Source organism: Oncorhynchus clarkii, chromosome 25 (genome assembly GCF_045791955.1).
Source record: "Oncorhynchus clarkii lewisi isolate Uvic-CL-2024 chromosome 25, UVic_Ocla_1.0, whole genome shotgun sequence".
In the NCBI taxonomy this organism is placed as follows: Eukaryota; Metazoa; Chordata; class Actinopteri; order Salmoniformes; family Salmonidae; genus Oncorhynchus; species Oncorhynchus clarkii.
In genome coordinates this window covers 22,662,954-22,735,042 of record NC_092171.1, presented here as the reverse complement: position 1 = coordinate 22,735,042, position 72,089 = coordinate 22,662,954, and the positions used below count along the sequence as shown (strand labels likewise).

The window sequence follows — 72,089 nt, the reverse complement described above, 5'->3', positions numbered from 1 at the left end:
TGCAAATGTACGAGGATGTTTCTCGGTCCGAGAACCTTCTAGAACCACCTAACTCACCACGCACTATCGACCGGAGGTCTAGAACAGGTTTCTAAAGTTTCGGAACTCTAGGTCTGACGGTTCTTCTTTAGCTCGAACAAAGCTAACTATTGCAGCCACTGTCTGTCTCTACGCACCCCAATACGTCCCTCCTTCCAAGTTGTGTTTTAGTGTGATTTATTTTTCCTTGGAATTTTTTGGGGAAAAATGACTGATTTACAGTTCATGGGGGTTGCCTAATCACACGTGAAGTTTTGGAAAGATCAGACTTTTTTAACCCCTCGAAACAGCCCCTGAGACACCAATTATGGCACTTCCGGTTGGCACAGGAAGCTATAAATCAACACATATCCTCAGTGGGGTATGCTCTTACAGAATCCTGAGTTTTAAGTCCTTACGTTAAGAACTGACTGATTTACACAGGGTTGAATGCACTATGTCTATCAAACTGCAGGCAGGGTATGGGTGTACACTTTTAGGGTGATTTTAACCACTTCCGGTTGGTCCAGGAAGCTTAGAATCAACACAGGTAGACCTCATAGTGGCCTGATGGACTGGTACCGGAGACAGGTTCATAAGGCATTCATAACCCATATAGGCTTCAGGTTGAATTTAGGGGTGCAGGCAATGTATTCCTATGGGGAGAGATGTCACTGTAATCTGTGAGATCAAAAAACCCTGTTTTACTGTTAAGGGTTAATGCCACACGGTCAAGGTTAGGCTTGCACAGATCGGGAGGACCTTAAGGAACATTCCTGTGGTGGAATTTTTCTTCTCACCCTAACGGTTCTCTCACTGTCACCCAAAAGCAAATGACATTGTGGGGCAGGCTTCATTTTGGGTATACTATTCTAATGGTCGCTGCGCCTAGACCGAGCGAGCTACGGTCAAGCTGGAAATCTCGTTGAACTCGGCACGGCCTAGGGATTATGGTAATGCCATTGCCTGCTCTCTGTGTCTTTAAGCACCGCACTTTGTCACTCCATCCTTGCTGTGTGTGTGTGTGTGTGTGTGTGAGAGCTTTTCTTTGACATCTGTTGGGAGAAATGACTGACTTACAGTTTATGGGGGTTGCCTAATCACACATATGAAGTTTTGAAAAGATCTGACCTTTAACCCTTGGAAACAGCCACTATGACACCATTTAAGGCACTTCTGGTTGGCACAGGAAGCTATAAATAAACTCATATCCTGATTGGGGTATGCCTTTACATAATCCTGAGTTTAAAGTCTTTACGTTAAGAACTGAGTTATTTACGGAGGGTTTAGTATGTGTGTGTTATTTCAGAAAATCATAGAAAATCACAGAAATCTCGCAGAGCTCCGCAGCACACTTTAAAAAGATTTGTATGAACACCCTGCAACTGGATCTGTAACTGTTGAAAAAAAAAACGCCTATTTGTGAACATCACCAATTTGTCATTGTACCATTTCTCTTAAATGACGATAGATAAATGGCTGGTTCTTTTTTTATTGACACCGGAGGCTCCTTGACTTTGACCTGAAGTGGAAAAATAATTTCTCTATTTCCATTTTGGACCTTTAATCCCAGAAAAATGGCCATAACTCAAAAACCGTTGAGGCCTAGACGCCGTCTTGTTCGGGGCCAACTGCCCATTATGCCAAACCTACGCTCACCAAGTTTCGGCTTTGAAATATTTTCCATTTTCGAGATAAGGCCCCGTCGTGATTCGTGATGTTTAGTCAAATTGCCATATGATTCCTTATGCCCTGTTGTGGGAATTTCCGGGATAGCGGAAAAATGGTCCAAAACTTGTTTATTTTATAAAACGGAAACCGAATGTCCGACAAAGTTCATTCGATGACTTCCCGGTAGGTCCGGCCCTACCGCACGGCCCGACGCCGACCGCAAATTTTACAAACGTTTTCGGACGTCTAGTAAGGGACCGTACATTTGCAATATGGACTTTCTCACTAACCATACACGAAATGTCAAAATGTTCCCTTAAGGTATGTAAAGGTGCCTGGTTTTAGTCATTGTCTGTGGAGCCTTAGATCAACTTCCCTTTAACCGTTGTCTTCATATGACGGTTATGGGTTAATACTTTTGAAGTGTGTGTGTGTGTACATGAGGTGTATGTGTGTGAGTGGTCATGGGGACTGCGGTGGGGGAGGCTGGGTGTTTCAGAGCACATAATACAAATGTCCAACTGCTTGTGGAGCCACATTTCGGTTGTCTGGGTTGGGCAGCCACGTTGGGCATTGTATTTGGGTCCTGTGTATCACTTCCTTAGTGAGATTGTGGATTGTTAGGGGAACAATGGTGTGTTTCGCCTTGAAAGGACACTTCAATCACTCGCTATGCTATAAACCAGAAGTATACAGTTGTTCTGAGACGACAAAAAAGTATTTTTCCCACTGTTATCATTTGAATGCAGCTCACACAACAATCATAAAAAATGAATCATAATGCATATATGTAATATACAGTGCCTTGCGAAAGTATTCGGCCCCCTTGAACTTTGCGACCTTTTGCCACATTTCAGGCTTCAAACATAAAGATATAAAACTGTATTTTTTTGTGAAGAATCAACAAGTGGGAAACAATCATGAAGTGGAACGACATTTATTGGATATTTCAAACTTTTTTAACAAATCAAAAACTGAAAAATTGGGCGTGCAAAATTATTCAGCCCCTTTACTTTCAGTGCAGCAAACTCTCTCCAGAAGTTCAGTGAGGATCTCTGAATGATCCAATGTTGACCTAAATGACTAATGATGATAAATACAATCCACCTGTGTGTAATCAAGTCTCCGTATAAATGCACCTGCACTGTGATAGTCTCAGAGGTCCGTTAAAAGCGCAGAGAGCATCATGAAGAACAAGGAACACACCAGGCAGGTCCGAGATACTGTTGTGAAGAAGTTTAAAGCCGGATTTGGATACAAAAATATTTCCCAAGCTTTAAACACCCCAAGGAGTACTGTGCAAGCGATAATATTGAAATGGAAGGAGTATCAGACCACTGCAAATCTACCAAGACCTGGCCGTCCCTCTAAACTTTCAGCTCATACAAGGAGAAGACTGATCAGAGATGCAGCCAAGAGGCCCATGATCACTCTGGATGAACTGCAGAGATCTACAGCTGAGGTGGGAGACTCTGTCCATAGGACAACAATCAGTCGTATATTGCACAAATCAGCCTTTATGGAAGAGTGGCAAGAAGAAAGCCATTTCTTAAAGATATGCATAAAAAGTGTCGTTTAAAGTTTGCCAAAAGCCACCTGGGAGACACACCAAACATGTGGAAGAAGGTGCTCTGGTCAGATGAAACCAAAATGGAACTTTTTGGCAACAATGCAAAACGTTATGTTTGGCGTAAAAGCAACACAGCTGAACACACCATCCCCACTGTCAAACATGGTGGTGGCAGCATCATGGTTTGGGCCTGCTTTTCTTCAGCAGGGACAGGGAAGATGGTTAAAATTGATGGGAAGATGGATGGAGCCAAATACAGGTCCATTCTGGAAGAAAACCTGATGGAGTCTGCAAAAGACTTGAGACTGGGACGGAGATTTGTCTTCCAACAAGACAATGATCCAAAACATAAAGCAAAATCTACAATGGAATGGTTCAAAAATAAACATATCCAGGTGTTAGAATGGCCAAGTCAAAGTCCAGACCTGAATCCAATCGAGAATCTGTGGAAAGAACTGAAAACTGCTGTTCACAAATGCTCTCCATCCAACCTCACTGAGCTCGAGCTGTTTTGCAAGGAGGAATGGGAAAAAAATTCAGTCTCTCAATGTGCAAAACTGATAGAGACATACCCCAAGCGACTTACAGCTGTAATCGCAGCAAAAGGTGGCGCTACAAAGTATTAACTTAAGGGGGCTGAATCATTTTGCACGCCCAATTTTTCAGTTTTTGATTTGTTAAAAAAGTTTGAAATATCCAATAAATGTCGTTCCACTTCATGATTGTGTCCCACTTGTTGTTGATTCTTCACAAAAAAAATACAGTTTTATATCTTTATGTTTGAAGCCTGAAATGTGGCAAAAGGTCGCAAAGTTCAAGGGGGCCGAATACTTTCGCAAGGCACTGTATATAGATTTGGATGTTACCCAACAATCAGTAGTCATAATTGTGACCTGTTTCAGGAAGCTAAGCCTATGTCGCATGTCACTACTTCACTGGAGAGACATAGCCCCACCCTTCACATTGTAATAGTTTTTTTAATCAAAATGCGTTTTTTTTGACAGAAATGCCTTCTGGAACATGTGAGAAATGTGCATTCCTTCTTTAAATACAAAAAAAAAAAAAAAAAAGTTAAATTACGAGCATAGTTGGTTTAGCCACGTAAAAAGACAGGAATCTTCCCACTAGCCATGATTGGCTGAGATAATGGTTGGGCTGGACATGCCGGTAGCTGAATTTGGATTGGTCTACCATGTAGCATGCTTCTGTCTATAACGTGAGCTGCTCAGTATGCGTTGATAATCCTTTCTACTGTGACCTTTTTGAAAGATATAACGTTAGCCATCAAAAACAACTAAAGTTTTACTACCTTTTCTCAACAACATTGATGCTCTTAATTTAGCAGGAGCTATCGACAGATCAGTTGGAAAAGTTGTGATGGGCTACTTTCTGCAGACGCCACGGTAAGTGTGAAACGGAGAGATTTGATGCAATGCTGGCCAAACAAGATGTAGCTACAAACAAAACAATGCGTTCATGCATGTGTACAGGTAAGAGTCTAGCTACATTCTCAGATGTTGTATGCTTTACATTTTTGTCCGAAAGTGGTTTTCATTGCAAGTTAGAGTGTACTGTTCGCTAGCTAGAGAACATTAGCTTGCTGACTCGCTATGATCTGTGTAGTAATAATATTCTAATCAGAAATCCATTTGCATTGCTAGTTATAGCCTAATGTTTTTTACATTTTTAAAAAATTGTACCCCTTTTTCGTGGTATCCAATTGTTTTTAGTAGCTATCTTGTCTCATCGCTACAACTCCAGTACTGGCTCGGGAGAGACGAAGGTTGAAAGTTATGCGTCCTCCGATACACAACCCAACCAAGCCGCACTGCTTCTTAACACAACGCGCATCCATGCGTCGCCCCCACAGACCTCCCGGTCGCGGCCGGTTACGACAGAGCCTGGGCGCGAACCCAGAGTCTCTGATGGCACAGATGGCACAGCTGGCGCTGCAATACAGCGCCCTTAACCACTGCGCCACCCGGGAGGCCCGTTATAGCCTAATGTTAGCTAGCTTGCTCCCTCTCCCCCCTGGCACTCGAGGGCGCCAAGCTCCCCAGCATTGTGCACTCCTGCCACCATCATTACGCACACCTGCCTTCCACCCATCACGCACTTCAGTGATTATTGGATTCACCTGGACTCAGTCACCTCTATCATTACCTTCACTACATATGTCTGGTTCCCCGCTCTGTTCCCTGCTTCAGCATTGATTGTCTTATGTCCCTGTTTACCCGTGTGCTGACGCTGTTCCTGTCTTGTTTCATGTCTGTTCCCGAGTAAATGTTTGACTCCCCTTACCTGCTTCTCATCCCCGATGTCGGTCCTTACAAATTTGAAATGTTTTGATTTGTTTAACACTTTTTTGGTTACTACATGATTCCATATGTGTATTTTCATAGTTGTGATGTCTTCTCTTTTATTCTACAATGTAGAAAATAGTAAAAATAAAACTGTTGAATGAGTATTTGTGTCCAAACTTTTGGCTGGTACTGTAGGTCAAGGACTAGATAAAGTGTATTTTTACTTGGAGATTTTCCTTATTGTAGGCTAATACATGCATCACTTTTAGTCTTGAATTATTTGGTTGTTTACTACAGCACTCACTCTGTTTAGCACATGGCCTCACATGTGAATCCTTAAAGAGAAGGGTGGGGCTAAGGCGTAAGAGGGTGTGAACAATTCTGAATGGGTGTAGACAAAGAATAGCTCTCCAGTAGGTTTAACAAAACATATATAAGGACCATTTTCTTAAAAGTGGGGTTACAAGTTGATGAACTTTCAAAGCAGAATTACTTGCCCATTGTTCCTCAACTGCAGTGTATAATATAACAATGTCTTGCTCGAGTCTCTACTTTTATCCAATGTAAAAAAATGAATTTCAAATTTAGCCACATAGGACCGAATCCAGGTGGTGGGTCACAATTTGCAATGACTTACATCTAGATAGTATCAATTAAGACATGGGTTTAAGTTTTTGATTGCAGCTACCTTAGCTCACTCTGCCAAGTTTTTCATCAAGTACAGTATGTGGGGGGAAAAATCTAGTTTTTGCAGATAAAGTTTCCCAACATCAGATTGTCTTCCTGACGATTAGTACTTGAAAAAGCTATTTTTATCTCTTCTGTTCTTTGGTAGAAATGTGTCATAGTCACAACGGGTATTCTGTAGAGAACCCAATCCTCTGACGCTAGGCTACACTACCTTAGCTGCTCCCTCCTGCCAACACAACCATGCCCACCTCCACAAATATGCAGTCAAGCACACACTTGTTGCTCTCGCAGTAACCCCCTCCCCCCTTTAAACAGAATGTTATGTATTTCCCACCAACACTAAAAACCATTGGAATGGGCAAAACAGAGATATAGTGCTGGCTGTCCTCCCACCATTGTAGCCTACTCTTATTTAAATATACTCACATGTACATCTCAACAGTCCCTGTGTAGGTAACAAGGGAAGCAATGAAATGGCAATGATTACTTTATGGTCTTAATTAAATGTAATTGAGACCATTTCATAAAGGAAACACCACTTGTATGTTTAACTATTTCTTCGAAAAAATTACAATGCAGTTTGGCGTTAGGGCACTGCTTCTTCAGGGTAGCACACTGCCAGACCGAAGCATCATATGAATATGATAATATAACTACAGGCAATGAGCACGATATGCTATATCAAATCTCCTCAAGGAAGAAACACAGAACCCAGACAGGTCAATGCTGGGGTGGTTGTGGGATATCAGAAACAGCAAGCTTAGTGAGTAACAGCTAGTTATAGAAGAAATACAGCAAGAGACTACGCTTTAACTTCCTGACTGATGTCTTGAGATGTTGCGTCAATATATCCACATAATTTTCGTCCCTCATGATGCCATCTATTTTGTGAAGTGCACCAGTCCCTCCTGCAGCAAAGCACCCCCACAACATGATGCTGCCACCCTCGTGCTTCACAGTTGGGATGGTGTTCTTCAGCTTGCAAGCCTCCCCTTTTTCCTCCAAACATAATGATGGTCATTATGGCCAAACAGTTCTATTTTTGTTTCATCAGACCAGAGGACATTTCTCTTTGTCCCCATGTGCAGTTGCAAACCGTAGTCTGGCTTTTTTTATGGCGGTTTTGGAGCAGTGGCTTCTTCCTTGCTGAGTGGCCTTTCGGGTTATGTTGATATAGGACTCGTTTTACTGTGGATATAGATAATTTTGTTCCTGTTTTCTCCGCATCTTCACAAGGTCCTTTGCTGTTGTTCTGGGATTGATTTGCACTTTTCGCACCAAAGTACATTCATCTCTAGGATACAGAATGCATCTCCTTCCTGAACGGTATGATGGCTGTGTGGTCCCATGGTGTTTATACTTGCATGCTATTGTTTGTACAGATGAACGTGATACCTTCAGGCATTTGGAAATTGCTCCCAAGGATGACCCAGACTTGTGGAGGTCTACAATTTTTTTTTCTGAGGTCTTGGCTGATTTCTTTTGATTTTCCTAGGATGTCAAGCAAAGAGGCACTGAGTTTGAAGGCAGGCCTTGAAATACATCCACAGGTAAACCTCCAATTTACTCAAATGATGTCAATTAGCCTGTCATAAACCTCTAAAGCCGTGACATAATTTTCTGGAATTTTCCAAGCTGTTTAAAGGCACAGTCAGCTTTGTGTATGTAATCTTCTGACCCACTGGAATTGTGATACAGTGAATTATAAGTCAAATAATCTGTCTGTTAACAATTGTTGGAAAAATTACTTGTGTCATGCACAAAGTAGATGTCCTAACCGACTTGCCAAAACTATAGTTTGTTAACAATTTTTTTTTTGGAGTGGTTAAAAAACGAGTTTTAATGACTCCAACCTAAGTGTATGTAAACTTCCGACTTCAATTGTATATTGTGGATAAAGAGTAACCTGTCTAACAGAACACAGAGAGTGTTCTTTAATGGAAGCCTCTCCAACATAATCCAGATAGAATCAGGAATTCCCCAGGGCAGCTGTCTAGGCCCCTTACTCTTTTAAATCTTCACTAACGAGTAAAGCCAGTCTGTCTATGTATGCGAATGTCTCAACACTATACACGTCAGCTACTACAGCGACTGAAATCAATGGTTAATTTTCTTCCCCTAATGTGTTAAACTGTGGAATACCGCAGGGCAGCTGCGTTTGGGCCACTTCTCTAGTTAATATACACCAATGACCTTCCCTATGCCTTGGTTGAAACTCAAGCTACTACATTTGCAGTTGATACTACAATTTATGCAGCAAGACAATCGGTTCAACAGGTACAGCAAGCTTTACAAGGAGATTTGGAGATTATCAGGAAATGGGTTTGCCAAAACAAACTTGCTTTAAACACCAAGAAACCCAAAGTTATGTTGGTCTGTTCAACTAGGAAAAGGCCAAAACAGCATGGGATACAATTAAGTATGGGAGGAGTACAAATTGAAGTGGCAGAAACCAAACTACTGGGAGTGCAGCTAGACAACTGCTTATTATGGTCGTCTCAAATAACTATTCTATGTAAAAAAAAATATTAAAACAGCATGCATAATCAGAAGGATAGCTAAATATTTACAAGGGAAAATCCTTCAGCAAATAACACAGGCATTGGTTGAGAGTCAGGTGAACTATTGTTCGATGGTCTGGGGAAATGCATCATCTAGTGAAGTTATGAGGCTGCAGAATGCACAGAATAAAGCAGCAAGGATTGTTTTAAGGCGGAGATATGATTCTTCTGTTGCAGTCATGCGCAGTGTTCTTGGTTCGTCATCAATCAACAAGATAATTGAAAAAAACATGCTTATTTTATTTTATAATATACATCATTTAAAACGGCCAAGTTCTATTCACAATGGTATTCAGTTGGTAAGAGACAGACATTCCGTAAATACTAGGAATAGATTGTCCACCATCTATGCGTTATCCAGACAGAAAAAATTAATGGGCAAAAGAACATTTCGATTTAGAGCAATAAAGAAATTGAATAAATTAACTGAGCAAACTAGAAACCTTTCAATATATAAGTTTAAACATTATTTTAAAACAATTTAAATATAGTATATAGAAATGTTGTGGGACTATAGTAGATGAAGAATCAATATTTTTTTAGATTGAGTATTTATTGGGTCATTATGCTAGTGTATTATGTATGTTTGTAATAGTGTGTTATATGTGAAAGTGTGTTTGTATTATAAATTGTATTTTAATGTTAAGGACCCTTGGAAGATTAGTCCAAATGGGGACTAAAAGAGATCCTAATAAAATAAAATCAACATGCATAGATAATAACAGAGAGTATCAGCAGCGTAGAAGAGGGGGGGGATAATGCAAATGGTCTGGGTAGCCAATTGATTAGATAGATCTTATGACTTGGGGATAGAAGCTGTTTAGAAGCCTCTTGGACCTAGACTTGCAGAGAGAATGGTCTATGACTAGGGTGGCTGGATTTTTCCTCTGACACCGCCAAACATGGCTGTTTAACAGTCTGATGGCCTTGAGACAGAAGCTATTTTTCAATCTCTCGTCCCCAGCTTTGATGCACCTGTACTGACCTCACTTTCTGGCTGGTAGGGGGTGAACAGGCAGTGGCTCGGTGGTTGTTGTCCTTAATGATCTATTTGGCCTTGCTGTGCTTTTGGTGTCCTGGAGGGCAGGTAGTTTGCCCCCGGTAATGCATTGTGCAGACCGCACCACCCTCTGGAGAGCCATGCTGTTGTGGGCGGTGCAGTTGCCGTGCCAAAAAAGTTTGAGGGTTTTAAGTGACAAAACACATTCCTTCAGCCTCCTGAGGTTGAAGAGGCGTTATTGCGCCTTCCTCACCACACTGTCTGTGTGGGTGGACCATTTTCGTTTGTCCGTGATGTGTACGCAGAGGAACTTAAAACTTTCCACCTTCTCCACTGCTGTCCCGTCGATGTGGATAGGGGGGTGCTCCGTCGGCTGTTTCCTGAAGTCCACAATAATCTCCTTTGTTTTGTTGACGTTGAGTGTGAGGTTGTTTTCCGGACACCACACTCTGAGTGCCTTCACCTCCTCCCTTTAGGCTGTCTCGTCGTTGTTGGTGATCAGGCCAACTTCTGTTGTGTCATCTGCAAACTTGATGATCGAGTTGGAGGCGTGCACGGCCACACAGTCATGGGTGAACAGGGAGTACAGGAGGGGACTGAGCACTTACCCTTGTGGGACCCAGTGTTGAGGATCAGCGAAGTGGAGATGTTGTTTCCTACCTTCACCACCTGGGGGCGGCCCGTCAGGAAGTCCTGGACCCAATCGCAACGGGCAGGGTTCAGACCCAGGGCCTCAAGCTTAATGATGAGCTTGGAGGGTACGAAGGTATTGAATGCTGAGCTATAGTCAATGAACAGCATTCTTACATAGGTATTCCTCTTGTCCAAATGGGATAGGGCAGTGTGCAGTGTGATGGCGATTGCATCATCTGTGGACCTATTGGGGCGGTATGCCAATTTCAGTGGGTCTAGGGTGACAGGTAAGGTGGAGGTGATATGACCCTTGACTAGTCTCTCAAAGCACTTCATGATGACAGAAGTGAGTGCTACAGGGCGATAGTCATTCAGTTCAGTTACCTTTGCTTTCTTGGGTACAGGAACAATGGTGGCCATCTTGAAGCATGTGGGGACAGCAGACTGAGATAAGGAGAGATTGAATATGGGCAAGGGATGGTTCTCTGTGATGGGTTTATGCTAGCGCACAGATTGCCTCAAACCTGGCATTGGGAACAAACAAATACAATAGCCTACTCCCGAGACTAATTCTACTTAGCTAGCTATCTTGTTTGTAGCCGGCTATTGCCTGCCAAAAGTAGAGCAGCAACATGGTTGATCCTCACAATGAATGACATTCCCACAGCAGACAAACATTGCAACATGAGCATCTGAAATGACTCGAGCGAGGTTCAAACAACTAGTGAATATTTGCAAAGAACGTTCTTAGCAGAAACAGTAAGCATAGTGAGCAAACAGCTAGTTACAGCAGCAACACAGCAAGAAACACCTGTGCTTGAAATCTGGCATTGAGGAATCATGTGTAGAACTGGTCAACTTAAATATTTATGCACGTTTCCATTCTGAATTGGCTACACTTTATAACATTGATTGATCCATTGTTTTGACAATTGATTCATAATTTAATGTAAAATGAAGTCGTTAACCTCTCTATTGAAGTGGGAATAGCAGAGTAATGCTTAAAGAATAGGGTTGACACCAAACTATCCAAATCCCTGGGAATGGATTATGTAATGAAGGCCTAATATCAGGCCAGTCTGTTGGCTCTCCTAGCTTGTATGTGAGAGAGTTCAGATGAAATAGTCTGCTCTGAGTGACATAATGTGCATGACAAAGGAACAGAAACGAGGGGATTGATGGAGGGGACATGTGAACATTGGCTACTGGAGGGTAATTATGTTGTTTAATAGGTTCATTGTAGTGCATTATTTGGCTGTAGACACATCATCACACAGACCAAGGCTGTGTCCTATTGATCCTCTCATCTACCACCTGCTAACACAATACACCAGGAGGAGCTCCTGGATCCTTTAGACCTGCATTTGTTGGATCACGTGACTGCAGTTCTTTGTGGCTCCAGACCTTTGGATCCCCCAGCACCAGTTTTAAGGGTGTTCCCTTGAAACTGAAGTATGTGATCAGGCAGGGTAGTGTTGTGGGAGGCACACCAGTGAAACTGGGCTCTCATAGGTAGGACCTTGGATGAGGTCAGGGTTCAGGCCAGGGCTCTTGCTCTGGGGTTTGGGTTAGTGGTGGGATAGTTTAGGAGCTCTCTCTTCCAGAGAGAATAAACCAGGTGGGAGAGGTTGTTGAGTGGAGTGGTCACCTCCAATGCCTTTGACCCACTTAGCACAATGCTAGCTGGCTCTTAAAGCCCCTCCAAACTCATGCATCCTCATGCATCCTTTACTTCTCCCTCTTGGTCATTGTATCCAGTGTCCTCTCCCCACTGGAATCCCATCATAGTGAGACTCTTTGGAGCACAGTCACAAAGGCTGGAGAAAGTAATCTGGCAACCCCCTCTGTTGCCCCTGTGACAACTCCCAACCACCAATTATCAACAGTACTGCACTGCAAACCTGTCTTTCAAAGAGTTGAGATTGTGTATGGTGGTGTGTGCGTGCACGTACAGTGCCTTAGGAAAGTATTCAGACCCCTTGACCTTTTCCACATTTTGTTATGTTTTTTCCATATTTTAGCGTTATTCTAAAATGTATTAAATAGTTTTTTTTGTCATCAATCTACACACAATACCCCATGATGACAAACATTTTAGAAATATTTGCTAATTTATAAATAAATAAAAACTGAAGTATCACATTTACATAAGTATTCAGACCCTTTACTCAGTACTGTGTTGAAGCACCTTTGGCAGCGATTACAGCATTGATGGTTCTTGGGTATGACGCTGCAAGCTTGGCACACCTGTATTTGGGGAGTTTCTCCCATTCTTCTCTGCAGATCCTCTCAAGCACTGTCAGGTTGGATGGGGAGCGTTGCTACACAGCTATTTCCAGGTCTCTCCAGAGATGTTCGATCAGGTTCAAGTCTGGGCTCTGACTGGGCCACTCAAGGACATTCAGAGACTTGTCCCAAAGCCACTCCTGCGTTGTCTTGGCTGTGTGATTAGGGTCGTTGTCCTGTTGGAAGGTGAACCTTCACCCCAGTCTGAGGTCCTGAGCAGGTTTTCATCAAAGATCTCTCTGTACTTTGCTCTGTTCATCTTTACCTTGATCCTGACGAGTCTCTCAGTCCCTGCCGCTGAAAAACATCCCCACAGCATGATGCTGCCACAACCATGCTTCACAGTAGGGATTGTAACAGGTTTCCTCCAGACGTGACACTTGGCATTCAGGCCAAAGAGTTAAATCATGGTTTGATCAGACCAGAGAATCTTGTTTCTCATGGTCTGAGAGTAATTAAGTGACTTTTGGCAAACTCCAAGCCGGCTGTCATGTGCCTTTTACAGAGGAGTAGCTTCCGTCTGGCCACTCTACCATAAAGGCCTGATTGGTGGAGTGCTGCAGAGATGGCTGTTCTTCTGGAAGTTTCTCCAATCTCCACAGAGGAACTCTAGAGCTCTGTCACCTCCTTGACCAAGACCCTTCTCCCCCGATTGCTCAGTTTGGCCGGGTATCCAGCTTTAGGAAGAGTCTTGGTGTTTCCAAAAATCTTCCATTTAAGAATGATGGAGGCCACTGTGTTCTTGCGGACCTTCAATGTTGCAGACATTTTTTGGTACCCTTCCCCAGATATGTGCCTCAACACAATCCTGTCTCGGAGCTCTATGGGCAATTCCTTCGACCTCATGGCATGGCTTGGCACTGTCAACTGTGGGACCTTATATAGACAGGTGTGTGCCTTTCCAAATCATGTCCAATTAATTGAATGTACCACAGTTGGACTCCAATCAAGTTGTAGAAAACATCTCAAGGATTTTCAGTGGAAACAGGATGCACCTGAGCTCAATTTCGAGTCTCATAGCAAAGGGTCTGAATACTTATGTAAAATGTCTACAAACCTGTTTTCGCTTTGTCGTTATGGGGTGTTGTGTGTAGATTGCTGATCATTTATTTTTATATAATCCATTTTAGAATAAGGCTGTAATGTAACAAAATGTGGAAAAAGTCAAGGGTCTGAATACTTTCCGAAGGCGCTGTATGTGCTGGAGACGCAGCAAGAACTTCTGTCTTATCTTTAAAAGCTTTTCACGGTGTACAAGAAGCCCCTAAGCCTTTGTGTGCTGTGTGGGTATTAATTTGAGGTGATTACCTTACTTTACCGTCGCAGGGACTCCGTGGTGGAGCAGCAGCTCCTGGGCAGCAATCACTGCCTGAAGCTTAATTGACACAGTCTGTCTGTGGGGGGGATGCTGCTGGTTTGTTCCTGGCTGTGTTTTATGACAGCATAGCCTCTCCACCCCAGTGCTTCATGAGATGTTTACATAGAGTAGGGTGTGGGAACGGAGCCCATATGCTCCAGCGTTAGATGACAGGGACTGGCTTTGTGTTAAGGGGTTTGAAGAGTCAAATCAAATTGACTCCTCAAATTCCTCCGTCCGTACTGGTGACTCTCTTTAGAACTAGTCAGAAAGCCACCTTTTCTGTACTCATCATAGCCCTGGAGCTTCCACTGTTATTCTCCCCTCTCCTAGGATTCACCATGCTAAAGTTGTAATGTCTGCTTCCAACTCACACTCTCAAACACGTAGATCCCCTGAACGCAGCTCACTTTCCAGCTCACACTCTCAAACACATAGATCCCCTGAAAGGCAGCTCACTCTCCAGATCCCAATCGCCTGAATTCTGATCACCTGTTCACACACCTGTATGTCATTTACACACACTATTTAGTTTAGTTATTCGCACCCCATCAATGTGAGGTATTGTTTGTTTTGATACACATTTCTATTCGGAGCTCTGTTTTTCCCGTATTAGTCCTCGTGTATCATAGTTTTTGCCATTACTAACAACGCTTTTTTGCCTATTCACTGCCTGTACGTTTGCCTATTGGATTTCCTGTCATCAACCTCTTCCTGATCTCCCTACACTACATTACTAGCCCTTTCCCTGCCTGTATCGTTGCCTTTTTGGACCCCCTGTGTATGACCTTCTGCCTGCCCCTGGACCCAGCTACCTGCCTCCTCCTGTGTATGACCTTCTGCCTGCCCCTGGACCCAGCTACCTGCCTCCTCCTGTGTATGACCTTCTGCCTGCTCCTGGACCCAGCTACCTGCCTCCTCCTGTGGGCCTTTATAAATAAACACCTGCTGCGCCCTGTTCTTGAAACCAGCTCTCTGTCTCCCATCGTATTCATTACAAAAGTAATGTACATAATGGGAGGAAGGACTTCTATTCAATGTAATAATTTTCTAGAAAAAGCTTTTGGGATTTCCTATAAAACAATGGTATTCAACGTTGTTGGTGGTTTCATTTGTTTTGGGTTCAGCCACGCCTAATTCAAGAATTGTTTGATGTAGACTTATTGTGGTCTAAAAATGTTTTTAGAATTCATTGTATATTCTGTGGATTAAATTGGGATTTTGTAGTTCATTTAAAATAAATGTTTTGCTGCATATTTTAGGATACATGTGAAATAAAAAAAGTAAAATAACGTAGAAAAAAATATTTCTTACATTTGAAATACATTCCAACATAAATTACGGAAATAATGACACCTACAGAGAGGGCTGCCGTGCTTGTAGCTCTTAGGAAACTTAGCAGTATTTAGTTTTTTTTCTGTATTATTTCTTACATTGTTAGCCCAGAATTGTTTTTGTGTTATTACATACAGCCGGGAAGAACCATTGGATATCAGAGCGGTGGTAACTCACCAGCACTACCAGCATCACGACCAGGAATACGACTTTCCCGAATCGGTTCCTTTGTTCACACCCCCCAGGGCAATTGAACTTATTCCAGAGGCCAACCCAAAACCCCGCCCACAGAGGTGAAATACTCAGAGTGGTCTTCTTGTCCGACTTAGGATGCGCACACACCACCCACAGCTTCTGAGTATATTACTCGCTAATGTTCAGTCTCTGGATAATAAAGTTAATGAGCTCAGGGCAAGGATTTCTTTCCATACTCTGTTTCACGGAAACATAGCTCGCTCGGGATATACTGTCTGAGTCCGTCCAGCCAGTTGGGTTCTCAAGTTCATCGCGCAGACAGGAATAAATATTTATCCGGGAGAAGAAGGGCAGGGGTGTATGTTTCATGATTAACAACTCAAGGTGTGATTGTGATAACATACAGGAACTCAAGCCCTTTTGTTCACCCAACCTAGAATACCTCACAATCAAATGCCGACCGTATTATCTCCCAAGACAATTCTCTTTGGTTATAGTCACAGCCATGTATATCCCCCCACAAGCTAACACCACGACGGCCCTCAAAAAACTTCGCTGGACTTTATGCAAACTGGAAACCACATATCCCGAGGCTGCATTTATTGTAACTGGGGATTTTAACAAAGCAAATTTGAGAAAAAGGCTGCCAAAGTTTTATCAACACATTGACTCTAGTACTCGCGCTGCTAAAACACTTGACCACTGCTACTCCAACTTCCGAGATGCCTACAAGGCCCTCCCACGCCCTCCTTTCTGCAAATCTGATCATGACTCCATTTGGCTCCTCCCTTCCTATAGGCAGAAACTCAAACAGGAAGTACCCGTGCTAAGGACTATTATACACTGGTCTAACCAATCAGAATCCATGCTTCAAGATTGTTTTAATCACACGGAATGGGATATGTTCCTGGTAGCCTCTGAGAATAATATCGACAAATACAGTGACTGAGTTTGTCAGGAAGTGTATAGGAGATGTTGTACCCACTGTGACTATTAAAACCTACCTTAACTAGAAACTGTTGATAGATGGCAGCATCCGCGCAAAACTGAAAGAGCGAACCATCGCATTCAACCATGGCAAGGTGACTGGGAATACGGCCGAATACAAACAGTGTAGTTATTCCCTCCGTAAGACAATCAAACAGGCAAAACGTCAGTATAGAGACAAAGTGGAGTCGCAATTCAACGGCTCAGACACAAGACGTATGTGGCAGGATCTACAAGGGAAAATAGGGAAAATGCTTTGAGGTTAACACAGTGCCACCGACGAGGCCCGCTACCAAGGACTGTGGGCTATCTTTCTCCATGGCCGACATGAGTCGGAAAGCAAAGGTAAGAAAGCAAAGGTAAGAAAGCAAAAGTAACTGAACTAAATGACTATCGCCAATAGCACTCACTTCTGTCATCCTGAAGTGCTTTGAGAGACTAGTCAAGGATCATCAATCAATCAATCAAATTTATTTACAAAGCCATTTTTACATGCAACCCATGTCACAAAGTGCTATGCATAAACTCAGACTAAAACCCCAAACCGCATGCAATGCAGATGTAGAAGCACAGTGACTAGAAAAACTCCCTAGAAAGGCAGGAACCTAGGAAGAAACCTAGAGAGAGAGTCGAAATCAACAGGTCCTGGAGAAGGTAGCACATCCGGTGAACAGGTCAGGGTTTCATAGCCGCAGGCAGAACAGTTGAAACTGCAGCAGCACGACCAGGTGGACTGGGGACAGCAAGGAGTCATCAGGGCAGGTAGTCCTGAGGCATGGTCCTAGGGCTCAGGTCCTCCGGGAGGGGAGGGAGAGGGAGAGAGAGAGAATTAGAGGGAGCATACTTAAATTCAAACAGGACACCGGATAAGACAGGAGAAATACTCTAGATATAATAGACTGACCCTAGCCCTCCGACACATAAACTATTGCAGCATAAATACTGGCTGAGACAGGAGGTGTCAAGAGACACTGTGGCCCCGTCCGACAATAGCCCCGGACAGGGCCAACCAGGCAGGATATAACCCCACCCACTATGCCAAAGCACAGGCCCACACCACTAGAGGGATATCTTCAACCACCAACATACTACCCTGAGACAAGGCTGAGTATAGCCCACGAAGATCTCCCCCACGGCACAAACCCATACAGTGACGCACCCCTCCTAGGGATGGGATGGAAGAGCACAAGTAAGCCAGGGACTCAGCCCCCAGAACAGGGTTAGAGGCAGAGAATCCCGGTGGAAAGAGGGGAACCAGCCAGGCAGAGACAGCAAGGGTGGTTTGTCGCTCCAGTACCTTTCCGTTCACCTTCACACCCCTGGGTCAGACTACACTCAATCATAGGACCTACTGAAGAGATGACTCTTCAATAAAGACTTAAAGGTTGAGACCGAGTCTGCATTTCTCACATGGATATTCAGACCATTCCATAAAAATTGAGCTCTATATCACCTCTACCTTACCTGACACCCTAGACCCACTTCAATTTGCTTACCACCCCAATAGATCCACAGACGATGCAATCGCCACCGCACTGAACACTGCCCTATCCCATCTGGACAAGAGGAATACCTATGTAAGAATGCTGTTCATTGACTTTAGCTCAGCATTCAACACCATCGTGCCCTCCAAGCTCATCATTAAGCTTGAGACCCTGGGTTTGAACCCCGCCCTGTGCAACTGACCAGTTCTACACATGCTTCCTCAATGCCGGATTTCAAGCACATGCATGCGCTGGTGTTTCTTGCTGTGTTGCTGCTGTAACTAGCTGTTTGCTCGCTATGCTTGCTGTTTCTGCTAAGAACTTTCTTTGCAAATATTCACTAGTTGTTTGAACCTTGCTCGAGTCATTTCAGATATTCATGTTGCAATGTTTGTCTGCTGTGGGGATGTCATTGATTGCAAGGATCAACCATGTTGCTGCTCTACTTTTGGCAGGCAATAGCCGGCTACAAACAAGATAGCTAGCTAAGTAGAATTAGTCTCGGGAGTAGGCTATTGTATTTGTTTGTTCCCAATGCCAGGTTTGAGGCAATCTGTGCGCTAGCATAAACCCCATCACAGAGAACCATCCCTTGCCCATATTCAATCTCTCCTTATCTCAGTCTGCTGTCCCCACATGCTTCAAGATGGCCACCATTGTTCCTGTACCCAAGAAAGCAAAGGTAACTGAACTGAATGACTATCGCCCTGTAGCACTCACTTCTGTCATCATGAAGTGCTTTGAGAGACTAGTCAAGGGTCAAATCACCTCCACCTTACCTGTCACCCTAGACCTACTGCAATTTGCCTACCGCCCCAATAGGTCCACAGATGATGCAATCACCATCACACTGTACACTGCCCTATCCCATCTGTACAAGAGGAAAACCTATGTAAGAATGCTGTTCAATGACTATAACTCAGCATTCAACACCATCGTACCCTCCAAACTCATCATTAAGCTTGAGGCCCTGGGTCTGAACCCCACCCTGTGCAACTGTGTCCTGGACTTCCTGGCGGGCCGCCCCCAGGTGGTGAAGGTGGGAAGAAACACCTCCACTTCGCTTATACTCAACACTGGGGCTCCACAAGGATGCATGCTCAGTCCCCTCCTGTACTCCCTGTTCACCCATGACCGCGTGGCTACGCACTTTTCAACTCACTAATCAAGTTTGCAGATGACACAACAGTAGTAGGCCTGATTACCAACAATGACGAGACAGTCTACAGGGAGGAGGTGAGGGCCCTGGGAGTATGGTGCCAGGAAAATAACCTCTAACCCAATGTCAACAAAACAATGGAGCTGATCATGGACTTCAGGAAACAGCAGAGGGAGCACCCCCCTATCCACAGCAACTGGACCGCAGTGGAGAAGGAGGCAAGCTTCAAGTTCCTCATTGTACACATCACTGACAAACTGAAATGGTCCACCCACACAGACAGTGTGGTGAAGAAGGCGCAACAGTGCCTATTCAACCTCAGGAGACTGAAGAAATTTGGCTTGGCACCTAAAACCCTCACAAACTTTACAGATGCGCAATTAATATAGACCACATGGAGAATTAAATTAATCTGATTTTCAATATGAATAAACTCTTGCTAAAGTGCAGAAATTCAGCATTTTGACATGTCCCTTGGTGCACCCTTTGTGACTTCTAGGAAGATTTTAACCCACTAACCCCCCCAAAAATACTCAACGTTTTCACCATCATTGAAAAGCCCTAGTTATTTAGTTGCTTTGACAAAGTTATTTCTGAAGATGATTATTTATTTCATGTGATTAGTGATTCATTTATGCCTGTCCCTCATTTTAAGGTCAACCCTGTTACGTGAACTGAACTCTTGTTTTAATATGGTGAAACTATTCATTTTAAAACATTTATTTCAAAAGAAACATTGAACATCTAATAGTCACATCATAGTGTAAAAGCAGGTGAGCTGATTCTACTCTTTTTTTTTTTTAGCAATTTTCTGGTGTTTTGAGGTGAAAAAGTGTTACCCATAGATAGACAGCCTAGAAATCTTTTAACAATTATATATTTTTTGTAAATCTTGCATTCAATTGCCCCTCCCTGTTAAACACAAAGAGCTTAAATTTCCCCTGTCACAAGGGTTCATGGCTGATTTAAATAGTAATTACCAGTTGGAGGGCCATTCCAAGTGAATTTTTCCCACTTCCCACTTGGTTAATACCACTCAATGGAAGCACAAGACCTACACCTTCACTGTGACATAGTTGTGGAGCGTTGTACGATGTACAGCTTTTGTTTAAACTGTTCTCGGACACTTTATTTGTTTCATTATTTAATTTAGCTGAAGAGAGGCACTTATTTTGCTAAACAATGGGAACATGTACTTTTTGAACATCTACTTTTTATGACAAAAAATGTGGTCCATTTTTTTTTACTCACCATCACAATTTAAATGATGTCACTGCCAAAGTTTTGGCTTGGTAGACAAAACATTTGTCTACATTGATCAATGCGTAAAGAGTCATTTATGTCGAATTAGGAACCACTTTGGTCACACTGTAGAGTAGATGACATAGCCATGCATTTCTGGAATATTGTCAGGCATTACATGCATTTGAGCAAAGATGCAAATGTATCTACATTTATCTATTTAAAATACATTTTACGTGGCATTAAATATATTGAAATGTATGGGGTAACGGATCCCTTTGGGTCGCCTTTGAATTTGTTGTACATATTTATAAAATTCTGTCTTTTCCATCCTAGATGGTGGAACTCTGTTTCACTCCAATTCACCAAATGTCATCATTATGAGAATGTATTCTATGGATTACATGATGGAAGTTTCAAAAGAAAAAGTAGGTTTGAATGAGAGCAGTGCATATTGGAGTCCAGGAAGTCTTTGATGGCCACACTACATTTACATACCAGTCCAAACAAACGTTAATGCAACAATCACCATGATAATAATCATCCTTAATGTCACAGATTAGGTTCAGCCCAGATTCCAGTAGACTAGAGAAAGACGATGGATTCCAGCATAGCAAGAGAGACAGGTGAAAACGCTGCTCTTATCAGTTCTAAACTATGTTGTGGGGCTATAAAGGATATAAAGCCATAATGGGCTATTTCACACACCTTTGTGCAGGTGCACCTGCTGCTGTTCACACACTGAACCTGTAGGACTGCCGGTGGTCTGCCAGCCACTGATCACCTGCTGTGTGTATGTGTGTGTGTGTGCGTGGGCGTGTGTTTGTGTGTAAAGTGTTGTGAGTGCTCCTATTTATCAGACTTGTGGGGTGAGGTTGAGGTCAAGTAGTTTAGGTGGCATGGCTCAGCTTGGTCAGCGGGCTGTCAGGTGATCAAACACTCAGGTCCTCCAAAGGCTTCTGCCCTCTTGAGCAGAGGTAAGATAAAGATGCCCGTCAGAAAAATGCTCCCTCTTTCCTCTCTTCCCCTTCTCCTCTCCTCTTACCTGTGGGGGAATGGTCTGTTATTGTCAGGCTCCAGTCACTGTTTTTATGGCTATTTTATATGATCTCCACACCACCTGTAGGAAAGACAACAAAGGCAAGCCACAACAAGACTGACTAACATTGACTATTTATTAAAGATGAGACCTTGGTTTGTATTCTTCAGGATTTAAGACAGTTTCCTACAGCAGGAAAATAATTGTGCACCAACAGGAAAGGTGAATTATTATTAATTTACATTTTTGTAGGGGTTGATACATTTTTAGAAGGGAAGATGAAGTCTGAAATGTCAAAGTGGAAACTTCAGATGCTTTTTTAAACATAAAATACACTACATGTTTTACATTTCCTGCATTGCAGTAAAGTTCTCCTGATCAAATAAAGATCCTATGTCTGTAGGATTTGTAAACGTTCATACGGCACCACTCTATGTGTGTGTTCATGTGCTGTATGGTGTGCATACGTTAAAGGTGACTGTGTACAGTACTGTATATTTGCAGACATGATAAGGAAATGTATATGTTTAAAGTAATAATAAGAGAATCTGAATGACATTAAGAGTAATGACTAAAGTATTTCACCCTAATAGTTACAGAAGCTTAGACAATGTGTTTAGACATAATACTAGAATATTGTGAGACAGTGGGAACATTGTGTTTGTGTGTGATAAAGAGGAACTGACAACAGACATGCTTTGGTACTGTGAGACCAAGGACAGGAGATAAAGTTCCTCCACCCAGGGAGGAACAGATGCGCTTCTAGACTTGTAGGAGTTATACAAACGGCTATGCGCATTATATGATTTTTAGAGCTATCATTAATAAACAACTATGAACCTTTTGCAGAATCTGAGTCTTTGCCTAATTGTTATTAACCCTAGCTTTACAACCTCGGGGGAATTGGTCAAAGCTATAGTGATTGTTATCATCATTGGGATTGAAAATTCTCGTGACAAGGCACTCATTCTTTCTCATTTTCTTCAAGCCACTATACATATGTAGGATCTTAATTTGAGCTAGTTTGCTACAGCAGGAAAATAATCCTGCAGCAACAGGAAATATAAATTATTATTGTCACGCCCTGACCGTAGAGAGACGTTTTATTTCTCTATTTGGTGAGGTCAGGGTGTGATGTGGGGTGGGCATTCTATGTTTTGTATTTCTTTGTATTTGGCCGAGTGTGGTTCCCAATCAGAGGCAGCTGTCTATCGTTGTCTCTGATTGGGAATCATACTTAGATAGCCTTTTTCCCACCTGTGTTGTGGGATCTTGTTTTTGTATAGCTCTTGTAGCCTACGGAACATTACGGTCGTTTTGGTTTCAAGTTGTTATTTTGTTGCTGGTTCTCATTTAATAAATATGATGACCACAAATTACGTTGCGCCTTGGTCTCCTTCAAACAACGGACGTTACAATTATGTTGATAATAATGAACAGACATTTTGTTGGGGTTTATACATTTTTTAGTATGGTAAATCAAAGTGGAAATTAAACTTTAGGAGCCTTTTTAAACCTCAAAAACACAACAAAAGAGTAAGGAAATTAAGACCCTGCATTTGTAAGGCTATGCAAGATATGAACACAGAGAGAGAGGTACACCAGTGAAAGGGTAGATCATAAGAAAACAGGTGTGATACAGGCACGTGCAGTCAAAAAATGTGATTTTCCTGTACTTTATATATCCACACTATGAGGTTGGAATAATACTGTGAAATTGTGAAAATTATGATAAAGTCCTTTTAGTATAAGAGCTGTTTGAAAATAATGCATTTTGATGGGATTGAGTTCTGACCTGCCTGGTGACATCAATAGACCAATAAGAAAGAGAGTTCTAAACTTCTCTGTCAATAACAGATAGTTTTCAGTTTTCCACTCCCCACTCAGATCACTCCCAGACAGTCCTAACAAAATTCTTGCGTGAGAAATTAAACTTTGCTAAGAAGCTAATTTTGTTTCTTTTTGACCATTTTAATTTAAAACAATCACAGTAAGATACTTAATTGTTACCCAGAAATGACTTGATATTGACATATATTTTTTTACATTGGACCTTTAACGACCGGATGCATGAAGAAATCAACATGGCAATACAAAAAAGAAAAGAGTGAGGAGAGAGAGAAGGAGAAAGTTGACTCCTCCTGTGCAGGTACATACACGCCAGGCATGTGTAGCAGTATATACTCAGATATCTGATTTAGGGATTTGCAAAACTGACCAAAGTGGTTAGAGACGGCCACTCACCCTTGAGCAATGCAGTAAACACAAAGTGTTTCACATTGATGACAAATTAGTACTATTTCACTGCTTGAACAAATAGATAGTATTGTGTCTGCATTGCACAACATCTCAGATCTTTAACACTGAAAGAGCAGCACATTACTGGGCCTATCTGTGCAGACTTTAGTGGACAGATATTTATGTTCCTTTGTCTTTGTTCCGCATTAGAGCAGGCCAGAAATGTAAAGGGGACTTTATATTGTTCTATATTTCTTGATCCCTCAGACATTCAGCTCCACAAAACAAGTTTTCAACAGTTGGTCATGAAGGGTAGGTTTTGAGGACACTCTCCCCAGGTTTCCTTAGCAACTTAGACAGATACTTGTCTTTATAACAAACAGCACTGCACATGGATTGTCAGGATAGCTGTTGTTGTGCATACCATAAGTGTTACTTAACGTTGTAATTTACCATCACAAATCCTACAAGAGGAGTAAAGTTGTGTAACTTTGTCAAACAAATGGACCTCATTCCTTTATCCAGTTTATCAGGACCACCAGTGTTTCCCATGGTTCTTTATCATGTGTGATAAGAGCCATTATAAAGGGCTGAACAGGGGAGATCCAAGGAGAGGAGAGGGGTGTAGGGAGAGGAGAGGGGTATGGGGAGAGTATAGGGGTGTGGGAAGAAGAGAGGAGACACAAGGCAGCTGTCTGCACCTGCTTCCCTGGCCGGAAGAGAGGAAACATAAAGCATGGCGCTGGAGGAGATGGTTGCCGTTTTACCGGCTCCTAACCAATTGTGCTATTTTGTTTTTTCGCATTGTTTGTAACTTATTTTGTACATAATGTTTCTGCCACCGTCTCTTATGACCAAAATAGCTTCTGGATATCAGAACAGCCATTACTCACCTCCAACTTGACAGTGATTTTTTTCTTTAACGAGTCGGAGGCGAAGGATTTACTCCAGATACCCGACCAGGCCCAAATCCCCGCCATTTGCATGAAGAGAAGACGTTGATACAGGGGACGCTGTGAGAATTCATCGGCGAGTGGGTAACCCGCCTCTACCATCCGTCCTATTGGCCAAACTGCAATCATTGGGGAATAAACTGGATGAGCTCCGATCAAGACTATCCTACCAACGGGACATTTAAAAACTGTAATATTTGATGTTTCACTGAGTTGTGGCTGAACGACGACATGGATAATATACAGTTGTCTGTTTTTTCCGTGCATCAGCCAGATAGAACAGCTGCCTCCGTTAAGACAAGGAGTGTCGGTCTGTGTCTATTTGTCAATAACTGCTGGTGCGCTAAATCAAATATTAATGAAGTCTCAAGGTTTTTCTCGCCTAAGGTAGAGTTTCTCATGATAAGTATTAGACCACACTATTTACCAAGAGAGTTTCCATCTGTATTTTTCGTAGCTGCCTATTTACCACCACAAACCGATGCTGGCTGTCACACCCTGATCTGTTTCACCTGTCTTTGTGCTTGTCTCCACCCCCCTCCACGTGTCGCCCATCTGCCCCATTATCCCCAGTGCATTTATACCTGTTTTCTCTGTTTGTCTGTTGCCAGTTTGTCTTGTCTCGTCAAGCATACCAGCGGTTTTCCCTGTACTCCTGTTTCTTGTTAGTTCCTGTTTTGAGTTATCTCGGTTTTTGACCATTCTGCTTGCCCTGACCCTGAGTCTGCCTGCCGTTCTGTACCTCTTGACACTGCCCTGTATTACTGACCCTTGCCTGCCCTGATCCTGAGCCTGCCGTTCTGTACCTTGCGGACTCTGCCCTGGATTACTGATCTCTGCCTGCCCTTGACCTGTCATTTGCCTGCCCCCTGTTTCGTGAATAAACATTTGTTATTTTGAACTGTCTTCATCTGGGTCTTATCCTGAGGTCTGATAGCTGGCACTATGACCACACACAACCAGCCGTATAGAGGTATAAGCAAACAAGAAAATGCTCATCCAGAGGCGGTGCTTCTAGTGGCCGGGGACTTTAATGCAGGGAAACTTAACTCTGTTTGACCTAATTTCAACCAGCATGTGCAACAAGAGGAAAAAACTCTAAACCACATTTTCTCCACAAACAGAAATGCGTACAAAGCACTCCCTCGCCCTCCATTTGTCAAATCTGACCATTATTCTATCCCCCTGATTCCTGCTTATGTAACAGTATAACTTTAGACCGTCCCCTCGCCCATACCCGGGCGCGAACCAGGGACCCTCTGCACACATCAACAACTGACACCCACAAAGCATCATTACCCATCGCTCCACAAAAGCCGCGGCCCTTGCAGAGCAAGGGGAACTACTACTTCAAGGTCTCAGAGCAAGTGACGTCACCGATTGAAACGCTATTTAGCGCGAACACCGCTAACTAAGCTAGCCGTTTCACATCCGTTACACTTACAAGCAAAAACTAAAGCAGGAGGTACCAGTGACTCACTCAGTATGGAAGTGGCCAGATGACTAACATGCTAAGATACAGAACTGTTTTGCTAGCACAGACTAGAATATGTTCCGGGACTCATCCGATGGAAATGAGGAATATACCATATCAGGCACTGGCTTCATCAATAAGTGCATTGAAGATGTTGTCCCCACAGTGACTGTATGTACTAGAGGTCGACCGATTATGATTTTAATTAATTAATTAATTAATTAATCTGACATTTAAAAAAAAAAAAAAATGTATTTGTAATAATGACAATTACAACAATACTGAATTAACATTTATTTTAACTTAATATAATACATCAATAAAATCAATTTAGCCTCAAGTAGATAATGAAACATGTTCAATTTGGTTTAAATAATGCAAAAACAAAGTGGAGAAGTGGAGAAGAACGTAAAAGTGCAATATGAGCTATGTAAGAAAGCTAACGTTTCAGTTCCTTGCTCAGAACATGAGAACATATGAAAGCTGGTGGTTCCTTTTAATAACCTCTTAAGTCTACCCCTTCCTTTTTCGAACATTCTGTTAAAAATCGCGCAACTTTTCAGCGTCCTGCTACTCATGCCAGGAATATAGTATATGCATATGATTAGTATGTGTGGATAGAAAACACTCTGAAGTTTCTAAAACTGGTTAAATCACGGCTGTGACTATAACAGATCGTGTGTTTCATTGAAAAACGCAAGAAAAACTGCTCTCTGAAAGCTAAAAATAATTTCCATAAGTCACTTTCATGGGTTGTTAACATGAGTCTTCAATATTCCCAGGTAAGAAGTTTTAGGTTGTAGTTAATATAGGACTATTTCCCTCTATACCGTTTGTATTTCATTAACCTTTGACTATTGGATGTTCTTATAGGCACTTTAGTATTGCCAGTGTAACAGTATAGCTTCCGACCCTCTCCTCGCTCCTCCCTGGGCTCAAAACAGCAACACAACAACAACAACCACCACATCGAAGAAGCGTTACCCATGCAGAGCAAGGGAAACAACAAGTTTGAAACGCTATTAGCGCGCGCTAACTAGCCAGCCATTTCACTTGGTCACACCAGCCTCATCTCGGGAGTTGATAGGTTTGAAGTTATAAACAGCGCAATGTTTGACGCACAACGAAGAGCTGTGTGTTTGCTGTTGGCAAAACGCACGAAAGTGCTGTTTGAATTAATGTTTACGCGCTTGCTTCTGCCTACCACCGCTCAGTCAGATACTTAGATACTTGTATGCTTGTATGCTCAGTCAGATTATATGCAACACAGGACACGCTAAATAATATCTAGTAATATCATCAACCATGTGTAGTGATTATGATTGATTGTTTTTTATAAGATACGTTTAATGCTAGCTAGCAACTTACCTTGGCTTACTGCATTTGTGTAACAGGCAGTCTCCTTGTGGAGTGTAACGAGAGAGAGGCAGGTCGTTATTGCGTTGGACTAGTTAACTGTAAGGTTGCAAGTTTGTATCCCCCGAGCTGACAAGATGAAAATCTGTCTTTCTGCCCCTGAACGAGGCAGTAAATCCACCGTTCCTAGGCCATCATTAAAAATAAGAATATGTTTTTAACTGACTTGCCTAGTTAAATAAAGATTAAATAAAGGTGTAAAAAAAAAAAACGGCAAATCGGCGCCCAAAAATACCGATTTCTGATTGTTATGAAAACTTGAAATCGGCTCTAATTAATCGGCCATTCCAATTAATCGGTCGACCTCTAGTATGTACATACCCCAACCAGAAGCCATGGATTACAGGCAACATCCACACTAAGCTAAAAGGTAGAGCTGCCGCTTTCAAGGAGCGGGACTGTAACCCGGACGCTTATAAAAAGTCCTGCTAGGCCCTCAGTCGAACCATCAAACAGGCAAAGAGCAAATACATGACTAAGATTGAATCATACTACACTGGCTCCGACGCTTGTCAGATGTGGCAGGGCTTGCAAACTATTATGGAATACAAAGGGAAGCCCAGCCGCGAGCTGCCCAGTGACACAAGCCTACAGGATGAGCAAAATTACTTCTATGCATGCTTTGAGGCAAGCAACACTGAAGCATGCATGAGAGCACCAGCTGTTCTGGACGACCGTGTGATCATGCTCGCCGTAGCTGATGTTAGTAAGACCTTGTAACAGGTCCAGAAGGCTGCAGGGCCAGACGGATTACCAGGACGTGTATTCCGAGCATGCGCTGACCAACTGGGAAGTGTCTTCACTGACATTTTCAAACTGTCCCTGGCAGAGTCTGTAATACTTACATGTTTGAAGCAGACTACCATAGTTCATGTACTCAAAAACCCCAACCTGCCTAAATGACTACCGACCCGTAGCACTCACGTGTTTATCCATGAAGTGCTTTGAAAGGCTGGTCATGGCTCACATCAACACCATTATCCCAGAAACCCTACACCCACTCCAATTTGCATACCGCCCCAACAGATGATGTAATCTCTATTGCACTCAATATTGTTACGAATCCCTTTTGGCCCGACAGTCTAGGGGGGATGGTAATGAGACGCGTAACATAACTCATGCAAATTATAATTTGTGACAAAGTAAAAGTGTGAACGTAATAACCAGGACAACTGAAATCTACCGTCAAACTCAAGGTTTATTTGATAAACACACGGTAATGGGGGGAGCAGGAAAAGGGGCTGAGCTGGACCCAAGGAAAGAAACAAATATGCAAAAACACCCCTAAGCTAGACTAGCCTACTTTAACAACAGCTAACTAACTAACCAAAAATACAGTGGGTGGTCCGCCCAGTTCTAACTAGTGTTTTTAACAAAGTTTACCTACGGGTAGTGTATGCCCATGGGCGACTTGTCTTGGTTTCCCCTTTTCCCACCAGCAAACACCATAAGCAAAAACAATACTCACAGGAGATGACAAAGTGATATGGAAAACTGTGTAGTAGCCTCACAATATCATTGGCCTGTCCATCCGTTAAATGAACCAGACCTGACTGGATAGACAGCAGCATTTCTGAGTTGGGCAATCTAACACACTGCTGTTGAGTATTGCGCAACTCCAATCCATCTACATCATCAATATGACAGTCCACTATCATCGCAGTAGTAGCAGAGGAGACTGCAGTACCTTCCTCAGTTTTTGAACTAACTGATCTAACTGTGTGATGGGTTGGGTGTGGTAAGCTTTCAACATGTTAATGTGACACACACGAGATTGGCGTTGTCTATCAGGAGTTTGAAGCACATAGTCAGTTTCACTTATTTTCTTTTCAATTAAATAAGGACCAGAGAAACGAGCTGACAGTGAAGATCCTGGAACAGGTAATAACACCAGTACTTGGTCACCTGGCTGTAGTGGACGAGAAACAGCCTCTTTATCATAGTGTCTTTTCATGCTCCTCTGTGAGGAAGTCAGAGCTTCCTTTGCGAGAGCACAAGCTTGGTGTAGGCGCTCACGAAAGTGACTAACATAGTCCAACACATTCTCATCTCTGGTACACAACTCTTGGGACAAGAACTGTTCTTTAAGGACTTTCATTGGTCCTCTCACTGTGTGACCAAACACTAGTTCAGCCGGGCTGAAACCTAGGGACTCCTGCACAGTTTCACGAGCAGCAAACAAAACTAGAGGAACTCCCTCATCCCAATCTTTCTCAGATTCCAAACAATATTTACGTAGCATAGACTTCAGTGTCTGATGCCATCTTTCAAGCGCACCCTGAGACTCTGGGTGATAGGCGCTTGACACACGGTGCGTAATTGATAAGGATTTCAACACCTGCTTGAAGAGTGGGGATAGGAAATTGGTACCTTGATCAGATCTCAACAAACCATTTCTGTATGAGCCTCGCTTTGTGCACGGGGGTATTGTCAGGCTGAAACATGAAAGTGCAGGTAGCATTCACTTGGCATCCGCCAAACCCAGATTAGTCCATCGGGCTGCCAGATGGTGAGGCAATATTCATCACTCCAGAGAGCGTGTTTCAACTGCTCCAGAGTCCAATGGCGGCGGGATTTGCATCACTCCAGCCAACGTTTGGCATTACGTATGGTGATCTTAGACTTGTGTGCGGCTGCTCGGCCATGGAAACCCATTTCATGAGCTGGGTTTTTCCACCGAGGACAGACAATTTTTACGCGCTACACGCTTCAGCACTCGGTGACCCCACTCTGTGAGCTTGTGTGGTCTACCACTTCGCGGCTGAGCCGTTATTGCTCCTATACGTTTCCACTTCACAATAACAGCATTTACAGTTGACTGGGAAGCTCTAGCAGTGCAGACGTTTGATGCTGACATGTTGTAAAGGTGGCAACCTATGACGGTGCCACACTGAAAGTCACTGAACTCTTCCGTATGGACCATTCTACTGGCAATGTTTGTCTATGGAGATTGCATGGCTGTGTGCTTGATTGTATACACCTGTCAGCAATGGGTGTGGCTGAAATAAACGAATCCACTAATTTTAAGAGGTGTCCACCTACTTTTGGCCATGTAGTGCACATGGAGTTCACTATGCTTTGGTCCTATTATTGCTCACACAATTTCTGTTTGGTGCAACATTTTAAAACATTGTAACTGGGAATCAAAATTGCATACCCATACTCCAATATTTCACAATAATGCCTTGCAGTCTGGAGGGCAGCCTTTTGCATCCCCCCAATTGTCCAAATGTGGAATCTGTACCCTTAAAGATATCATGGGCAGTAATGGTTTGAGAACATTCCAAGATTTGAAAGACATACTGTACACATCCCCAGGCAACTCCTTTTTAAATATTTACAACAGCTACTCTGTATGCTGGCCTATGGAGTCCCTTGATGGGATTTATAAATACATTATCTGAGCTCCAAAAAGGACTGATCTCTATAATATAAAAACAACTTTTGGAAAGCTCATATTCTGAGCTAGCCATTAAACAAGTATGGTCCACAGATCTAAGTGAATCTGAACAACCCTTTAACTGGAACAGAATATGGAAAAATAGTACCTTGGCATCATGTAATCCGAACCATAAATTAAAACATTTTAAGTTTGTTCACATGCTGTATTTAACATCAATAAAAATGTTATGATGCAACTGGCCCCAACCCCCAACTGTTCAGTGTCCCCTAAATCAGGTAGGCACATTCCATCATATGATGTGGGAGTGCCCTGCAGTTAAATGCATGAAGGAAATATTGAATGCGTTGCATCTGCTATGTTACTTAACGATGATAGCTCCTTGAATCTTTCAAATACTACTGGCAGGCAGCGGTACTGCGAAAAGGATGTTGACTCTTAGGTTGAAATCACCCCACTCTCTCTCAATCCGACAATGGATACAGTTACTATATGAAGTTATAACATTAGCATTATCAACAGCGAGAATGAATAGTGCTAGTCAAGGAACAATTGAGGCCTGGACAAATATACTCTCAGCTAAAGCCCAACACATACATACAGTGGGGAGAACAAGTATTTGATACACTGCCGATTTTGCAGGTTTTCCTACTTACAAAGCATGCAGAGGTCTGTAATTTTTATCATAGGTACACTTCAACTGTAAGAAACGGAATCTAAAACAAAAATCCAGAAAATCACATTGTATGATTTTTAAGTAATTAATTTGCATTATATTGCATTACATAAGTATTTCATACATCAGAAAAGCAGAACTTAATATTTGGTACAGAAACCTTTATTTGCAATTACAGAGATCATACATTTCCTGTAGTTCTTGACCAGGTTTGCACACACTGCAGCAGGGATTTTGGCCCACTCCACCATACAGACCTTCTCCAGATCCTTCAGGTTTCGTGGCTGTCGCTGGGCAATACAGACTTTCAGCTCCCTCCAAAGATTTTCTATTGGGTTCAGGTCTGGAGACTGGCTAGGCCACTCCAGGACCTTGAGATGCTTCTTACGGAGCCACTCCTTAGTTGTCCTGGCTGTGTGTTTCGGGTCATTGTCATGCTGGAAGACCCAGCCACGACCCATCTTCAATGCTCTTACTGAGGGAAGGAGGTTGTTGGCAAAGATCTTGCGATACATGGCCCCATCCATCCTCCCCTCAATACGTTTCAGTCGTCCTGTCCCCTTTGCAGAAAAGCATCCCCAAAGAATGATGTTTCCATCTCCATGCTTCACGGTTGGGATGGTGTTCTTGGGGTTGTACTCATCCTTCTTCTTCCTCCAAACACGGCGAGTGGAGTTTAGACCAAAAAGCTCTATTTTTGTCTCATCAGACCACATGACCTTCTCTCATTCCTCCTCTGGATCATCCAGATGGTCATTGGCAAACTTCTGACGGGCCTGTACATGAGCTGGCTTGAGCAGGGGGACCTTGCGTGCGCTGCAGGATTTTAATCCATGACGGCGTAGTGTGTTACTAATGGTTTTCTTTGAGACTGTGGTCCCAACTCTCTTCAGGTCATTGACCAGGTCCTGCCGTGTAGTTCTGGGCTGATCCCTCACCTTCCTCATTATCATTTATGCCCCACGATGTGAGATCTTGCATGGAGCCCCAGACCGAGGGTGATTGACCGTCATCTTGAACTTCTTCCATTTTCTAATAATTGCACCAACAGTTGTTGCTTTCTCACCAAGCTGCTTATGGTGGAAAATAAGTATTTGGTCAATAACAAAAGTTTATCTAAATACTTTGTTATATACCCTTTGTTGGCAATGACAGAAGTCAAACATTTTCTGTAAGTCTTCACAAGGTTTTCACACACTGTTGCTGGAATTTTGGCCCATTCCTCCATGCAGATCTCCTCTAGAGCAGTGATGTTTTGGGGCTGTTGCTGGGCAACACTGACTTTCAACTCCCTCCAAAGATTTTCTATGGGGTTGAGATCTGGAGACTGGCTAGGCCACTCCAGGACCTTGAAATGCTTCTTACGAAGCCACTCCTTCATTGCCCGGGCGGTGTGTTTGGGATCATTGTCATGCTGAAAGACCCAGCCACGTTTCATCTTCAATGCCCTTGCTGATGGAAGGAGGTTTTCACTCAAAATCTCACGATACATGGCCCCATTCATTCTTTCATTTACACGGATCAGTCGTCCTGGTCCCTTTGCAGAAAAACAGCCCCAAAGCATGATGTTTCCACCCCCATGCTTCACAGTTGGTATGGTGTTCTTTGGATGCAACTCAGCATTCTTTGTCCTCCAAACACGACGAGTTGAGTTTTTACCAAAAAGTTATATTTTGGTTTCATCTAACCATATGACATTCTCCCAATCTTCTTCTGGATCATCCAAATGCTCTCTAGCAAACTTCAGACGGGCCTTGACATGTACTGGCTTAAGCAGGGGGACACGTCTGGCACTGCAGAATTTGAGTCCCTGGCAGCGTAGTGTGTTACTGATGGTAGGCTTTGTTACTTTGGTCCCAGCTCTCTGCAGGTCATTCACTAGGTCCCCCCGTGTGGTTCTGGGATTTTTGCTCACCGTTCTTGTGATCATTTTGACCCCACAGGGTGAGATCTTGCGTGGAGCCCAAGATCGAGGGAGATTATCAGTGGTCTTGTATGTCTTCCATTTCCTAATAATTGCTCCCACAGTTGATTTCTTCAAACCAATCTGCTTACCTATTGCAGATTCAGTCTTCCCAGCCTGGTGCAGGTCTACAATTTTGTTTCTGGTGTCCTTTGACAGCTCTTTGGTCTTGGCCATAGAGTTTGGAGTGTGACTGTTTGAGGTTGTAGACAGGTGTCTTTTATACTGGTAACAAGTTCAAACAGGTGCCATTAATACAGGTAACGAGTGGAGGACAGAGGAGCCTCTTAAAGAAGTTACAGGTCTGTGAGAGCGAGAAATCTTGCTTGTTTGTAGGTGATCAAATACTTATTTTCCACCATAATTTGCAAATAAATTCATAAAAAATCCTACAATGTGATTTTCTGGATTTTTTTTCTCATTTTGTCTGTCATTTGGTTTGCCCCACTGTACATACATACATACATAAATACATACAACAAATGACTTTTTCCACATTGTGTTACATTTACAGCCTTATTCTAAAATGGATCAAATTGTTCCCCCCCTAATTAATCTACATACAATAATGACAAAGCAAAAACAGGTTAAGAAATTTTGCAAAAGGCTCCAGCCACTCAAGTCATAGACTGTTCTCTCTGCTACCGCATGGCAAGCGGTACCGGAGCGCCAAGTATAGGTCCAAAAGGCTACTTAACAGCTTCTCCCCCCCAAGCCAAAAGACTGCTGAACAATGAATCAAATGGCTACCCGGACTATTTCCTATGTCCCCCCCTTTCTTTTTTACATTGCTGCTACTCGCTGTTTATTATCTATGCAAAGTCACTACCCCTACCTACTGTACATGTGCATATCACTTTAATTACCTCGACTCACCTTTTCCCCCACACATTGTCTCAGTACCGGTACTCCCTGCATATAGCCTCGTTATTGTTATTTTATTGTGTTATTTTTTAACTTTAGTTTATTTAGTAAATATTTTCTTAACTCTTAGTTTCTTAAAAATGCATTGTTGGTTAAGGGCTTGGAAGTAAGCATTTCACAGTAAGGTTGTATTTGGTGCATGTGCATTTGGTGCATGTGACAAATAAAATGTGATTTGATTTGAAAGGGGAGAAAGCAAAATAATCTTTTTTGCCTTTCATTTAAGTCATTGCACATCAAGAATGCATGCAGAGTATGTGTGAACGGGGGTCAAAAATGCTCTCCCTGGCTATTCTTTGGCAAGCTTGAACAATTTCATTAAGAGATAACTGAGAAATGTACCTAAGGCACATAATAGAGTTCACGGGTACCTAATGGAAATTTGAATGAGTAATATTTTTGGTGGGTTATTTCCAGTCTCTATTTTCAAGTGTGTACAGGATGTGTCATTATTTGTACAACAATACTATAAGTGTCTTCTGAGTCCCAAGTGTGTGTATGGTCTTACTCTTGACTTATATTCAGGCTACTTAGTGTGTCCTCCTAATAAGATATAATAAAGAATATGAATTCATTGTGGGTATAGAGCTAAGCCCAGTGGTCCTGCAACATAAACAGTAGAGGGGGCTGATAGATATGTTTCTCTACTTACATGTAAGAGAAGATACCTTCTCAGGTGTCCTGTATCTGTATCTTGGACCACTCTCCACATACTTTGGACATCAATGTCTTGTAATTGTAAATACTGACAATTGATTCAAGCCACATATCATTCCAGGCTATTTTTGCAACAATCATGGTAACTTCAACCTTTATTCTGTAGTAACATAAGCAAGCATTGTTTGTAAGAAATAGTCAGGTATAAAAACTGTGGACTGATCTTGAAAAGAAAAACATAACATAGTTTGTCTAAACATATATTTGTTTCTTATCAAAATCGTACCAAACTCAGGCGTAATTTGCATGGCACTCCGCCCCCCGCCTCTATGGTTGGCTCGTGGCGGTTCCTCAACTGTTTAAGCCAAGAGTGTGTAAATGGTTTGTTTAGCTGTCAATCAATGAGCCATACCCGGGCTTGGCTTCAACAGTGAAACCATGAGTGAAACCGACCGCTGGCCTTGCTGTCCAGTGATTCGACCGTGTTTCTGGTCTGGACCAGCAGTGCGCTGCCTCGGCTGTCCTTAGTAGTACGCATCTTATGTTTCTGCTTCATTCGGATAGATAGTAGGGGGATAGATCACGCTTTCTCATTGTGCATGCCAGGAGAAGAGGATACAATCACCGGTCAACGGCAGATTCTTAGAAATAAAGACATTTTCCTAATGGTATCATACACTAATTAAACGGAGATATGTGGAATTGTATGGGGATTTCGAAGTGTCTGTCAATAGTGTGTCTTCTGTTGGTGTGGACTGAGGTAAGAACTTTTTTCTTTTTATATTGACAGATCAAACGAATTGATCCGCAGTTGCGCGAGTTTATCGTGCACACAACGAGGTCTCATTCAGTTTGTGAATTTAATTTTTAGAATTCCATTCCTAATGAAATTACGTAGTTAAATCATGTGATCTTGGAATTCTACTTTGGAGCTTCCCTATGGATGAATTCGCATTCTTCTTGGATCAAGGCAATCAGCGCAATGTATAGACAGTGTGTTATTACATGCCTGTGTTATAGGCTAATCAAGGTATCTATTTCCTTGGGTAAAAATCGGATGTTTAAAAAAACATACATTTGTTGTATAAAGCGGCATTAATCATATAAAATAATTATAAATGAAAAACAAACAATTGCCCAAAACCTCTGCCATTACTATAAATATAATGTGCAAGTAGGTCTAACACCACTAGCATCACATAAAATGATGTGTAGAAAAGCATTCAGACTGAAACATCTAAACATTTTGAAAGAATAAAAGTTCAGGTGTACAACATGCATAACCTTCTGTACCCTACTTAAAAATGGTACGCGCTTCATGTATTTATTTTATATTAAAATGCTTTTCATAGGTGTCCCAGTCTTCGGGCTCTTTTGAGCTGCAGTTGATTGCTGTACAGAACGCTAACGGTCAGTTGTCGGACGGGGACTGCTGCGACGGAGAAAGGAACGCGCAGGATCTCCACTGTAGCAGGGATGAGTGTGATACGTACTTCAGAGTGTGTCTAAAGGAATACCAAACGGAGGTCACGACCACAGGCTTGTGCATCTATGGAACTGGATCTACTAACGTTATCGGTGGGAATACTTTTCAATTTAAGAGCACCAAAAACAACCAAAACCGAATCAACGACGGTGGAAAGATTGTCATCCCATTCCAGTTCGCTTGGCCGGTAAGTTGACGACAAGTCATTATTACATCTGTTGATCCACTGCATATGTCCTGCTTTTATTCATTTACTCATTAATAGTCAAATATAGTCACTAGTCAAGTCCAAACCGGATGAGGTTGTGAGTGTGCCATCTTCATTGCCAGTGGCCACTTGGCAACTTTGGAGAACACCTCAGTTTATGAGACTTGTCTGTAAATAATAACATATAAAACGTTTTCTCATGGAATACATGGTTTCTGGCTTAGTGCATTCCACAAAAACAATTTTTTTTTGTGTGCCTATTTTACACAGCACAAATGTCAAGAACACATACACTTTTACTCGTATCTTTTCAAATTACATCTATTACATTTGCTTTTGCTTTGATTCCATAAATCACTGGCTACTGTGCCTTTCTCCTAAGGTCTCGAAATTCGAAATCGAAATTGCTGACAAAGTACAATTGTGCACATGGTGGTTGCAATCATTCATTTGTACATCATCATAGTAACATAGTACTAATCTGCAATTCTTATATTTGGCTGCTTCTACCAAACAAAGATAGGCCTACAGTCCAGCACATAGACATGGAAGCTCTCAAGTCATCAAGAGTGATATTGAACAAATACCTCTCCCCATGAACAACATCTCGCTGCTTGGTTGGCTGTGTGACCTATCCATTCATCAGTCCTTGTGGTCAGCTGTCAGGGGAGGGAAAGATGGAAGTAGTAACTTGGGCCCTGGGCAGATACGGTTACCACTAAGTTGTGTGTGACATAGGGAGTGGATATCGGTGTCACCACTATACTCAAACAAGTGAGATCCTAGAAGATCCCTATAGATCTGTGCTAGGGGATGCCTTTACCTCTGGCCTCTCAGGTTCACTGAGTCGGGTCAGTATTATCCTCAATGTAGACAGGACAAAAGAGAGGATTGTAGTGCCGGGATAACCCTTTCAAGTTTTCCATTGTTGTGATGGGCAGTCAAGGGCATATTAGTGGATGTGCTTTTCAATGTCCAGACATTGATCTCGAAATTGTTTTTAAAAGTCCAGAAGATGGTAAATAATGTTTTCTCCCATTAATAACTGTAACTGTTGGTTTATTGTAGCAGCATGTCTAGTGTTGTGTACTTTTAGTGTTGGGCCTGAAACCATCAGGGTGTGCTAAGCTGGCCAGCAACCTCACACTCCGAACACTACATGACAGCTGCAGTTTAAATTTGATTTGAGGCTTGCTGTCAGTTGCTAGGAGACCCCTAATAGTCTTAGTATACCCCCTCTTTCCACATGTATTTTTACATGAAAAAGAAAAGCTACCCAGTTTGCTTTCAAAGCAAATTACAGACCTCTGTAGTAAACAACATATACAGCATACTGGTATGTTGTTGACTGATAACCCTAATAGAGTTCATATTATCAAGGCATGCCTTGTAGCCTATGACAGTATGGTCAGAATTTCTGGGCCACTAGCTCCTGACATGAATTAAAGAGAAAAATGCCTTTTTTCTGCCACTCGATCATTTCCTCATGGTTAACCTCTCACCCTGTGTGTGTTTTTAGTGAAATCTTTCTCATGAAATGGAGGGGGGAGGGATGCCGGTAAAGAGAGAAAAGCTGCCTCTTCTCTTTCCTCTGTGAGAATTCAGTCACGACTCATGAGGGAGAGATATTTTTAGGATCCGGCTCAGTCACTTAAGACTCTGTGTTTGACTCCACAAGAAAAACATAAATTTCATTTGCTCCCTGTTCCTCCTTATTATCGTATTTGTAGTATATTTAGAGACAGTCTGTCCTTCCATCCCCCCATGGGAGTAAATCATAGGAATGAGGGGCAGTTACTCTCCATTTTTGTGGTTGTTTCCGCAACCGTCGGTTAAACGGTTATATGATACCAGCCCTGTCAACAAAGTCACTTCTTGTGATAGGGTTTAGTTTGAATGACCATGGTGGCTGAAGCGAATCTCGTCAGAGGTCTGATGTCAGTCAGAGGCCATACAGTATTGGGGTGTTGTTGTTGGGTTGACGTGCTTCACAGCATCTAATCCTCTGTCCCTGCCTCCTACCCCTCCTCTCTGTCTCTAGGTCACTTTAATAAGCCTAAAAGCATTGGTAGCGCTTCTCTAGTTGGGAGAGGCAGGGCTACATTACGTGAGTGTGTGTGAGGTAAGGAAAGGTGAGGGATAGTGTTGTTTAAAGCCCTGTGCTCCTTTAATTGTGGTCAGGAAAGGTCTGCTCATCTTTCTGCTGCCGCCATGACCCGACTCGAGTGACTTCCTCTGGTTCCACTTTAGATGACCTGATTTTGCCTGTAGCCCAGCCGTGTAAAATGTCTGATTACTGGCTGCATGTTTAATGTTTTGGAGACACTGCTATGAGGTTGGGATAAGGGATAGCAGATTGATTAATTTCTTATTGGTTTGTGTGTTTTATTCTGTGGATGTGTGTGCATGCGTGCCTGTTTTCGTGTGTGTGTGTGTGCGCGTGCTTGTATGTGTGCTTGGGTGTGTGTGCTTGCTTCCCCTTCCGTGTGTTTGTGTGTATGCACTTTTGCACCCATTTGCGTGTGCATGTGTGTGATAAATGCTAATGGAATGCATGTATTGCAGCCAGGTGCTGCTGAGCTCAGTGCAGCTGTGATTAAAGCATGTTATTTCACAGCCAGTAAGTTTCATTTCCACTTGCCCTCAGTACCTGTTCACATGGCTGTTGGAGCTCTGCTGGAGCCAGCCAGCCCACCAGGCCAGGAGGACTACAGCAAAGCCTCCCTCCCTCCCTCGCTCGCCCTCTGCTGCTTTGTGTTCAGGGCTAATTAAATCCTAGACTTTATGTATATCATTAACTGAGACCTCCCTTTACACACCACATCTCTCTATCCCAATACCTCAGCAGATGCCCACTGTAACAGCATTGTATTGGCATTTTGTATGCATGTCTGTCTTATACTTTGGTGGTGAAATATTCAGATAATTTGTCATCAGGTTGTATTTTTGATCGTGAAATGGTTAGGTCATAATTGACTGTAGTGGGGTCTTTCCAAGAAATGAGTACCTTTTGCATCCCTTTGATATTTTAAGTACACATTGTGCACCAATATAGCATTTTAAAAGCCTGTCATATTAAATGAAGTGCCCTTTAATTTATACCATATGGAGAATTAAATAAATCCAATTTTTCATGGGAATAAAGACTTGCTAAAGTGCTGAAATTTAGCATGTTGACTTATCCCTCCATCAACCCTGGGTCACCTCTAGGAAGATTTTAACCCCCTTAACCCCAACATTTCTCCAAGTTTCACCATCAGTGTAAAGCCCTGGTTATTTTGTTGCTTTGATAAAGTTATTTCTGAAGATTATTATTTATTATTTATTCATTTTAAGGTCAACCCTGTTACCTGAACTGAATTCTCATTTTAATATGGTGAAACGATTCCTTTTTAAGTATTTTTTTTTTTTACAAAAGAAACATTGAACATCTAATAGTCACATCATAGTGTTAAAGCAAGTGAGCTGATTCTACTCTCTTTGGCCATTTTCTGGTGTTTTGTGGTGGAAAACTGAGTGGGTCTGGCATAACACGTCAACCCTCTTACCCTAGACAGGCAGGATAGAAATGTTTGAAGAATGTCACTCCCTGTTGCACACAACAAGCTTCCATTCCTCCTGTCACAAGGGGATTTATGGCTGATTTAAGATGAAATTGTCAACCATGTTACTTTATTTGGCACTTGATAGGCAAAAAAAATGAAATGGGAAAAGATGTTTTTATTTAATGAAGTTGAACATGTGCTCTTTATGACAGAATGTAAAAATTTGACCAAGTTCCACTTTTCAAAAGGCATCGAATTGGTGGAATGACCCAGTTGAGTGGTTCAGTGAGCTTGTCTGTGTGTCACAGGAACTCAGGAATGCTGTTGTAACTCTGCTCTCTCCTCTGGGGTGAAGGGGGTGAGGGTTCATCCACATTAGGGTTTCTCAATTGTTGGTAGCCTAGTTACTCAATTCTTGTTGTTGCAGGGAACCTCTGTAAAGCCAGGATTTAACTCCAATTTATCATCCAGCAGTTATCAGGCCGTTTGTGTGTGTGTGTGTGTGCTTATTTTCTACAGATTTTATATTGTGTTATTGACTGTACGTTTGCTTATTATGTGTAACTCTGTGTTGTTGTTTTTGTCACACTGCTTTGCCTTATCTTGGGCAGGTCACAGTTGTAAATGAGAACTTGTTCTCAACTGGCCTACCTGGTTAAATAAAGGTTAAATATATATATTTTTTAATTGCTTGAGAGCCTCACAGTTTGCCAGTCCAGTGGGTGCACATTAATACATGTGCAAGAATACATGGTTTGATAGTGATTCCAATGTGATTGGGGTCTTAAACCCAGCTTAGTTTGCTCTGCTGTGCTGAGTGATTGGGGTTTTCCCAACCTGGGTTATCAGTTTTCCAAGCCCTTGGAGAACAGGAGGCTTCCCTTTTGTCACTGAGCCTTTTAGGCCAAACAATGAGTTTATACCTATGTTTTTTATCTGCATTTATGGTGTTATAAAAACAACTGGAGGGATGGAGAAAGAAGATGGTGTTGGGTTTCCTGTCTGAAGTGATGGGCTGTTGGCAGAGGAGGCTGATTTATGGCTGCATTGATGTCCTGGGAAAACTAAAGACAATGCTGCTCTATAGACAGGGATGGTAGAGGGTGTGTCAGGCTGTCTTTATCAGGATATCATCAAGGGGACTCACTACTTGGTGCATATATGTAGAATTTGAGCATGCTGTCATTCTCCAAAAGTTGTCATTGCTTGTAATCTTGGTGTCAGAATAATCTGAGATGTTAATCATGAAAAGTGTTAACCACTGAGGATAAAAAAAAAGTTTTGTTTTTCTTGTTACTAAATTGTAAAAGATGATGCAAGACCTACTGTACCATGTGGAAAGCTCAATTATGTGACTGAAGGAAAGTTTCAACAGCTTGGCTAATAAAAATGAGAAATAGTTTCAACAGCTTGGCTAATAAAAATATACTGGGTCATTTAGCATATTTTTATTTTATTTGTTTTGATGTAATTTGTAGAATGAGGATCCTGTGTAAGAGATGCCTTATTTAGAGTGGGGCTTTTTTGTTAATAACATGCTAAATTAGCCAGCCTCACTGTACCCTACTGGGACCCACATGTTTTATTCATTTCAATGTCTTAACAGGTGTGAGATGACAGGTGTTGCTGTTTTTCCCCCTCTCATCTCAATATTTTACTAAAGTTGTTAATTGGGTGTTAGAATGATGTCAGGCATACTTTCTGTGAGACCCTATTGCTATTAGTGTTAAAGGTCCAATGCAGCGGTTTTTATCTCAATATCAATTCATTTATGAGAAACAATTAAGTACCTTACTGTGATTGTTTATTTTTGACCCTTTTAATTGAAAACAAAGGGCAGTTTCTCAAGCAATATTTTGCTAGGACTATTTGGAAGTGGTCTGAGTGTGGAGGGAAAAACTGAACATTTCCTGTTGTTTTCAAAAAGGTTTGGAACCCTTTCTTATTGGTCTATTAACTAATTTATGCCAAAGCTCCATCCCACCTTAACAGGCAGAAATGTCAGGCTGTCTTTTAAAACAGCTCTTAAACTAAAAGATCATTATCATAATTTTCCCATCTTCACAGTTTTATTCCAACCTCATAGTGTGAAAATATACACTGAGTTTACAAACCATTAGGAACAACTGCTCTTTCCTGTATCGCAACTGGCCGTGATTGAGAGTCCCATAGGTCGGCGCTCAATTGGCCCAGCGTCGTCCGTGTTTGGCTGGTGTAGGCCATCATTGTAAATAAGAATTTGTTCTTAACTGACTTGCCTAGTTAAATAAAATAAAAATAATTCCATGACAGACTGACCAGGTGAATCCAGTTGAAAGCTATGATCCCTTATTGATGTCATCTGTTAAATCGACTTCAATCAGTGTAGATGAATTGGAGGAGACCGGTTAAAGAATCATTTTTAAGCCTTGAGACAATTGAAACATGGATTATGTACATTCAGAAGGTGGATGGGCAAGACAAAATATTTAAGTGCCTTTGAACGGAGTATGGTAGTAGGTGCCAGGTGCTCTGGTTTGAGTGTGTCAAGAACTGTAACACTGCTGGGTTTTTCACACTCAACATTTTCCTGTGTGTATCAAGAATGCTCCACCAACCAAAGGACATCCAACCAACTTCACACAATTGTGGGAAGCATTGGAGTCAACATAGGCCAGCATCCCTGTGGAACGCTTTCGACACCTTGTAGTCCATGCCCCAACGAATTTAAGCTGTTCTGAGGGCAAAAGGGGGTGCAATTGAATATTAGGAAGGTGTTCCTAATATTTTGTACACTCAGTGTATATTAAACACAGGTAAATCACATTTTTGACTGCACTGGGCCTTTAAAAGATAATGCTGAGTTGAGTCATCTTCTTGATTTTAATGTAGAAAACCCCTAGTTAAAGCAGTACTACTGTATCTGTAGTGGGTTTAGACACAGGCGATGGAAGGGGTACAGTAATTTATTCATTGAACAGGTGAAGACAGTGAGGAGTGGGCTCATTTTTCTCCAGCTAATGAAAATGCAAATCCCTCTGACTCATGTAAAATGGTCTGGAAGGTGTCAAGTGACGACTACTGTGACTGCTGCCCTGGCCTGGTCCATCAGGTTGTACTACAGTCAGACATGCACCCCACAGCCACACACTTTGCACCAGCCTCTCCCAGCCTCCAGTCACTCCTCAATGACACATACACACAGGAAGCCCACCGGTGAGTCAGAGCCCGGAGAGACTACTGGCTGATTGGAAGTCAGTATTTGAGACATTTATGGTTTAAGGAAGATTGAATAAGATAAGTTATTATCACTCCATATCATAGATGACGCCTTGGGCTCCCCAGCCTCATAAATCATAGCCAGTCATATTTGACTGACAGGGCAGGAAGGAGAATGGGAGGCAGTAGTCTGATCACTCAAAGGCCAGTAGTAGTGGGGAGACACGGGAGGACAGCAGAGGGGCAGGGAGGCAGCCTCTCACTGTGCCATGCCCTCCACTGAGCTTTTCATGAAGAATGCTCATTGTGTGATGTAAAAATATGTATTGTAGATGTGATAAAAGTAGATGGAGTATTACATCACACACTGTGGTGATGAACTAGTTTATGTGACTCAGGTCTGGACCTTTGAGTTATCTGTGGCTGTGTAAAAGAGATGTCTGTGGTCAGATTGTCTCCTCCTCCTATCTGTCTCCTGGGGGACTGACTGAGGGCCCATTACTGGGACAGCTGATGATGCAATGGAAGGTTTACTTTTGGGGGAAGGTGAAGATAAAGCCAACTGTATGTCCTTGGACCTTTAAAGAGTTAATTATTTGCATTCGGAAACGGCCAGAGTTAGTGGCATGTGTTTTCGGATCAATCTGAAGAGAGGCCATACTAGCTAGATTAATGCAGACTTCAGTTACATACAGGGTTTGTTTAAATAGAAGTGATAAAGGGGGACTGTGGTATAAGTCACTACTGGGGGACGGGAGATCAAAGAACGAGACTTCTCTGCCTTCCATATACTCAGCAGTTTAGCATTATTAGAAGTCATATTTGTGAAATATGCAGTTTCCTCCAACAGCTTTGAGCATCCAAGAATCTAAATTACAGAAATGTTTAGCTCCCTTTTCACCCCTTCTCTCTAATCTGACCAGTACTGTGTAATCTACCTCGCCGACCTTCTTTTGGTGGAATGGGCTGTACTGGCCACAATCACCTGACAGAAAGCCAGCTCCTTTCTGGCTTTGGTGTACTGGTACCCAAATAACTCCCCAGGAATTTCAGTTTAAGAAACCTGCTGCTGTTAGATTTTGAATTGTTTCAGTATGTGTGTGCCACTTCAGGGGAATGATATCACTGTACAGTAAGTACAGCAGCGAGACTTGAGCTAACAGCTTAATCACCTGTTTTGTATTAGAATGTGTTCAGTGCCGGTGGTTCAACTTCAATTTGTTATCCCTACAGTAGTAGTTGCACTTGTTAACTTCCCTCGGGCTTATATCCAGCTAATCAGTGACAGCAGTGTGGGAACCAAGAGCTATTTTCTCACCAGCAGCATCCACAAACGGTGTATCTGTGTGTGTGTGTGTGTGTGTGTGTGTGTGTGTGTGTGTGTGTGTGTGTGTGTGTGTGTGTGTGTCAGAGGAGGCTGGTGGGAAGAGCTATAGGAGGACAGGCTCATTGTAATAGCTGGAATGGAATAAATGGAATGGAGTCAAACCCGTTGTTTCTATGGGTTTGATAGTTTTGGTACTATTCCTCCTATAGCTCCTCCCACCAGACTTTTCTGGTGTGTGTGTGTTATCATCATGTATTCCTTGTGTAATGCATTCCACATTCTGTGTGTGTGTGTGTGTGTGTGTTTGTCAGTGTGTGTGTGTGTTTGTCAGTGTGTGTGTGTGTGTGTTTGTCAGTGTGTGTGTGTGTGTGTGTTTGTCAGTGTGTGTGTGTGTGTGTTTGTCAGTGTGTGTGTCTGTCAGTGTGTGTGTGCTTGTCAGTGTGTGTGTGTCTGTCAGTGTGTGTGTGTCTGTCAGTGTGTGTGTGTTTGTCAGTGTGTGTGTGTTTGTCAGTGTGTGTGTGTGTTTGTCAGTGTGTGTGTGTGTTTGTCAGTGTGTGTGTGTGTTTGTCTGTGTGTGTGTGTTTGTGTGTGTGTGTTTGTCAGTGTGTGTGTGTGTGTTTGTCAGTGTGTGCGTGTGTTTGTCAGTGTGTGCGTGTGTTTGTCAGTGTGTGTGTGTGTGTTTGTCAGTGTGTGTGTGTGTGTGTCTGTCAGTGTGTGGGACTGGGGAGTAAGAATTCTTACAACCCCCTAATGATCCCGTCTGTGTCTCTCTTCCAGCGGGCGTACACTCTGATTGTGGAAGCGTGGGACTGGGACAATGGTACACACAGCAGCAGTGGTATGTACAGTATACTTCACCTTTCCAGGTATTTACTACCACATGAAAGGAGAGTCAGCCAGCCTCAGTGTCTTCCATCAAATAAGTAATTAGGTGAGGGGTGAAGGATGTGTGTAGTGTTTATTTAGAAGTGACAGGGGTATTTACTTTGACATAAAAAGACGGGGAGGTCCATGGCAGCATCTCAGAACCAAGGTTACAGGTGATTTCAAAAAGGAGATTTGCGTGATTTATGTGATTTATCTACTCTAATTTAGACCAAGGACCTTTCCTCTCTCATTAGTAGCTGTAGTGATTGAGGAAAAAAATCTATACAGTTACATATCGCAAAATAATTTTGGACAATATTATATCGATACTTTATCCGCAAGTATCGATTTGAAAATTTTTTGCAAAATATATTTCAAAAAATTTGCTAGGTAGCGTTAGCAAGTCGGCTGTACCTGCGCCAAAACTCTGGGATTTTTCATCCTATAGCTTGGCCTCAATCTTCTTTTTAAATAGCGAACCAAAATGTTTTCAACACTTTTATTTCCATGACTGATTAAAACTAATTTTCTCATGCTTTTTCTAGTCTCTCTTTAGCAGACATACCGTATCGTGAGCATGTTTGGAACATCAAATCGCAATAAAATCGCAGTATTGAATAGCAATACAAAAATAATTGTGAGAATTGTGAGAATTTCAATACATATCGTATCAGCACCTATCGTGATAATATCCTGAGGTTCCCGGCAGTTCTCAGCCCTAGTCACTGCAGGGATGGGGCATGTGAAGATGTGTGTCTCTGTGAGAAGAGCTTCATTAAAGGTGACTAATTGTCTCAAGGGGGAACAGGGAGCTCCTTCCACGTCAGGCCCAGTTTGGACGCGGGATGCCTAGTCACTGCTATTTGGAACACAGCTGTATCCTGTTTTTACTTGCTTCTCTCATTTCAGTCCTGTTTGGCTTTGTTCTGGAAGCTCTGCTCAGAGGAAGAAAGGTTAATTGTGGAATGTGGAATGTAATCTATGTCACTCAAGTCAAGTGTGTTAGATTTAGGGCAACATTGAACCTCAGGCGAGATCAATGGCTGACCTAACCTGACAAGGTTGTTGTGTTTTTCTCTCCGGTGAACAGGCGATACACACCAATCCAAGCTTCTATAACAAGCTGTCCTGTTTTCACTGCTGCATAACTCTTAGAGAGTCACCTCTATATATTCCCAGGAACAATGCAGCTTCACACAAAGCAGCTTCTTAGCAGCACAAGAGGAATAAAAGTCCCCAATACAAAGCCCAGACTCCAGATGATTGAAATGGACTGTCAAGTTGAGCTGCCATATACCAACCACAGCAAACAGATCCATACAACAACTACAGTGGCAAGAAAAAGTATGTGAACCCTTTGGAATTTCCTGGATTTCTGCATAAATTGGTCATAACATTTGTTCTGATTTTCATCTAAGTCCCAACAATAGACTTGCTTAAACTAATAACACACAACAATTAGACGTGTTCATGTCTTTATTGAACACACTGTGTAAACATTCACAGTGCAGGGTGGATAAAGTATGTGAACCCTTGGATTTATAACTGGTTGACCCTCCTTTGGCAGCAATAACCTCAACCAAACGTTTTCTGTAGTTGTGGATCAGACCTGCACAACGGTCAGGAGGAATTTTAGACAATTCCTCTTTACAAAACTGTTTCAGTTCAGCAATATTCTTGGGATGTCTGGTGTGAACCGCTCTCAAGGTCATGCCACAGCTTCTCAAATCGGGTTTAGGTCAGGACTCTGACTGGGCCACTCAAGAAGGGGTATTTTCTTCTGTTGAAGTCATTCTTTTGTTGATTTACTTCTGTTTCCGTTCGTTGTCCTGTTGCATCACCCAATTTCTGTTGAGCTTCAATTGGCGGACAGAGAGCCTTACATTCTCCTGCAAAATGTCTTGATCAACTTGGAAATTCATTTTTCCGTCAATGATAGCAAGCTGTCCAGACCCTGAGGCAGCAAAGCAGCCCCAAACCATGATGCTTCCTCCACCATACTTTACAGCTGGGATGATGTTTTGATGTTGGTGTGCTGTGCCTTGTTTTCTCCACACATAGTGTTGTGTGTTCCTTCCAAACAACTCAACTGTAGTTTCATTTATCCACAGAATATTTTGCCAGTAGCGCTGTGGAACATCCAGGTGCTCTTTTGCGAACTTTAGATCTGCAGCAATGGTTTTTTTGGACAGCAGTGGCTTCTTCCGTGCTGTCCTCCCATCCAATAAACCATTCTTGTTTATTGTTTTACATATCGTAGACTCGTCAACAGAGATGTTAGCATGTTCCAGAGATTTCTGTAAGTCTTTAGCTGACACTCAAAGATTCTTCTTAACCTCATTGAGGATTCTGCGCTGTGCTCTTGCAGTCATCTTTTGCAGGACGACCACTCCCAGGGAGAGTAGCAACAGTGCTGAACTTTCTCCATTTCTAGACAATTTGTCTTACCGTGGACTAATGAACATCAAGGCTTTTAGAGATACTTTTGTAACCCATTCCAGCTTTATGCAAGTCAACAATTCTTCTGAGATCTCTTTTGTTCGAGGCATGGTTCACATCAGGCAATGCTTCTTGTGAATAGAAATCTCAAAAATGTTTTTTTATTGGGCAGGGCAGCTCTAACCAACATCTCAAATATCATCTCATTGATTGGACACCAGGTTAGGTAACTCCAGACTCCAATTAGCTTTTGGAGAAGTCATTAGCCTAGGGGTTCCCATACTTTTTTCCAGCCTACACTGTGAATGTTTAAATTATGTATTCAATCTAGACAATAAAAATACAATAATGTGTGTGTTATTAATTGAAACTCACTGTGTTTGTCTATTGTTGTGACTGTCTATTGTTGTGATTGTTGTGAGATGGATATCAAATCAAATTTGATTACCAATTTATGCAGATATCCAGGTCATTCCAAAGGGTTCACATACTTTTTTTTGCCACCGTATAGCTCACCTCTCTGTCTCAGTGTTTGACCCCATCTCAGGTCAGTATGTCAGCTGTAACCCCTCCACTTTTAACTTGGCTAACTTTTATTGGTGGTAAGTGATAGTACCAAACCTCTGTCCCTCTAAAAGTCACAAGGATGTATAACACATGTTTAACCTGTTGATCTACACAGTCATTCTCTGGGATGCTGTACATTCCTATGCACCAAGCTGCCTGGCCGTTCATATTGCCAGTGTGATGGTTAGCATGGCGAGGTTAGTTCCCGACTGGCTGGCCTGAGGGACTGACTCACTGGGAGACTGTTTGTGCTCCATGTCCATGTCTCTATATAAAGCCTGTGAGCACATCACCTAGTTAAGCCATTCATTATGGACCACAGCCCTTTTTCTTTCCACTGATGTCTTTCTGCTAATTACTGTCCCAGCAGTTGCTGTGCTACTGCATGTCACTTCAATATCCCAGCCTGGACACTCTGACTGGACAGCCTGAACTGCTGCTTCAGCCTGGTCTCATAGACTAGATGTAACATAGTGCATGTAAATCCGGGACAATCAAATTGTATGATATGTCACTTTTGCTATGGTTACATAAGACAAAGTTACTTAAGGCAAAAAACTAAAGTAGGGTGGTTGGTCGGGATGGATGGGTAGACGTATAACATGACCGAAGGTTGCGTGTTCGAATCTCCTCACGGACAACTTTAGCATTTAAGCTAATAAGCAACTTTGCAACTACTTACTACTTTTTAGCTCTTTTGCAACTACTTAGCATGTTAGCAAGCCCTTCTCCTAAGCGTAAAGTTAACAATTTTGTCTAACTCCTAACCTTAACCCTAACCCCTAACCCTAACTCCTAGCCTGGCTAACGTTTGTGTTAGCTACCTGGCTAAAGTTAGCCAAACCAAATTGGAATTCGTAACATATCATACGTTTTGCAATTCGTAACATATTGTAAGAATTGCAATTTGTAACAAATCCTATCCACTGCTATTCGTAACATATCGTACAAAATGAATGATGGACATCCACAAATTAATACATTCCATACGAAATGTATCATACTAATTGGAGTGTACTGGATTTACCTTTGCTATGTTACGTCTACCCCTGAGTCCAGGTTGTCTCCTCATACAGTATAGCCTCGACACAATGACAGGCAGCCTATTACAGGGCAGCTCTGGACTGCTGCTGAGTAAGCTTAGACTGTTGCTAATGTAGCCCGCACAATTGCTGTGAGCTGAGTGAGCACTGTATTGATTTGGAACAACTTCAATTAATATGTAGACCTGAGCAATGGGTTGGATTGGGTTGGACATGGCAGTGGAATATGGCAGTGGGTTGGACTGGGCAGTGGGTTAGATATGGCAGTGGGTTGGATAGGGCATGGAGTTAGATAGGGCAGGGGGGCAGTTGGTTGAATAGGGAAGTGGGGGCATGGGGTTGGATAGGGCAGGGGGGACATGAGGTTGGATAGGGCAGTGGGGTTGGATAGTGCAGGGGGACATGGGGTTGGATAGGGCAGGGGGAATGGGGTTGGATAGGGCAGTGGGGGCAGGGGGGCATGGGGTTGTATAGGGCAGGAGGGCGTGGAGTTAGATAGGGCAAGGGGTGCAGTAGGTTGAATAGGGCAGTGGGGGCAGGGGGTTAGATAGGGCAGGGGGGCAAGGAGTTAGATAGGGCAGTGGAATGAATAGGGCAGTAGGGGCAGGGGGTCAGATAGGGCAGGGGGGCAAGGAGTTAGATAGGGCAGTGGAATGCATAGGGTAGTGGGGGCAGGGGGTTGGATAGGGCTCAGAAAAATAGTCTCTGGTAGGGCTGTTTATCCTCCAGGATGCCCTAGCGACTGGTTCTGTGTTTAAACACTAAACAGACAGGCTGCACCATTGTTTCTCTCTTAGGTGGTAGCATGGATATTAGTGTTAGTGTTTCTTAACACACAGTTTAACATTATAATCAGAGAACAATAGAGGGGATGGAGAAATCAAATGAATATGAAGGGATTAGAGGAAATTGTGAGCTGCTATCAGGAGTACCGGTAAATTAAGTTTAGAAAAGGTTGTCTTGTGGAGTATTTTTTAAATCAGTCAATGAGTGATCTAATATTACTTGACTACTAATATTGTGTCCATATCCAAGTTTAGCATGCTGAAAACAGCCTGACAACAGACATTGGCTCATGACAACAATGCCACTAGTCACGCGCTACTAAATGATGTGGCTGTTTGAAAGCACAGAAAATGATGTCGCTCTTGACTTAGTCAACTGCTCGGTGTTGAAGCCTCCTCATTGTTTGTGTAAGCCCGTGTCGTAGTCACCACACACACACCCCTCCGCCTGCTCTCCCTAGTAACAGCGGCCTCTCTCTGAGTGTCTCCTTCAGCACTGAGAGAGGCAATGATTGGTCTGTATTTTTATATCTAATTGTTGGAAATGAGCAGAGTGAGTGCCTGAGTTTAAATTAACTCGCAGTTAAATTGAGAAAATCAGGACAGCAAGTAAAAACATTTTCTGTGTTTTTGAACTCCTTTATAATGGGTAACAGTTGGAAGTAAACTGGACTGTACAGTAAATAGGATAGACATTTTAAGAAATAATAAAATAGTAATACCTGGACAACTGAAGGTAGGTTATACAGAATCCTTCTCATGAAAAGGCCTAGATTTCCTCCTGGCTACCTGTCCAATAACAGGCCACCATCCAACTAGGGGGGAGGGCCTGTTGTTTGGCCCCTCCTCAGTGCTCAGTCCTGGGCTGTGTATGTGGCTGCAGCAGCCAAGCCAGTTGGGTCATGGTGTTTCTGTTCCTTGAGAAAAAGCTAAAGGCCCTTTCCTATGTCGCCCTTCCTCGTCTGTTCCCGTCTCTTATTATTTCCGCCCTGGCTCCGGAGGAGAGGGGAGAGAGGGAGGGAGTGCCACAAAAAGCATTTCACAAAGCAGGAAAACTGAAAAAGGATTTGGTTATCAAACTCCTGCAGCCCTGGCCCTACACCCTGTATTTGTGTTTCGTTTATTGTCCTTATTTTTTCTTTCATGCTCTTGGAAACAGAGTGGTGTTTGACTTTGGGTTGCCCTCTCAGATCTCCAGCAGCAGATAAACACCAGTGTTCTCTCAGATGACTTTCTACTGCTTCTCGACACTACTAGAACTTGTACTGAGGCATACTGGTTACTAACATTGAATAAGTGGCTAGTTAGCCTGAACTACCTCTTTGACTGTTTAGTTGTATGCATGTCAAGTGTCCATTATATAATGGTGAAGAAATGTCTTGGTTTTTGTTTGTTGATGCAGGTGAGGATCTGTTAATTGAGCGGAGTGTCCGTAAAGGAATGATCAACCCTGGCGATGACAGGCAGACTATCCAACACAACGGTCCTACAGCCAACTTTGAGTATAACATCCGTGTGCGCTGTGACGAGAACTACTATGGCAACAAGTGCAACAAGCAGTGCCGGCCACGCAATGATGACTATGGCCACTACGTGTGTGACCAGTTTGGGAACAGAGGCTGTTTGGAGGGCTGGATGGGGCCTTACTGTACAGCTGGTGAGTAGGGGAGCAGGCTGACACAATCCATGTACAAGACACTTCAGAGTCAAAATACACACATTGAAACTAATGTTTAGATATCGCTCTGCTGACACTAGAAATTAATGGGTGAATCCTTTTGTCTTTGTTTCACAGCTATCTGCAAGCAGGGCTGTAACCTGCTGCAAGGATTCTGCAATGCCCCAGGAGAATGCATGTGAGTCTGGGTTAACTTTCTTCTTTGTACCATCGTGTCTATGTTAATAAGATACTGAAATATTACTCCCTTTTCAATTTAAATCCCTTTGACTGAGAATTGTGTCTGGGTGTATTGGCTGGTTAATGGGCAGTAGCTCTTTTTGTGTTCAATGAGGATGATAATGATGACATGGATGATTGCATACCAGAGCTCGACCCCCACATTCCCCCCTCCCTGTCCCCCCTCTCTATGGAACGTACAGTGTATTAGCCCCCCCCCCCCCCCCCACCAGTCTGATTCAGGAGCCATTGTTCTTTTTCCTGTCCCAGACCTGGCCTGTAGCTGTAGCCTGTTTTTCACACAGCGTTTCCTCCCCTCCTCCAGTGGTGTGTCAGGGCCCCTCTGCCCATTTCTACTCTGCAGCCCCATTCGCCTCTTCCTATCCTGGGCCTGTTTTGGCTGTCATACCCCTCATGGGAGTATGGAGCCCATCCAGCAGCCTTAGTCACGTACATGTTATTCTGCACGGCTGAACCAACCAAGTATTCCATGTCAAATCCTCTTGCAAGACCACCTTCTTGTGCAACTCTCTGAGGTGCATTCTGTAACACACCTATGGATCTGTTCAATAGGGATAGCCGTGAGTGAGACGGGATAGATTTAGTTCTCATCTCATAAAATAATGACTTTTCATGGCTGGAAGACAAGAAAAGACTGGAATGTGCCTCGACATGTGATTTGAAGCTCAGGAGGAGGCTGTGTGTATCCCGACCGTGAACAAACAACACGCCTTCTCCTGGAGTAACATTCCATGCCTGGTGCCTGCGAAGGAAAACAAAAAATGTGTTGGTGGTACAGTATCTGGTTTCCTTACACACAGAGCATTCACAACCTACCTCCTTACAAAAAAAATGTAAACTAAAAATGGTTTTCGGACACATGTAACATTTCACATTTTAATGTCAACTAGGGCTGTCAAACAATTCAAAATGTAATTGAGTGTATCAAAGGATTTGCTGTGATTAATCACAATTTAATTTATCCATGTCAAAATCCTCCAAATCCACAATTTCTCAAATTGACCTGTCATTTTAGATTTTTTCTTATACAATTACAAGAATATTGCCGTTTTGATATTGTGACCTCTAAATAATATGGTTTCACAGCTCAACATGTGAAAACAGCTATTTCACATGTGAAAATGTGATTTCATGTGTTAAAATGCGATTTTTTTAAGGGACCTCAATCTGCATGCAATCTGCATGTTAATTTCCCAGAGTCTTTCTGTAAATAATTCTTAAGAGGCAGAGAGCGCGAAAGAGAGCGAGATAGAAAGCTACTGCGGCTGCAGGTGATGTGCAGGCAGGTTGAGCCCCTGAGCCAGACCGTGATAGGGATCTGGAGCACAGGTTGGTGGCAACTTAATTGGGGAGGACGGTCTCGTGGTAATGGCTGCAGCGTTCCATTAGCTCCGACCCGGCCATTATTACGAGCCGTCCTCCCCTCATCAGCCTCCTGTGATCTGGATGGTGTGGCTTCAAAGGGCTATTTCCACAGTGTGGGTCTAACAGAGTTGGGCCTGTCTGTGCTGGACTGGGCCGGGGATATTTACAGTGTTGCTGGCTGGGCTGAAAGAGTCCTCCATTGTGGGGCTGTGGTGAGGTGTTTGTTTGGTGATGGTAATGTCACCTTGGCCTTGTGGCCACCTTGGTCTCTCCCTGTTTCTACTGTGGACAGGGCATCTCAATGCTGCTAATGCTGCTAATTAACCTTTACACTTAACCTCAGCATGTTAACATACAGTTTGGTATACAGTAGCACATCACTGCACACTTCAGTACTTTTATACCTGTACATTAGTAGACTACAATACAAAGTTGTCCTGCACTGTGTGTTGTGTTTGACTGCAGTGCTGCTTACTAGCGAAAATGTTAGCACACAGCAGTACACTCACTCACTCACTCCAGTACAGTATATCAACTAGTAGTGTAGGGTTTGGTTGGCATCTATTTACAGGAGAGTGGTCTTTAAATAACCCAGGGCGAGAAGTGACAGCACAGGTGGGGCAAGGTTTCCGCTGGCCTTGGAATAACAGAGCGCAGCTATAAACCAACAGATTAGCTAACCGTTCGCCGGCTGCCTCCGCTCGCAAAGCTGCTTGCCTAGGGGCTTCAGGAGGCCCCCACTCCTAGACTTCCTCTATCCCCGTCCCTGTCCCACACGCCATGGGAACAGGCTTGACCCCATCACTGCCCTGGAATGTCCCTGGTGCTCTGTCTAAAGATTAGGAGCCCCAGAAGGGAAGGGGTGTCACTGGTCACCTTGATGAAGACGTTGTGTCTGTCTGGCTCCTGATCGAGATCACCTTGACTTTTACATGGACACATAGGTCTGTCATGTGGTTGACGTATTGTAGAAGGCCTTGTCCTATTACATGAGTCCTGGCTTATTTATGAGCCATCTCTTCATGGGACTGATGTTTTTAAAGTATTTCACATACAGTATGACCACACAATGGGTCCATTCCCTATGTGTCTCTAATGGATGTCTCTGATATGTCTTGCAGGTGTAAATACGGTTGGCAGGGTCCGTTCTGTGACGACTGCCTGCCCTACCCAGGCTGTGTCCATGGGACCTGCGTCAAGCCCTGGCTTTGCAGCTGTGAGAAGAACTGGGGAGGCCTGCTGTGTGACAAAGGTGAGACATTAGAGCAAACCAGACCAGACCTGGCCCACTGTACTATTAACACATCCTCTACAGCGACCTTTGACCTCCCTGTAGTGTCACACAACACAAGGTCACCTCTGAGTTCCCCTCAGCATCAGGTGGTCAACAGAGGTCACTGAAGAGTGACTGCTAGAAACAGGAGATCACTTCAGAGTAACAAGATGGAGAGGTGGATGGAGAGGCTACATTTAGCAATATGTAACAGTGTGCTTTCATGTCTGATCCTATGAAGTCATGTGATGACAATTGATTTAATCTGTAACATATAATTTACCATCCTAGTCCTTTAGATGTGTTCATATGAGACCATTAAAGTGTGTAAATATAATCATTCCTGTATGATTCTCTCCAGATCTGAACTACTGTGGGACGAACAAGCCGTGTAAGAACGGAGGAACGTGTATGAACTCAGAGCCAGATGAATACAACTGTGCCTGTTCTGACAGCTACTCGGGCAAGAACTGTGAGATAGGTGAGTCAGTCAAGAAATTCAATTCTGTTTGTGCCAATGAGCACGGTTACATGCACACAATAATACGATTATTGTGGATAATCAGATTAATATAATAGTTAATTTAAAATGTTCACATGCTTTGCAAGTAGAACAATTTCCCTAATAATTATGTTTTTATGGACACATCTGAAATCAGGCTACTGATGGGACTTTAGATAAATTGCAGAAAATCGCCAATAAACATAAATATTCTACCACAGTGACCATGTTATTTTTGCGAAACCTTTTTGATTCTGAGTTCAGACCAATAAAGTTTGTATGTGAATACTTTTTCTAAGATGCATACTTTCAGTTTTTCCAAACTCACTTCACTTGTAATAAGAGGGAGGCTCGCTCGGATGGTGCTAGCACATGCGCCGATCAAACACACAGCTGGAACGCTGATTAAGGTTTTCTAATCATTTGAAACATTGCTCTGAAAACCAGGTGTTTTAATCGGCGAATGCTTACTTCGATTTTGATCTTACGCCGATCAAAATAAGCAGAGTGAGGTGTTTACATTACTATTTCCATACTCGGCCTACTGCCACAAGTGTTAGTGTGCATGCAAATGTACCCAATGTTTAATAGTTTATAATTTGCTTGTGTATTTTGTTGTGCTATTTATGTGATCCGTCACTCTGACTCGTGGCACATTTGTCTCCCCATGTCATCCTGTTATCTTCAGTGGAACACTCATGTGTGTCCAACCCTTGTGCCAACGGGGGCACCTGCCATGAGATCCCGTCTGGGTTTGAGTGCCACTGTCCTGCAGGCTGGTCAGGGCCCACCTGCGCTAAAGGTGAGTGAGTCACGATCTCGCCCCTCCCAAGGTGTGTGTGTGCCCCCATGTTTTTACAAAACTGAACCCTTACATCATGTGTGTGTTCCAGACATGGACGAGTGTGCGTCTAACCCCTGTACTCAGGGTGGGACCTGCATCGACATGGAGAACGGATTTGAGTGCCTCTGCCCCCCACAGTGGGCTGGGAAGACCTGCCAGATAGGTAAGCCTGGGAAGGAGAGATGACGGGGGGTCTGTAGTTTATCATTCACACTAGAGAATTCTGAGGGCACAGTCTCTGCCTGGGAAACTGGAGCAAAGCATGTCCAAATGGCTAAAGATGAATATTATGTTCTGGGGAGCATAACTTGAGACTATTTGCATGCTAAATTAAATTGTGTTTGATTTGAATTGAATGTGATGTGATGTGACTTGAAGTGTTATTGAATCTCGCCTTGTTGGATCTTATGCCAGGAATCTCCGTGCTCGTCCAGTATCTGTTTTTTTGTGTCTCACCCTGTTGAGCCAGTCCTATTACTATGGTGTGGATACTAATTTAAAATGGATGCATGCATGTCCACGGAGAAAGCTGGATATTATGTGCAACCTGAGCCAGGTTTCTTGAGTAAAACTATAAATAACACCTAGCCTGGCAACTGCTAACCTTGGGGCCTGATGTAGCCTGACAGTGGGTTATCTTTGGCTATAGACTGGGATAAAAGGGGTATGTATACTAGTCTCCACCAAGAGTAGGGCCTCACCCCAAAACCACTATTTAGCTCCCTGGAGTAGCAAAGGAAAGGAAACACTTTATAACCTGTAAACATGCTCAGGGAGGAACCCAAGCTCCGGGTCTTGTGTTACGTGGTCCGCTATTCTCAGTGCGCAGGTGGTTCCCCTTTCAGTGAGCGGGCGGTACCTGAGAGAGGGGTGTCGGATGTCCGCAGCCCAACAGGTGCTCCTCACCTCTGGGGAAAAGCGGTTGTGTTCTGGTCTGTCCAGGGAGAGGGTGTTAGTGACCATTGCCTTGTGAACTGACCTCTGGGAAGCTCTGGATGTCAGAGAATAGATCAGTTCAGAAATAGGGTAGGCAACTGAAATAAATGTTTAGGGTAGGAGGCAGAGCCAGCTAAATAGATGGCAAAGATGGCAAAGAAATTTAATTTAATTTAATAGAGTTTAGAAAGTTTTCTAAAGACAGGTTTAAGGTTAGAATTCTTATCAGGGGCTTTAGTTTCTGTGTAGCCTTGCACTGTAGAGATCTGCTTGGTGGTGGGGCTTGGAGGCTGGTTCTTAGATCTCTCTCATCTCTCTGTTTTCACTCCGCAGACGCTAATGAGTGTATGGAGAACCCATGCCTCAATGCTTACTCTTGCAAAAACTTGATTGGTGGATATCACTGTGCCTGCTTTCGAGGATGGGCCGGCCAGAACTGTGACATCAGTCAGTATCCGTTAATCATTTGCCTCTGTCCCCTTTGCCTGCAGCTAGCTCTGACACTTACCTGGGCCACTAGCCTACTGTTCTGTTCCTATCTCAGGCTTTCTGCTTTATTATGGCCCAAATACTTATCGAGATCCATGGATAGTGTTTTTACATTACTATGAGAAGCACATCCTGTAGATATCGTTGACGGTTGTGTAGTTGACCTCACTGGCTTTCACGGCATGCACTAACCAACAGCCTCATGTCTTCCTGCACCTTGAGAAAAATCTTATTTTGAGTTTCTTTGAAGCATTAAGCATTAATCAAGTTTCACATTCTATGTTTTGTTTGTGTATCACATGCATGCAACACCTGCATGTTCCCCTGTCCTATCTGTAGACCTGTATTAGTAAGTTCTCTCTTTTACACTCTGCAGATGTCAACAGCTGCCATGGACTGTGTCAGAATGGAGCGACTTGCAAGGTAGGAAATTGTATTCAATAAGGCAATCTAGCCACCATGTTTGATGCCCTCCTTTCATATTACATCTATGGTTAGCATTATTCTGGGTACAGGAGCCTCTGAGTGACAACTTGTTCCCTTACGCTTTGTACAGGAGGGGCGTAGAGGCTACGTGTGTGCCTGCTCACCGGGGTTTGTGGGCCGGCACTGTGAGGTCCAGAGGAACAGCTGTGTCAGCGGCCCGTGTAGAAACGGGGGCAGGTGCCACACCCTGCTGGACGGCTTCATGTGTGAGTGCCCACATGGATACACTGGCACTACCTGTGAGGTGAGCTATGGTCCAGTCCAGACCTTTGACAAATCTGATCTTGTCTTTTATACATAACAATGATCTATTTATCCATCCATTCATCCACTCATCTTTCCATCTGTGCATTCGTAGGTGCAGAGTAACCCGTGCAGCCCTAACCCTTGCCAGAACAAGGCCCAGTGCCACAGTCTGATGGAAGACTTCTACTGTGCCTGTCCTGATGACTATGAGGGCAAGACCTGCTCTGAGCTCAAGGACCACTGCAAGACCAATCCCTGTGAAGGTACAAACCAATCTATAAACATATTGATGTCATCTCAACTAAAATAATTCAAACCCCTGTAAAAGTACTAACCAGGCAGTAATCTTTCTAGCCTAAACTGAAACCTGATCTTAAGATGCTTATTCCTCAGGTCAACCTCAAGATCAACCCTCATTTCAACCCAATCCTCTCAGGTGTATCTCACTAACAGTCTCTTGTTGTTCCTTCTGTTTTGATCCCAGTGATTGACAGTTGTACTGTCGCTGTGGCCACCAACGACACACAGGAAGGGGTGTGGTACATCTCGTCCAATGTGTGCGGCCCCCACGGACGCTGCATCAGCCAACCTGCTGGGAACTTCACCTGTTCCTGTGAACCGGGCTTCACTGGAACATACTGTCACGAGAGTGAGTAGACACACACACCATCATCATCACACATCATAATCATCACCATCATCATACCATGAGACTAAACATCCCATTCCTTACTGTAACACACCACTGATTTCATCAGTCTCATTATTGTCTTCCTCATCATTCCCATCCTCATTCATAGTCTCTCCCCTCTCCCTCCCAGATGTAAACGACTGTGTGTCATCTCCCTGTAAGAACGGAGGAACTTGCATCGACGGGATCAGCTCTTTCCAGTGCTTTTGCCCTGACGGCTGGGAGGGCATGCTGTGTGTCATGGGTATGTGTGTGTGTGTGTCCCTGGGTGTTTTTACTCCATCTCTCCATGGTGTGTGTGTTTCTCTAACTGATGGTGGTGGTGTTCCAGATGTGAATGAGTGCAGTAGGAACCCCTGTAAGAACGGAGGTCGCTGTGTGGACCTGGTCAATGACTTCTACTGTCAATGCCAGGACAACTGGAAGGGCAAGACCTGCCACTCACGTGAGAGCCAGTGTGACTCCAGTACCTGTAGTAATGGGGGGACGTGCTTTGACCACGGGGACACCTTTCGCTGTACCTGTTTGTCAGGGTGGGGCGGCAGCACCTGCAACACAGGTAAGAATCTATTACTGCTTGGTTTTAGCTATGTCATTCAGGGGAAAGTCCAATAGATCTCTGGTCCATATACGCTCCATAGGAGTAATTTTGTTGTAGTTGCTGAAACATGAATATAGGTTCTAAACTCATCCTATTTGATTTATCTTGTCAGGCAAGAACAGCACGTGTGACTCTAACCCATGTGAGAACAGAGGGACCTGTGTCGGAGGGGGTGATGCCTACACCTGCATCTGCAAGGATGGCTGGGAGGGGCCCACATGTGCTCAGAGTAAAGCACAATTTACTGAATTATTTTCAGGTTATAATCATAAACTAAAACATAGGTCTGATTTTTATTCTGTCATCCCCTCTCTTCACAGATACTAATGACTGCAACCCTACCCCCTGGTAAGTTGAACATATTGAATAAACCAAAATACTTGTAATATCTTTTAAGGCTATCCCATCTCTTCACAGACCCACACGCACTGATATCAGAGCATAATCTCTCAGCGTTCTGGTTTCAAAACAGGAACAAATGACTCCCACACACCGCTCATCTCGCAAATTTAATTTAACGCTTAGAGATTTCCTGTTAAAGTTTGTTCCGTGGAGGTGTATGTGTGAAAGGGGAAGTGTGTGTATCCCTGACACCTCTTCAGAACAGTGCAGGGCCTGACAGCTGGGTATTCCAGGATCCATTAGATCAGAGGGACTGAGTGGACAAAGGCTCCCGCCACCACAAAGACTGACAGGAGGATGAGCACAGTGGGTGGGGGGACGCCCCTCACCCAATTCTTCACTACTTACCCCTGAGCATGGGGTGGTGTAGGCAATGGGGGGGGGGGGGGGATAGCAGCATATAGGGCCAGCACAGTATGGGGTCATTTTGGGATTTGCATCTGAAGATGGACATTGATAAGGGATCAGCTTTAGTGACCACAGTCTCTGTCTCTAGTCTCCTACCTTGGGATTCTGCTGCTGGGATCGAGACCTGAGATTGTGAAGGCTTTCTTCTCTTTGTAGTCTGAGTCTTCAGTCTTTTGTATGCTGCTGCACGTGTGCCAATGTGTGCCAATGGTATGGCCTGATGTATTGATGTGTGGTTCTGTTTCCTTCCTCCAGCTATAACAGTGGTGTCTGTGTGGATGGTGTGAACTGGTTCCGCTGTGAGTGTGCCCCGGGATTCGCCGGACCAGACTGCCGGATCAGTGAGTCCCTGGGAACCAGAGGGGTGTGGTGGGGTCAGATTGGAGGGTTCAGGGGTGAAAGGAGACGGTGGAATTTTGAGCTGATTGTTTGTGAGGGACTGATTAGGAAGCCTATCTTAACCTCCAACCTCTCTTGTGAGGACAGGTCAGCTGTATTCTGCAAACAGGTCAGTTCAGTCTGACATTCTCAGACACAATCCTCTATCCTTTTCCCCTTTTCAGAGAGGGTCTATTTTTCACGTGGGGATGCCAGATATGAGAACCAACCAGCCCCTACCCTGTTGTGATGATATTATAGCTAGGTGCCTTGCAGTAGACTAGAGATATGTGTGTAGTAATGTTCTCGTTTCCCCATCAGACATAGATGAGTGCCAGACGTCTCCCTGTGCCTATGGTTCTACCTGTGTGGATGAGATCAACAGCTTCCGCTGTGTGTGTCCCCTGGGCTGGGCTGGGCCTCGCTGCCAAGAGTGTGAGTACACTGCAGCAATAGAGAAAATGCCTTAATTACTGTATCCATGGAGTAGGGGAACTTTCTTCCATTGAACCCATGTGTGGTAGGAAGAGTTTCTAAGGACTGAGCCTGATATTGCCTTAGTCCTAAACCTGCTCCTCTCTCGCCCCTCTGCAGTCATAGGGATCGGGAAGGCCTGTCGTTACTCCGGCCTGCAGTTCCCTCATGGCAGTCAATGGGAGGAGGAGTGTAATACCTGCCAGTGTGTCAACGGCAGTGTGCGCTGTTCTAAGGTGAGACTTGCATGGTTTTGTTACACACAGTGAAGGTGTGTGTGTGAGCTGCCTTTCTGACCTCTGTTTGTGTATGTGTGTGTGTGTAGGTGCAGTGTGGCCGACGGCCCTGTCTGCTCCATAGATTTGCTTCCGGTCCAGACAGCATTGCCCCCTGTCCTAGAGGACAGGAGTGTGTAGAGCACAAATTCCTCACCTGCTTCACCCCGCCATGCCACCAGTGGGGCGTGTGTTCTACCCCTGACCCTCCACCGGCCCTCCACACTCAGTGTGAACCCAACTGTGGTTATTTGGACAACAGCTGTGCCCGCATCACACTCATCTTCAATAGAGACAAAGTTCCACAGGTGAGTGCACGACATCATTACCTGACTAACATTAAATAAGATATACGATTCTACGATTATTGACTTAGTTTTACTAGACCTGAATCTCCGACCACATCCTCTGCCAGAGAATTAAAGTGTGTGTGTGTGTGTGTGTGTGTGTGTGTGTGTGTGTGTGTGTGTGTGTGTGTGTGTGTGTGTGTGTGTGTGTGTGTGTGTGTGTGTGTGTGTGTGTGTGTGTGTGTGTGTGTGTGTGTGTGTGTGTGTGTGTGTGTGTGTGTGTGTGTGTGTGTGTGTGTGTGTGTGTGTGTGCGCTGATCAAAGGGTACCATTGTGGAGAACATCTGTTTGGAGCTGAGGTACCTTCCCATCACCCAGACCCTGGCTAAGGAACGTACGCTCCTCATTCTCTGTGACCTGTCCTACTCCAACAGTGATGCCGTGGAGGTTGCCATGGTGAGTGCCTCACCTCAGCCCCCCACCTCAAGACTATGAACTGTTGCCATCTGCCAATGATCCCCTCTTACCTCCTCCTCACCTCTGTCACCCGCCAGAACAGGCACTCTCTCTTCTTTTTCAGTTAGCCACGAGGGCCTTGACCCATTTTGTTCTCTCTTTCACTTTATTAAATCACATACTTAATTTGTCATTATAAATGGGTTCCAGAGTACACTTGTAAAATTGGAAGCTTTTCTTTTCCTCTTTGTAAGTGTGGAGAGCATTTTGAAGCACAACGCCCTTCGCCTGAACATCTGGATGACATTTAGCTTTACTTTGGAACACCTTACTGTTTCTCTCTCTCTCGGACTGGTGTGGCCACCCAGGCTCTCCTCTCCAGTAAGACACGTGAAATCAGACTCTACACGGCACTAAGCCCTTAATGGAGGGTGTTGTGTCTGATGTCCTCATAGCTTAGTACTGAGTTTAATAATAGACCCTCTAAAGGCTTACAGTGATGTTAGTTGTGCTTTGTTAGACCATTATGGAATAGTCTAAACTCAACATGATCGTGATGTCGTTTTATTTCAGCCTAATTTGAGTCTTGTGTTCTGGATCTGAGTTTGGCAGAGTAGTCCCATCCAGCTGACTCTATGTATCTGTATCAGTACAGAGGTTTTATGGAGACCCAGAAACGGTGTGTTCTCAGTAAGAGGCCACAAATCAAATCAAAGTGTATTTGTCACGTGCGCCGAATACAACAGGTGTAGTAGACCTTACAGTGAAATGCTTACTTACAGGCTCTAACCAATAGTGCAAAAAAGGTATTCAAATCAAATTTTATTTGTCACATACACATGGTTAGCAGATGTTAATGCGAGTGTAGCGAAATGCTTATGCTTCTAGTTCCAACAATGCAGTAATAACCAACGAGTAATCTAACCTAACAATTCCACAACTACTACCTTATACACACAAGTGTAAAAGGGATAAAGAATATGTACATTAAGAGAATATGTACATTAAGAGTGATGGTACAGAAAGGCATAGGCAAGATGCAGTAGATGGTATAGAGTACAGTATATACATATGAGATGAGTAATGTAGGGTATGTAAACAAAGTGGCATATTTTAAAGTGGCTAGTGATACATGTATTACATAAAGATGCAGTAGATGATATAGAGTACAGTATATACATATACAGTGGGGCAAAAAAGTAAAATCCAGAAAATCACATTGTAGGATTTTTAATTAATTAATTTGCAAATTATGGTGGAAAATAAGGTTGTTGTTGATATGGACACCAAGGAACTTGAAGCTCTCATCCTGCTCCACTACAGTCCCGTCGATGAGAATGGGGGCGTGCTCTGTCCTCTTGGTTACGTTGAGGGATAGGCTGTTATTCTGGCACCACCCGGCCAGGTCTCTGACCTCCTCCCTATAGGCTGTCTCGTCGTTGTCGGTGATTAGGCCTACCACTGTTGTGGCGTCTGCGAACTTAATGATGGTGTTGGAGTCGTGCCTGGCCATGCAGTCGTGGGTGAACAGGGAGTACAGGAAGGGACTGAGCACGCACCCGTGGGGAGCTCCAGGGTTGAGGATCAGCATGGCAGATGTGTTGCTACCTACCCTCACCACCTGGGAGCAGCCCGTCAGGAAGTCCAGGATCCAGTTGCAGAGGGAGGTATTTACTCCCAGGATCCTTAGCTTAGTAATGAGCTTTGAGGGTACTATGGCGTTGAACGCTGAGCTGTAGTCAATGAATAGCATTCTCACGTAAGTGTTCCTTTTGTCCAGTTGGGAAAGGTCTGTGTAGAGTGCAATAGAGATTGAATCATCTGTGGATCTGTTTGGGCGGTATGCAAATTGGAGTGGGTCTAGGGTTTCTGGGATAATGGTGTTGTGAGCCATGACCAACCTTTCAAAGCACTTCATAGCTATGGACGTGAGTGCTACGGGTCTGTAGTCATTGAGGCAGGTTGCCTTTGTGTTCTTGGGCACGGGGACTATGGTGGTCTGCTTGAAACATGTTGGTTTTACAGACTCAATCAGGGACATGTTGAAAATGTCAGTGAAGACACCTGCCAGTTGGTGAGCACATGCCCGGAGCACAGGTCCTGGTAATCCGTCTGGCCCCGCAGCCTTGTGTATGTTGACCTGTTTAAAGGTCTTACTCATGTCGGCTACGGAGAGCGTGATCACACAGTCACCCGGAAAAGCTGATGCTCTCATGCATGCCTCAGTGTTGCTTGCCTTGAAGCGAGCATAGAAGTGATTTAGCTCGTCTGGTAGGCTCGTGTCACTGGGCAGCTCGCGGCTGTGCTTCCCTTTGTAGTCTGTAATAGTTTGCAAACCCTGCCACATAGACGAGCGTCGGAGCCGGTGTAGTATGATTCAATCTTAGCGCTGTGTTGATGCTTTGCCTGTTTGATGGTTCGTCGCAGGGCATAGCAGGATTTCTTGTAAGCTTCCGGGTTAGTCACGCACCTTGAAAGAGGCAGCTCTACCCTTTAGCTCAGTGCGAATGTTGCCTGTAATCCATGGCTTCTGGTTGGGGTATGTACATACAGTCACTGTGGGGACGACATCCTCGATGCACTTATTGATGAAGCTGATGACTGATGACTGATGTGGTGTACTCCTCAATGCCATCGGAAGAATCCTGGAACATGTTCCAGTCTGTGATAGCAAAACAGTCCTGTAGTTTAGCATCTGCTTCATCTGACCACTTTTTTATAGGCCGAGTCACTGGTGCTTCCTGCTTTAATTTTTGCTTGTAAGCATGTATCAGGTGGATAGAGTTGAGGTCGGATTTACCAAATGGAGGGCGAGGGAGAGCCTTGTACGCGTCTCTGTGTGTGGAGTACAGGTGATCTAGAATTTCTTTCCCTCTGGTTGCACATTTAACATGTTGATAGAAATTTGGTAGAACGGATTTAAGTTTCCCTGCATTAAAGTGTCCGGCCACTAGGAGTGCCGTCTCTGGGTGAGTGGTTTCCTGTTTGCTTATTTCCTTATACAGCTGGCTGAGTGCGGTATTAGTGCCAGCATCTGTCTGTGGTGATAAATAAACAGCCACGAAAAGTATAGCTGGAAAATCTCTAGGCAAGTAGTGTGGCCTGCAATTTATCACAATATACTCTACTACAGGTGAGCAAAATCTCGAGACTTTGTGCACAGCTGTTGTTTACAAATATGCACAGACTGCCCCCCCCTCGTCTTACTGCTGTTCTATCTTGCTGTTGCAGCGTATATCCCGCTAACTGAATATCCATGTCTTCATTCAGCCACGATTCCGTGAAACATAAGATATTACAGTTTTTGATGTCCCGTTGGTAGGATATTTGCGATCGTACCCTGTCTAATTTATTGTCCAATGATTGCACGTTGGCGAGTAGTATTGACGGTAACGGCAGCTTTCCCACTCGCCTTCTGCGGGTTCTCACGAGGCATTCGGCTCTTTGTCCTCTGTACCTGCTTCGCTTCCTCTTGCAAATAACGGGAATGTCCTGCTTGTTGTAGAAAAAATCTTAGTCTAATCAGAGGTGAGTGATCGCTGTCCTGATATCCAGAAGCTCTTTTTTGCCGTAAGATACGGTTGCAGAAACATTATGTACAAAATAAGTTACAAATAACGCCAAAAACCCCCACATAATAGCACAATTGGTTGGGCGCTCGTAAAACTGCTGCCATTACTTCCGGCACCATTTTGGTTTAGTCATCTCTGAAGCCTAGAGGCTGTTAGATGTCAGAATGGGGTGAGGGGCTGTGTGTGTGTTTGTGTGTGTTTGAATGAGCAGCTGCTTTCCCAGAGAGAATAAAGAGGAGTCTTGCTGACTGACTGACTCTCTTATCATTCTTCACACTGACTGGCTGGCTGGCCTGGGAGCCACAGCTGGCCTGTTCTCCATTGTTCATCCTAATTAAAGTGCACAGCATCCAGCTAATCTCCCTCTGCTCCCCCTGGACTCTCTGGTCCACTTATTAGGCAATTAACTAGACCTGTTTTGTGCTCTACAGGGGCGCATGTGAGAAGTTAGGACTAGGAGTGAATCTAGGAGTGAATCTCTCTCACCTATTGTGTTGACTCACCATTTATCCTACTCTCTCCCTCTCCTCCAGTCTTATGATCAGGATGGTCAGGAGCGGGATGGAAACCGTGATCAGATTCAGGAGGCTGCCAGTGCCATCATCGGTGCCCTGTCCAAACGACACAACAGCACCGTCATGCTGGCTGTGGTGGAGGTCAAAGTGGAGACGCAGGTCATGCCCCAGTCTGTGGGTGAGTGACTGGACTCGACTTGGTTTAACTTTTGCATGTTTTGATACTGTGCTTCGATTTGGTAGCATTACAGTACATGATAGTAAAGTATAATTGTATGGTCTTTCTGTCTCCAGACCACCTGGTGCCAGTGCTGTGCGTGGTGTTCAGTGTGCTGTGGATCTTCTGCATCGTGGTGTGTGTGTGGTGGACCCGTAAGAGGAAAAAAGAGCGTGAGAGAGAGTCTGCAGTGGAGGACAGCACTGTCAATAACCTTCTGGAGCCGCTGAGGGTCATCTTGCCACAGCGCATAGACAACCTAGACAAAGACATTCAGTACGAATGCAAGAAACTCATGAGCCCTCCAGACCGGACGTGTGACGGGGCTGAGGGAGAGGAGGAAGAGGAGCTGAGGAGGGGAGGGATGAAGCTAGACAAGTGCTCCACACAAAAGTGCTCATTGGCAGGAGTGCAGGACAGAGTGATGTGCAAAGGGGGGGTGATCTGTACGATGCGTAGCGCCCCTGTGAAAACCCCCCACCGGACAGTGCACAGTCCCAAAGACAACCGGTGTAAAAACCTCAGCGCTGCCAATTTCAGTGAGGATGTCAAAGATCATTACGTATGAGCACGGCTAGAGGTGGGACTTCTCAAACTAAAGATGATGTCTCTATGTAATAGAAAAAGACAAGCACCAATAGTAAAGATTTAAGACATGTTTTGCATTTCATTTGACTTTATTCTCTGTCTGCAACATGGAGCCTTCTTATTTACTTAAAACATTGCAAATTCACATTTCAGTAACCAAAAGAGACCTTCATTTTTTCCTTTCTTTTTTTTGGTTTACAAATTGTTGCTTCTTTTAAAGGAGAGACCTTTTTTCACATTGTGTCACTGAGAAGATTGTGTGTCATGTGACTTTGGCGAGAGCACTGCCATTGGAGGCAGGCGTTGCACTACTACATTACTACTAGTGCATTTAGTCCTTATCTGCCTTAACCCGCACTGTGGGCATTTACTTTGTTCTCTTGGTATAATCATGTTATTTGTATAAGTAAAATTATGTAAAAGGTTTTATATATATACACACACACACACACACACACTACCGGTCAAAAGTTTTAGAACATCTACTCATTCAAGGGTTTTTCTTTATTTTTACTATTTTCTACATTGTAGAATAATAGTGATGACATCAAAACTATGAAATAACACATATATGTAGTAACCAAAAAAGGGTTAAATAAATCAAAATATATGTTATATTTGAGATTCTTCAAAGTAGCCACCCTTTGCCTTGATGACAGCTTTGCACACACTTGGCATTCTCTCAACCAGCTTCATGAGGTAGTCACCTGGAATGCATTTCAATTAACAAGTGTGCCTTCTTAAAAGTTAATTTGTGGAATTGAATGTGTTTGAGGCAATCAGTTGTGTTGTGACAAGGTAGGGGTGGTATACATAAGATAGCCCTATTTGGTGAAAGACCAAGTCCATATTATGGCAAGAACAGCTCAAATAAGCAAAGAGAAACGGCAGTCCATCATTACTTTAAGACATGAAGGTCAGTCAACACGGAACATTTCAAGAACCATCAAGCGCTATGATGAAACTGGCTCTCATGAGGACCGCCACAGGAATGGAAGACCCAGAGCAGAGGTAACCCAGAGAGTTACCTCTGCTGCAGAGGATAAGTTCATTAGAGTTACCAGCCTCAGGAATTGCAGCCCAAATAAATGCTTCACAGAGTTCAAGTAACAGACACATCTCAACATCAACTGTTCAGAGGAGACTGTGAATCAGGCCTTCATGGTTGAATTTCTGCAAAGAAACAACTACTAAATGACACCGATAAGAAGAAGAGACTTGCTTGGGCCAAGAAACACGAGCAATGGACATTAGATCGGTGGAAATGTGTCCTTTGGTCTGGAGTCCAAACTGGAGATTTTTGATTCCAACCGTCTTGTCTTTGTGAGACTCGATGTGGGTGAACGGATGATATCCGCATGTGTATTTCCCACCATAAAGCATGGAGGAGGAGGTGTCCTGGTGTGTGGGTGCTTTGCTTGACACTGTCTGTGATTTCTTTAGAATTCAAGGCACACTTTACCAGCATAGCTACCACAGCATTCTGCAGCGAAGCACCATCCCATCTGGTTAGGCCTTAAACACACTATCATGTGTTTTTCAACAGGACAATGACCCAACACAATTCCAGGCTGTGTAAGGGCTATTTGACCAGAAGGAGAGCGATGGAGTGCTGCATCAGATGACCTCAAACAAATTGAGATGGTTTGTGATGAGTCGGACCGCAGAGTGAAGGAAAAGAAGCCAAAAAGTGCTCAGCATATGTGGGAACTTCTACTTCAAGTCTGTTGGAAAAGCATTCTAGGTGAAGCTGGTTGAGAGAATGCCAAGAGTTTGCACCACTGTCATCAAGGCAAAGGGTGGCTATTTGAAGAATCTCAAATATATTTTGATTTGTTTAACACGTTTTTGGTTACTATATGATTCCATATGTGTTGTTTCATATTTTGATGATAACAAAAAACTCTTGAATGAGTAGGTGTTGTAAATATTTTGACTGGTAGTGCATATATATATATATATATATATATAAGACCTTTGGAAAGCTATAAGCAGTATAACACCTGACATCAGCATTAGTTTAGAAACATAAACATATTTTCCATGACATGTCAATGCTTCTAAAGACCGTGTGTATATCCCTATAACATGCCTTTTGCTCTATCACTTCCTGCAGGCCTATGCTTTATTATTTCACTATTTGCTTTGGTAGAATGTTCCTTCAGCCATTATTTTATTATTTCATCTGATTCAAAGAATTGATCCAGAACTTAACAATTCATATAAAGGGAAAAGATGTCCTTTCACAACTCTTCATATTACCATAAAAGTGTTTCTTTGAACAATGTATATATGTAAATATAAACATGTCTGTGTATATTTGAATTTAGTAACTTAAGTACTCCTTTTTATTATAGTTATTCTAAAGAATAAGGTTGTTTATGTTTTGTTCGTTTTTTATTATGTCATTCCGTTTTATTAGTGTCTGTTGACACAGGCCAGGTTTTATACAGATTTATGGACAATATCCAGGGTCCCACATAATCACAAAAGCATTGACAGAAACACATTATTCTAAGTGCTTGTTTGTTTTGCTTTCTGATTTGATTATGTTCCAACACTTAAAATTGTCAGTAAGCACAGATGTTAGTTCTAGTTCTAGGCTTGTCCTTGTCTGCTGCTTAAGTCAGAGCTATCGATTGGGAGTTTCCCTTGTGAATGCTGGCTCACCATCTCCCATTAGCTATGCTACTGTATGTGAATGTTAGAATGTCCTATTATAATGCAGGGGTCAGAGGAGGCTGGTGGGAGGAGCTATAGAAGGACGGGCTCATTGTAATGGCTGGATTGGAATTAATAGAACGGTATCAAACATATGGAAACCATTTTTGACTCTGTCCCATTATTCCATTCGAGCCATTACAATGACCCCGTCCTCCTATAGCTCCTCCCACCAGCCTCCTCTGGCATCGGGTGTACCAGTGAATAGATGGTTTGTGTTGATCTGATACAGAAGCAGTGCTAGCGTGCTCTTAATCATCGTGATTTGGGTCAGAATCAGGAGTAACTACAATTAAATATCAAGGCCATTTAAATTCATGATCAGAACAATCCAGTGGTTTAATCTTTGTCTGGGCAGGATCACTCAGTTACCCAGCCCTACAGTGGTGCATTGGGTTTCTGCTTTCAATACTGGTCTAATGAAGGGAACAAGTTTTATTATTGTTGTTGTAGTTGTGGTTGTTGTCCAGTGTTTGTGTTGTATTCTGCTTCTGCACTAAGAAAGAGGAAGTTCATCTCTTGAGCATTACCTCAGTGGTGGTAGTGAAAATTATTTTTGTTGTTCTTTACAGTTTAATATTGTAATTCTCTGACAAGAATTGTGTTTTCTATTTCTTGATGATGCAAAAAGAAAATAATTCAAATCATTACCCATATCCAGTCAGCAGAATCCCACTAGCCCCAGAGAATGGGCTGAATGTGCAGAACATTGTAATTATTTTGTACAAAAGAGCAGTTGTTTGTTAGTGGAATTTTTGTTTGTTTTTAGAACAATCCAATTATTTATTAAAGTATTTTATACCAATATCTTTGTTTTGTACTGTTTATAGCATTGGAATTTCAGCTTCTGTTTCAGTTTTTCAATTTTATCACCATTAGCCTGTCACGGATTCCTCCGGAACAATCATTACGCACGCACACCTGTCCCCTATTCCCACTAATTAGTATTTGTATATATGTGCCCTTTGGTTTCCATTGGGCTGTCGATGATTGTTACAATGTCCATTGGTGCGTGTGAGAACCTGTGCTGTGTGTTTTGGGCTTTGTGTTAATCATTGTGCGCGTGTTATTTATTCGAGGTACTCCTCGCTCCTTTTTTTGCGTTTCAACCCTTTGTTTTGTGTATAGCGTTTGTTTGGTCTTCGTCCCCGTGCCTTTACACGGCACGCCATCATTTTGGGTGTAATAAAAACTCTGTTATGCATTCCAGCTTCTGTCTCCCGATCCTTCTTGCCAACGTGACAAGCTCTAGCACTGGAAAACAAATTGAAATGTGTTGAAATGTAGTTTACGAAAGTTCAATCAGGAAGGCTGGTCTGAATGGCTTGTCACATTTAATTAATCTAGTAAACACAATATAATTCACATCGCTTGTCTTACCTCATCAGCATTGCAGGTATTTACTGTATATGGTAGTGTTTATAATGTTACCATGTCAGCATAGCAGGTATGGTAGTGCCATAATGTTACCTCGCCAGCATAGGGTCACGTCTCTCCTTTTACTTTACTATTAGCAAGCGTGCGGAATGTCATTCATCTATTAACTTCAGCCTATGAGCATGGCACACTAAGGCAATTCCACCATGCTTGATGATTAACCTATGGGCTCACTCGTGAAATAATCACTTTTCTTTCTTTCAACTAATGGGCATAAATCTATTGGAGTATCCATATGTCAACTTAAACCTTGTGTCTCTCACTTGCTGTTTTGCAGCGACAGTCTTCTAATAACTTTCCACCTTTCCACCA

The 72,089-nt window shown here is 43.2% G+C and overlaps 1 protein-coding gene across 3 annotated transcripts; it reads left to right on the top strand.

Annotated features, from left to right (window-relative positions):
• The first annotated feature begins 35,692 nt into the window (after positions 1 to 35,692).
• LOC139383362 (protein jagged-2-like) lies at positions 35,693 to 68,069 on the top strand. 3 transcript variants are annotated; one of them, XM_071127873.1, is made up of 26 exons: positions 35,693 to 35,991; positions 36,584 to 36,904; positions 45,773 to 45,833; positions 47,042 to 47,206; positions 52,099 to 52,353; positions 52,492 to 52,552; positions 55,101 to 55,231; positions 55,614 to 55,733; positions 56,443 to 56,556; positions 56,648 to 56,761; positions 57,868 to 57,981; positions 58,400 to 58,446; positions 58,580 to 58,753; positions 58,868 to 59,018; positions 59,240 to 59,404; positions 59,577 to 59,690; positions 59,778 to 60,005; positions 60,160 to 60,276; positions 60,368 to 60,395; positions 61,113 to 61,198; positions 61,557 to 61,670; positions 61,830 to 61,945; positions 62,035 to 62,292; positions 62,596 to 62,727; positions 66,833 to 66,992; positions 67,109 to 68,069. In XM_071127873.1, exons 1-26 carry the CDS (start codon positions 35,926 to 35,928, stop codon positions 67,597 to 67,599), a joined length of 3,903 nt encoding a protein of 1,300 aa, XP_070983974.1. In that variant the 5' UTR covers positions 35,693 to 35,925; the 3' UTR covers positions 67,600 to 68,069. The 3 variants fall into 3 exon arrangements, with proteins under 3 accessions (XP_070983974.1, XP_070983975.1, XP_070983976.1); XM_071127874.1 differs by lacking the exon at positions 57,868 to 57,981 and having other exon boundaries at positions 35,694 to 35,991; XM_071127875.1 differs by lacking the exon at positions 47,042 to 47,206 and having other exon boundaries at positions 35,694 to 35,991; positions 67,109 to 68,068.
• Positions 68,070 to 72,089: the final 4,020 nt, after the last annotated feature.

Bases quoted from the DNA above. Each gene is read 5' to 3' on its own strand.
- LOC139383362 (XM_071127873.1), top strand. From the start codon at position 35,926: ATGTGGAATTGTATGGGGATTTCGAAGTGTCTGTCAATAGTGTGTCTT. The intron at 60,396-61,112 runs GTAAGTTGAACA...TCCTTCCTCCAG, and splicing joins GACTGCAACCCTACCCCCTG to CTATAACAGTGGTGTCTGTG. The intron at 61,946-62,034 runs GTGAGACTTGCA...GTGTGTGTGTAG, and splicing joins GCAGTGTGCGCTGTTCTAAG to GTGCAGTGTGGCCGACGGCC.